The 60,948-nt window shown below is 35.2% G+C and overlaps 3 protein-coding genes across 3 annotated transcripts; all 3 read left to right on the forward strand.

Annotated features, from left to right (window-relative positions):
• The first annotated feature begins 20,917 nt into the window (after positions 1-20,917).
• LOC113782250 lies at positions 20,918-23,064 on the forward strand. Its single transcript, XM_027328151.1, has 3 exons — positions 20,918-21,437; positions 21,482-22,520; positions 22,749-23,064. Exons 1-3 carry the CDS (start codon positions 20,918-20,920, stop codon positions 23,062-23,064), a joined length of 1,875 nt encoding a protein of 624 aa, XP_027183952.1.
• Positions 23,065-40,530: 17,466 nt separating this feature from the next.
• Positions 40,531-44,397, forward strand: LOC113783707. The gene is made up of 5 exons (XM_027329914.1): positions 40,531-40,805; positions 41,422-41,634; positions 42,205-42,353; positions 42,451-42,519; positions 42,612-44,397. The coding sequence occupies exons 1-5, from the start codon at positions 40,593-40,595 to the stop codon at positions 44,254-44,256; spliced, it is 2,289 nt and encodes a 762-aa protein (XP_027185715.1). The 5' UTR covers positions 40,531-40,592; the 3' UTR covers positions 44,257-44,397.
• Positions 44,398-46,446: 2,049 nt separating this feature from the next.
• Positions 46,447-60,624, forward strand: LOC113782251 (beta-glucosidase 12-like). Its single transcript, XM_027328152.1, has 15 exons — positions 46,447-46,683; positions 46,974-47,043; positions 49,462-49,520; positions 49,931-50,006; positions 50,138-50,215; positions 50,624-50,711; positions 52,113-52,368; positions 52,553-52,668; positions 55,732-55,943; positions 56,322-56,459; positions 56,981-57,089; positions 57,579-57,810; positions 57,894-57,914; positions 58,446-58,505; positions 60,169-60,624. Exons 1-15 carry the CDS (start codon positions 46,465-46,467, stop codon positions 60,622-60,624), a joined length of 2,190 nt encoding a protein of 729 aa, XP_027183953.1. The 5' UTR covers positions 46,447-46,464.
• The last annotated feature ends 324 nt before the right edge of the window (positions 60,625-60,948 follow it).

The raw sequence follows: 60,948 nt of genomic DNA on the forward strand, positions 1-60,948 counted from the left end.
TTTTATCTTCATTTGCACACCTCCACTTACATCCTATTATTTTTATCATTTTTCTCATTTCACACAAACTCACATTTTCACATGGCATGCATTCCACTCATTTGTACGTCATTTAGATTTATGTGTGACCTCTCCAAAGGATCATTACTGGGCTTCACAATTAATGTGATTGGCACCACTCAACCTTTGAAGAGAAATTTCCCCCATGTCCCCTAGGTCTAGGTTTTTGCATTCACGTAGTCATATCCAACATGCGATACATACCCTGGGTAGAAAAATTAGGAAAAATTGGTTTAAGTCACGCAACTAGCCTTGGCTAGGTCGAAGGGGTGCCTTGGATTTTTATCCTTGCCTTCCCCTTCGTCAAATGTGACCCCCGATCCCTCTTTTGGTTACGTAGACCCAAAAGTTCTCTAAAAGGGTTTATTTACTTTTTTCATTCAAAAACAAAAATCATTTTTGGGTGACTTGGTACACCCTAACTCTATACCAAGTGGCGACTCCATTTTTCAAGAAACCCTTTTGAACTTTGTTTGGCCAAAATCGTCGCATTCTTAAGTCCCATGGCCTTTTACTTCTCATTTCGCACACGTTCACATTCCACTATACACCACACTACACACACCACACAACACACACCATTCAAAAAGTGGGGCGCGACAGTTGGCGACTCCACTGGGGATTTCCTAAGTGGGTCCAAGCATTTGACTTAGCCATTCGTTTCCTTTTTTCTACCATTTTTATGCATGGCATGTGGATATTTGGGTTGCATCTTCCATTTTTGGGACCTTTTGTCTCACATACGTATCAAACTTTTCCCGCACTCACGCATGTATGATTGGTTGATTGGATGTATGTTTACTTGTTTATCTCGCGCTTGCATTGCATTTGGGGGGGGGTGTGTGTCACCTTTAGAGCCTCGCGTGGTTCTCAACCCTTTCCCTCAAAATAGGGAACACTTCATACGTGCACGTTTACTTACTGTTATCCCATTTTATTTTGATTTTCGTGGGCGCCATCCCACACCGCCTTGTAGGACTAGAATCGATTGCCTTGGGTAGGCGGATGGTGTGTTCTGCGCCCATAGCGCTACCTAAGGGATCACTTGAGCCACCGATCGAAGGCTTTGGGGAGTGATGACCCTTTGCCTTTGGGTCTGAAGGCTTGGGGACCTTTTAAACCTTATCGAGTCTAGTCGCATTAGTGAACCCCAGCCTCATGCATCCATGTTAGCATTTTCCTAGGTTAGAGTCAGCCTCACCCTCTTTTAAGCACATTAGGCACGAGGGAAGGGGTTCCACCCCTTTTACTTGTTTTATTGTATTTCTTTTCTTAATTGCTCCCAATGTGTTATGTGTACTATCAATTGCACTAACCATTTCTTTGTTTTCTTGGCCTGCATTCATGTGCCATAGCAATAAGAGGCCTTTTTGGCACTCTTTTAGTGACTCACCCACTAGATAACTCACATGTTTAAATTTCAGTCATTATACTTAATAAATACATTTCATTTTAGACCTTTTCCCCCTCGATGCATTATTTATGTCCTTTAGGTCATATTTGTCACATATTTGCATAGCTTTAATAAATGGCATCATACATAAACCCTAGAAGGGAATGCCACATAGGGAATCCCATGTTTAGGAATAAGCCACCTTGTGTCTCGGATACTTAATCCAAAGAGACTTGCACGTTTACATTTTGTACCATCCAAAGGGGTAGTGCACAAGGTAAGGTAGGATCCGATCATTTTCATAGAGTGATCTTTGGAATACGAGCATCTAATAATCACTTTTTGGCCATTTTATCAAAAATTGGTAAAAATCCCTTGCGTGAAGGACATTAATTTGAAGAAATTCACAAATGATTCCGCCTATTGAGACGATAAATAAATTGAGGCCAAAATTTGATTTTTAGAAGGTCATAGACTAATGCACCTCAATAATTTTGAAATACCCAATGGCCGGACAATTCAACCAATCCATTTTGCCAATTCATTCAATAAATCATCAATTCATTTGACCAATTTACCCTTTTAGGGTCACCTGGTCGATTTTTGAATAAATCATCAATTCATTTGACCAATTTACCCTTTTAGGGTCACCTGGTCGATTTTTGAATAAATCATCAATTCATTTGACCAACTTACCCTTTTTAGGGTCACCTGGTCGATTTTGAATAAATCGTCAATTCATTTGACCAATTTACCCTTTTTAGGGTTGCGTGAAGGACATTAATTTGAAGAAATTCACAAATGATTCCGCCAATTGAGACGATAAATAAATTGAGGCCAAAATTTGATTTTTAGAAGGTCATAGACTAATGCACCTCAATAATTTTGAAATACCCAATGGCCGGACAATTCAACCAATCCATTTTGCCAATTCATTCAATAAATCATCAATTCATTTGACCAATTTACCCTTTTAGGGTCACCTGGTCGATTTTTGAATAAATCATCAATTCATTTGACCAACTTACCCTTTTTAGGGTCACCTGGTCGATTTTGAATAAATCGTCAATTCATTTGACCAATTTACCCTTTTTAGGGTCGTTCGGCCGATTTTTGAATAAATCACTAATTCAATTTCATTCATTTGGCCAATTTACCCATTTTTAGGGCAACCGAGCCGATTTTGAATAAATTAAGTTTCGTTCAATCTATTTGATCAACTTACCCTTTTTAGGGTGATCTGATTAATTTTGGATAAATTGAATTTCATTCAATTCGTTTGACCTGTTTCCCTTTTTAGGGTAATCCGGTCGATTTTTCATAAATTGTCAAATTCATTTGTCAATGTCGAATTTCAAAATGGAAAATCTAGTTGATTTTGAGAAAAACATCCATTGCATCCAGCTATTTGATCAGTTGGAGTTTTGACCCGTGCTTCACTGAGAAAAGTTGTCAAAACGAATTCCAATCTCTTCGATAGGAAGTTCGTCAAGGTCAAACCCGTGCGTTTTTGCAAGTTCTTGTATCGATCAAAAGTGATCAATCCCTTCGGACGAAGTCCTCATTTTGACAAACGTCCCTTCTCATTCCAAAGGGCCAAATTTTTTCAAATTATTTTTCACTCCATAAGCTGATCGGATCCATCAGGTATTGTATAGTGCCTGCTCTGGAGGATTGCATCTTCATGCTAGGCCTACCCTTGGCACAAAAAGGGTCCCCCCATAGGACATGCATACCGATTTTATATTCTTTCTTACTAACTCAAGGTATTTTTCTTTTGTTTCTCCCCTTCCCTTGCATTCATAAAAAACACTTCAATAAAAGGGAAAATATTTTTCTATATCTGATGACACTTCTGATCTAATAAGGTGTCAAAATTGCAAGTATTGTGTGATTCTTGGGCAGATCCTACAATGAAAACATAAATGATCTATCTGGAAGCTCTACGCTAAAGCATCTGAGAGATTTTTGTAATTATTTCCAAAGGAAAATTTTGTATATTTAGTTAATACATTTTGTTCCAAAAGAAAAGGAGACAAAAAGTGTATATGTGGAGCTCTTTACAAGTTTCTCTCTTCTCATTTGTATCGTAATTGAACAGGAATTTTTGTTGCAAACTTTCTCAGCAATAAAATTTTTGGACAATTATTGTTTTGTGTATATTTATGTACATTTCATTCTTTATTCTTATTCATTGGAGATTTCATGATGAATTTTGAGAAATAAGACCAAATTGAGATTTTTTCAATCTATAGGCTGAATTTCACAAGTGTATAAAATCCTCATGTACAATAGATTGGTGATCCGAGCTATACAATAAGAGTGCTCAGAAAAGGGTGAATGGTCACTCAAAAGGCCCAATGAGATATCTTTTCTCCTTCACTTAACCCCAGAATAAAATCAGTCACATTGATTGATAAATTGCAAACTGGGGCCATCTTTGCTTGAAAATATCCATTGTGTTTAACCGATTCAATTCACATCTAAGTGAAAGCAAAAATGTGCATTATTCTTGTTTGTTTTGAAAATTTGGAATGATACTTTGAGCATTCGTTTCTCTACCTATACACATTTTATCATTTGCTCTCCCATTTGAGCCTTGAAAGAGTAATTTCGTTTCAAATAAGAGCCCTAATGATCACTACCCTATATTGGAAAATTTTCACATATCAAAAAGGGGAATGGATTTTTAATGACCATTTCGTTACTTTGGTTGTCATGAGGTGTAAGAATGATACTTTGGCCGTCGTTTCTACAACCTAAACACTGATCATCCCTTGCATTCTCATTTGAGCTAAAAATTGGTGGTTCTTTTCGAGTGCACATATGATCGCACCCCACATTGGGGAAGGAGATTGGGGAATTTTGAAAAAGAAAAAAGAAAAAGGGAAAAGCAAAAATGCTAGAATAAGGAGGGAACCGCAAATTGGGGAATTTGATTCCACTTGAGGTCCAATTTTGAAAAAGGAGAAAGAAAAGGAAGAGTTTTGTCCGGTGGATCGCCTATGTTTCACACATATGGATGAACAAGGGTCTTCCTCAATCAGTTAATTCAGATACATGCCAGAAATTTCGCATTAATGAAAGTTTCCTTTCAGAGTTATTGTAAGGAACGGAATACAAGTCAGGCCATCTTCTTTTCCAATCAAACGTTCTATCCCTAGTTATCATTTTTGAGCCTTCAGAATAAAATACTTCATTTGGCAACCCCTGAGAATCGCAAACCCCACACTGGGGCAAGTTTGAGTTGAAAAAGGAAAAGTTTCAAGAAGTGAAAAAGTGAAAAGCAACAAAATCAAAAACAAAAGAAGAAAAGAGAACCTCAGTTCAAAAATAAACTGGGGCAAATTTCAAAGAATGGCAAAAAGCCGAAAAGTCAAAAGAAGAAAGAAAATGAAAGTGAAAAGCCTCAATTGAGCATAAACTGGGGCAAGCTTTGGTTTAACCCTAAAATAAGGTTGACGCAACAATGCGATCTCAGATTTTTCAAACCGCTTTTGGAATCCGCTTTCAAGCCTTAACTTTTCTAAGCACCCCACCTGACCCCATTACAAAGCCGAAAGTCCTGACTTCTGTTCTTTGCACTGGCCTTGTCAAGGAAATCTCTGATGTCGAAAATTTTAGCTGTATTTCTGAATTGCTAAATTGATTAGGTGTGAGGTTGACACTGCTCTACATGTGAAACCCCGCGTGGGTATTTTTGGAAAAGGAGGAAAAGAAAAGAGAAACGAGCGAAATGAATGCAAAAGAAAGATGCAAAAAGTTTTGATGCTGTTGGGTGATGATAAAAAGTCAAACAAAGTCCAAGAGTTTGGAGTCCAGATGAGGGCAATGTCGAAAAATGCGATCTTCGGTGCAATGTCCTTTGAAAATTATTGCTTTAGCTATCGTTTTCAAGCCAAATTACAAGCTAATAAAGTCCATCGTTGACTTATTCCTTCATGACAACCCAAAGTGAGGATATGCTCATAAGAAATTCATCGATCACTCATGATCATAAGGGTATAACCAGATTTCACATGTTTAGCTATCATTTCTACCCGAAATTTTGCAAGCCCATGAAGCTTATACGTTGACTAAGTTTTCTTAAGACATGAGGGTGACAAACTCTTTGCTTTCACTAAGATATGGTATTGAAGGGATTACATACCATCTGTGCACATGAATAAGACAAATCTTGACCTCCCATTTCCAAATCAGAAATAACGCCCATTACCCAAAGCTTCGATGCTAAGGTAAGGAAGAAATCTCTTGTAATTTGGCATTATTTTGAGGAATTCATCATGAAATTTTCTTTCTTACAGTGTTCGAATAAATGGAAAGTCATCCAAACCAATTTTTGCAATCAAATGGGCCCATACTGGGGCAAAATTTTTATTTGCAAGATTTCACAAAATAAGCCCACACTGGGGCAAATTTTTATAGTCCATTTGAGGATTTCGTCAAAGACTCAAGCAAGACTTTCAAATCAATCATGCTGTCCTTTTCATGAAAATTCGAATGCATGTAAGCCCCTGTGCAGGTATTCATAGTTGAAATTGACGAAGGGGCATCCGGTGATGTGGAAGGCCGATGCCGAAGAAAGAGAAGAAAGAAGGGAAAAGGGCCCTACACTGGGGCAAATTTTGTAAAGATTCTCTCGAAAAATCAGAAAAATTCAAAAGTCAAAAATCAAAAATCAAGTTCAAATTTTTGTTTCTTGGAAAATCAAATTTAATTTCTTGTATCTTGACAAGATCAAATCCAATTTCTTGATCAATTGGATGGCAGGATTGGGTCTTATCCCACTGACCATTCACCAAACCACGTTGGAGCTGGGTTTTATCCCGCCAACCTCGGCAGAACTGGGTTCTATCCCGCTGACCGCTTATCACGTTGGAGTTGGGTTTTATCCCGCCAACCTCGGCAGAACTGGGTTCTATCCCGCTGAACGCTTATCACGTTGGAGCAGGGTTTTATCCCGCCAACCTCGGCAGAACTGGGTTTTATCCCGCTGGCCGCTTAAATCACGTTGGAGCTGGGTTCTATCCCGCCAACCTCGGCAGAACCGGGTGTTATCCCGCTGACCGACAAATTGTCAAGTCATTTCATGTTCAGCCACTGGAGCAGAGGTTAGTCCCGCCAGTGTGCATTTCATTCAGCCACTGGAACAGAGGTTAGTCCCGCCAGTGTGCATTTCATTCACAGCCATTGGAGTAGAGGTTAGTCCCGCCAGTGTGCATTTCATTCACAGCCACTGGAGCATGAGGTTGGTCCCGCCAGTGAGCATTTCATTTTCACAGCCACTGGAGCAGAGGTTAGTCCCGCCAGTGTGCATTTCATTCACAGCCACTGGAGCATGAGGTTGGTCCCGCCAGTGAGCATTTCATTTTCACAGCCACTGGAGCAGAGGTTAGTCCCGCCAGTGTGCATTTCATTCACAGCCACTGGAGCATGAGATTGGTCCCGCCAGTGAGCATTTCATTTTCACAGCCACTGGAGCAGAGGTTAGTCCCGCCAGTGTGCATTTCATTCACAGCCACTGGAGCTGGGTTTGTCCCGCCAGTAAGCATTACATTTTCATTGCCACTGGAGCTGAGGTTTATCCCGCCAGTGAGCATTTCTTTTTTCATAGCCACTGGAGCGTGTGGTTTGTCTCGCCGGTGAGCTTTTCATTTTTACAGCCACTGGAGTGTGAGGTGAGTCCCGCCAGTGGGCATTTTATTTTGTACCGTCGCTAGCTGTTGGGTCAATCCCACTAGCGTGCGTCCCATGATTAAAATTTCATTTCGGGTCTATCCCGTGGGTCTATCCCATTTACTTTTCAGTCCGGGTCTATCCCGTGGGTCTATCCCATTTATTTTTGTCCGGGTCTATCCCGTGGGTCTATCCCATTTACATTTCTGTCCGGGTCTATCCCGTGGGTCTATCCCATTTACTTTTCAGTTCGGATCTATCCCGTGGGTCTATCCCATTTACATTTTCTGTTTGGGTCTATCCCATTTACATTTTCTGTTCGGGTCAGTCCCGTTTAATTTCTGTTCGGGTCAGTCCCGTTTAATTTCTGTTCGGGTCAGTCCCGTTTAAATTCTGTCCGGGTCAGTCCCGTTTAAATTCCTGTTCGGGTCAGTCCCGTTTAAATTTCTGTTCGGGTCAGTCCCGTGTTAATTTCTGTTCGGGCCAGTCCCAAGCTAAAATTCCTTGTTTAGGTTAGTCCTCCGAATAGGGCCAACCGAATGGCACAGGTAAGCATTTGGTGTCTACTTCTTTGTCTCAAGTTTTTCCAAAACTCAGACAAAGAGGGGCAAACTGTAGACACCAAATTTTTAAGGATTTTTGTTTGCTATTATTTCTATTTTTTTGATTAATTTCAATTTTTATTTTTTATTTTTATTTTTTATTTTTATTTTAAGTCATTTTATCATTTAATTAAATCATTTAATTTTTAGTTTAATTTGTTTCAATATTAGGGTTTTACTTTATCCTATTTTATTTTTGCACATAAGCCTATTTTTAGAGGATTAAATCTTAGCCCTTCGTCTTAGGTTTAGTTTTTTCTTTCGGGAGGTACCTTAAAAAGAGAGGAGCCGCAAGCAATGAGGGGGAGGACAATTAGAGAAGGGAGCTATCGGGCATGGAAAAAAAGAGAAAAATAGACGGCTGAAACAAGGAAAACAGAGGAGGAATTGGGGTCTAAGGCAGCCGGCAAGGCAACAAGACAAGGAAATGAAAACAGGGAGAGCTACGGGGGCAGAGGCAGAAAAGAAAAAAGAAAGCTTCGAGAGGGCAAAAAACAGAGCACGGCAGCGGAAAATGAGAGGAGGCCGAGAGAGGTGACGGGCAAAAACCGGAAATGAAAATGGAAAAATCAGAGAAGAAAAACCAAGGGAAAGGAAAAAGAAACGGGCTGGACAGAAAAAGGAGGAGAAAAGATTCGAACGAAGGAACCGAAGCAGAGGCACAAAGCTGTGATGAAAATCGAGCAAGGAAGGTTCATCCGAGGAGTTGATGTTGCCGTGGCTACAACCAGAACTCGCTACCACCACCACTCATAGCTGTTGCCGCCTCACCGACTCCACCGCCATCGCTTGCAGAATCTCCCAAGCAATAGCCTTGTAAGTTTTTCTTTAATTTCGGTTCTTCTCAAACTTCAGAAACTGGTCTGCCGAGGTTTTATTTGATGCAATGTTCTCGTTAATTAGTCTAAATTTCTGGATACATGCTGGTTGGATTGAATTTCGATTGGGTTTGCTGATGAGTTTGGGGCCGGTCATACCATTAATTAGATAAGGAATTAGTGGTTTGTTTTTCTTTTGCCCACCTGTTGTTCGACGATATGCCCCATTAATAGTTTGGTTTGAAAGATGGATCAATTTCTGTTTGTACACGTTCGGCTATTTCCAACAAGAGTTATGGGGAGTTCTGATGTGTTTGTTTTTGTGCGTTTGCCCTGTTTTTCTTACTCTTTCTCTGCTGTGAATCCGAGTCGCATCTCGATATGGTATGAGAAGGAACTCATGTGGGTTTAGTTCTTTTGGGTTCGTTTGTTCATAACCTGGATAGGAAAATTTTTGGGGCTGGTCATAATTTCAATTTGAGCAGGAAACTTATTGTATGAGGGGAGATTCGTGTGAGTTTCATGTTTTGGGAGGTCTGAAGATAAGTTTCTTTCTTTCCATTTTGATGTTTTGGCTTCTGCGAATAAAAACCAAGTAGTAGTCTTTCTTGTTGAGAATACATGCTTTCGGTATTTGTTTGGGCTGGATTTCCTGGTTTTGCTGATAATTTTGGAGTTGATTTTGACTCCAATTGAGCTAAGAATTGATGATGTTCTTGATGCCCATTTGATGTTTGAAGAAGTGCCTGATAGAAAAACTTTGAATTAACACGGCAATAATTAATGTCTTCATTTTTGTTCTATTTGTTTTCCGTTCCATTGTAGGAATTTGAATTCCATTTGGAATTGGGAATGGTCGAGTTTCTTTGCATGGGCTTGTGTTAGATGTTTTTGTTTTGGAAATGGTCAGAATTGAAAATCTCGTTGCTTTTGTCTGTGAAATGGTAGCTGACATTGAGATCGTTTGAAGAAGATGATTATTTGCCTAATTCTGTTAATTCTGTAGTATCAGTCCCTGAATTTCTCCTTAATTGTATTGTGCCCCTGGACACTTTCAATTTCATTCAATTGGGTCCCTAACTTAATTGCAAATAGGCCCCTAAACTTTGTTTTTCTTTAATTTTGACCTCCAAATTTTGTCAATCTTTGCAATCAGGTCCTTTCTTCTCTTGACTTCTTAAGTGTGGATTGTTAACATGATTTAATTGATTCAAATTCATGCTTATTTTTTATCCTTTATGATTATTTGCCAAATAAATTGGTACCTTGACCTTTTTATTGTTTTGAAGCTAATATCTCATTTACTCGATTTCCATTGCAAGGGAGGTAGCTTCTATATTCTTGAGTTTATTTTTCCTATGTGATCCAACGTGCTAAGTGTGAATTGCATGTCTACATTGCTTTCCTTGCCTTTCTTTAATTCCTTTCATTTATTTCATTTACTTTTGCCTTTTATTTAAGTTATTCATTATGGGGTATGTGTACACCTCTTGGCTTGTAATAGATAGGGCTTGGAGGAGCATTCGATGAAGACCTGTTGAAGACATGTGCCTAGCTAGCAAATGTAATAGTTAGGGCTTTAATTGCTTTATGTGTCTTGCATGCTTAGTTGCTATGTGTTAATTTGCTTTATTAGGTTCTTGCATCTAGTCGAGCATGCTAATTGTTATGTGCTATGTGTTTATGGGTGTTTGGCATGTCTAATCGCTTTCCATAGCCATGAATGAATGTGATGGATGAATGTACGTCACCACACTAGTCCAATGCTAGTTGTGGCTCATTATTTCATTAGGAATTCATAGAAAGGGCTAGTTCAACGCTAGACCCAATAGGCCATCCCCTTTTGTTAGTGCATATTTGCATGTTCACTACATGTCATGCATTTTTCTTAGTTTTATCATTGGCATGCTCCTCGAACCCCTTTTTCCCCTCATTTTTAGGTTTTGCATCTCATACTAGTTATAGGGCTCATTTGCTTGAGAGTCCCCTTTCGATAAGGGAAACGAGCGAGTGTGGCTACTCGATAGCCTTAGCACGCTAGTTTTGCCTTCTAATCAAAGGGAAGATTAAGTCACAAAGTTAGGACTCCCCGTTCCCGTCTTGATGCATTCCTATAGGATTCATGCATTCTATTCATTCACTATCACATACACTTACTTTATATTCTAACCCTTTTTCCACATTCTCACTTCACACTACTTTTGGACGTTTTCACTTAACTACTCACACTTTACACTTTTATTTGCACACGTGCACCTTTATATCCCTTCACTTGCACACGAACACTTTTTATCTTCATTTGCACACCTCCACTTACATCCTATTATTTTTATCATTTTTCTCATTTCACACAAACTCACATTTTCACATGGCATGCATTCCACTCATTTGTACGTCATTTAGATTTATGTGTGACCTCTCCAAAGGATCATTACTGGGCTTCACAATTAATGTGATTGGCACCACTCAACCTTTGAAGAGAAATTTCCCCCATGTCCCCTAGGTCTAGGTTTTTGCATTCACGTAGTCATATCCAACATGCGATACATACCTTGGGTAGAAAAATTAGGAAAAATTGGTTTAAGTCACGCAACTAGCCTTGGCTAGGTCGAAGGGGTGCGTTGGATTTTTATCCTTGCCTTCCCCTTCGTCAAATGTGACCCCCGATCCCTCTTTTGGTTACGTAGACCCAAAAGTTCTCTAAAAGGGTTTATTTACTTTTTTCATTCAAAAACAAAAATCATTTTTGGGTGACTTGGTACACCCTAACTCTATACCAAGTGGCGACTCCATTTTTCAAGAAACCCTTTTGAACTTTGTTTGGCCAAAATCGTCGCATTCTTAAGTCCCATGGCCTTTTACTTCTCATTTCGCACACGTTCACATTCCACTATACACCACACTACACACACCACACAACACACACCATTCAAAAAGTGGGGCGCGACAACACTAGTGATGCTACAAAGATTGAGATCAAATTCATTAATGTGGATCATCGAACAATAGAATCATAATTAGAACAGGAAAGGAAAAGGAAAGGAAAATAAAAATAAAAAACTAAGAAATAAAAACACCTAACCACAATGTCACTTTTTTGTTTATTTCTTAGTTTTAATGTACTTAATTCTCTATTTTTTATTTATATTTTTTATGACTTTTTCTTCTTTTTGGTATTTGGGACAAATTAAGATTTATTACAATTTAATAGGTCAAAACATAGTTTTTAAAATCATCTCTTCTCTTTCCAAAGGAAAAAGAAAAGAAGAAAAAATAAAAAAAAGTAGTTGTGAAAGGGTAAACCTATTAGTTTATTAGTTTTTATTTGACTTTTCAATATTGACCGTTAATTTTAATGAAAAAAACTAATGATGATATTTTAGTTCAAATTATGAGAGAGTTATATATTGGTTTCTAAACTATAGAAAATCATGTGATAAAATGTCAAATCACATGAGCGTAAAAGGTAATTTACCCTAATAAATTAGGGAAGGCAAAGTTGAAAAAGTCCCCAAATTTAAGATGAGAACACAACCATCCTCGATACCTTAAAAACAATACATACAATTAACTATTGGCTCAATATATTCAATTAAACCTCAGCCGCTTTATCCAGTACAAAAATTTTTAGCGAAGAATCATTGAGCTATTTTTCCTAATTTTGAATCATTCTGTCCAGCAATAATACGGTCTGTTACTGCAGCCATTCTGTGGAGTCTCATAACTTATACAATACTTTTTTTGAGTTTATCTTTCTTACACTGTTAAGTGTAAAAAATTTTTATATGAGTAGACCTAGACGCATGGCTTGAAAATTTAATATTTGAATAGAAATCAGCTGTCATGCATCTGAATCTTTTAGTGCAATAAAAAAATATTTTACACTTACTGTGCTAGAAAAATATATCCAATTTTTTTGTGGCAAATAATGTAATTTAAGGAGCCTAAATATCCACGTAGAGAGTAAAATAAAGAATTCAAACCGTCATCATATCTTTAAGAAATGATATATTGTTTTAGGAATATATGTTTTTTTTTTGTTTTGAGTACCATAATGATTGCTACCTTTGAGCATAATATGTAGCATTGCAATCATGTTAAAAGGGGACATGAACTAATACCATAAGTCTCTAACACAGAGAAGGTGTAGTGTATTTTCATCTTCGAGATCCACTGTCCTTGATCTTTTGATCATCCACATTATGTTACTCCAACTTCTGTGGTGGAGTAGCCATTTGGGCCCTGTTTGCAATCAAAGGGGTACAATAGTGTTTTGTTTTGTTGGTATCCTAGTCCTTTTCCTTTCACTCCTAGAACGGTACCCCACTTATTATTTTGTTAAAAACTTATCAAATCAGCTTTGAGAACAGAAAACTTGATCCTTTAAAGAGCCTTATCTTTGATGGATACTTGCTTATGATTGAACATGTTACATATAATAACTTGACGCATTCATGATAAGTGTGCATTTTGAGTGTTTTAAGTGTGTTTTATTATTTAATTTTGATGTGTTTTATTTATTTTTATAGCTATTCAACTAGGTTTCTAGTGAAAGTATGCATTTGTGGTCCAAGTGTAACAAATTGCATTTCTATGGATTAAATTTATTAAACTTCATGTTTTTGTAGGTTTCAATGATTCAATCATAAATGGAATGAACGGAGGAGATATTTGGATGAGTGTTTAATGATTTGAACTGATTTAAAGAGAATATGAAGTTTAATATGTTCATAAGAGGAAATGCAATCAAATATAAAAGAAAGGGAGTTTGACAGCTTTGACACCTGTTGATATTTCGACTATCTCGAGTTACAGGCATCGGATTGAGATGATTCTTGAGTTATTTTGAAACTAACACATAGTTCTGCAATTCTTATGAAGCATAGAAACCCAGTTCATGATTTTCCTAGTTAAAATGTCAAAATACAATTGGTCATTTCTATTGTCAAAAGCTAAAATAAAGTTTTGACTAATCAAGGGTATTTTGGTCATTTCTCGGTCTACATGATTCTAAATTAGATGATTCTTGAAGCATTGGAAACTCAAAAGGGCTATAATTTTTATGTTTTGTAAAAGAGTTAGTTCAGCCTTCATCATCAAAAAAATAGCAGTGGAAATTGGTGCAAAAACAGAGTAAAGTTGAAAATTAACCAGAAGTGAGAAAATCTACAAAAGAGGCAAAACATGGGGTAATATGCGACCTTATGCTGGCGTTTTTAGAGGTCACATATTCTTCAATTGCAGCTACAACTTGCTCATCAACTTGTTCTGCATTCACACAACTTTTTTAGCTATTCACCAACTCAAAATTTCGGTTGTAGCTGTAAAGAAAAGTGTAGAGACTTCAAGAAACAACTTCTGATGATTTCAAGAGATAAAATTGCTAACTAGAAACAACTCACTTTGAGTCTCTATAAATAGGGCCTTTGTTGAGTTTTTTTCATAACTTTAGAAGGTTAGAAACACTATCAAATGTAGTCTTCACTAGTTTTTTTTAGTTCATTAATATAGTATAGCTAGTGTAATTTATCCATATTGTACTTGTAGTTAGATTTGGATGAAGTATTGAGGAACAAATATGGAGAGTTGAAACTCATGTAACAAGGGTGACCTCTCTCCTATCACTTTCTCTTTTGCATTTGATTTCATGTTTAGTTATAATATAAGTTTGGATTTTATCATATTTTGCTAAAGTTTATACCTAAAGTTATGGATGAACTTTTATATCTTGTTAGTGATGTTTAATTGATTATTTGATGATTTTATTTTGATCAAGTTATTCATCACTTTTGTTTATCTAACAATGATTAACTAGCCATTAATTATGATAATGTTAATGTGTTAAGTTTGCAATAAGAATTGGGATTTAACACTAGTTCAAGAAAGTGCTAAACCTAGAGAGTACACTCACGAGAGTAGAGATACACCTTTGTGACTTTAGTGGCTTGTTCCATATAATTTCATAGAAGAAATGAGTTTATGATTAATTTCATAACCACGAGAGTAGGTATAGTTTAACTATAAGTATAATTGATTCACTACGAGAGTAGGTTTCACATATATTAGAAAATTACACTATAATTAACCAAGATAATAACATTCAATTAACTAATAATTTCACTTATAAGAATAGAAAGGAATTCCATAGCCCTAAAAAATACTGTAGCAATGAAATCAAATAGAAAGAAAAGTCTTTAATGTTTAGGTGAGGGTATATAATTAGCATTTCGGTTGAAGCTATTACAATTTGTGATTTCCCTTGGTTTTTTGCTTTATACGAAAGATTATGTTGTTTAACAAGATACATTTAAACCACAAAGATTTTTATGTGGATACCAATTTTATTCCAAATATTATTTTGTTTGCATCGTAAACATGTTTTCCAATCAATTTTTTAACTTCTCAAACATTTTTTTTATCTCACGTCTATTACCTCACAAAAAGTGATACAGTAATTATTTTAAAATAAAAATCATTCAAAACGTCCCTTACATTTCGCCAAATGAATTTTTTCATTTTTCACTTTTAAAATATTAACTTCATTTTCCTTGCAAATTCAAGTCAGTAAAATTCGATTCTAACTTAAGTTTCCAATCATTTTTAGCCCGAAATTAACACGTGACCCACATGTAGTCATATTTTATAGGAAAAATCGTTTAAAACATCCCTCACATTTTGTAAAATAACTTTTTTTGTCCCTCACTTTTAAAAGTGTAATTTTACGTCCCTTACAATTTCATATTGGTCAAATTTGATCCCTACCTAGACTTACGACTAGTTTTTGGCAGGAATCCATCACGTACCTTGCACGTGATCATTTTTTAAGAGCAAAATTGTCAAATTAATTTTACACAATTCGATCGATGGTCCCTTATATTTCACAAAATAAATTTTTTTGTCTCTCACATTTCACAAAATGAATTTTTTCAATCCCTCACATTTTACAAAATAATTTTTTTCATCCCTCATTGATCATGTGTATGAATAGTTTTTTCTAAATCTATATATGTATTTATTTAATTTCACCTGAATAATACAAATAGCACTTGTATAACTACAATTAGCTTATTTAGACGAAATCAAATAATTTCGACATTGTCGAGTGTTTATATCGAATTAAATTTGGATAAAAAAATAATCAAAGAAAAAGTATGACAAAAAGAAGTAAGTAAATGGCACTTTCAAATTTTAAGACAATCACAAAGTAAGTAATTCAATTATTGATCTTAAAGGTGGCGAGTAGAAATTTCAAATTTAAACTGTAATTCATTAGTATGACTATAAAATTTAAATTAGGACCCATTAATTAGATTGTCTTATTATACAACTCAATAAATAAATTATTACTAAAAGAGTAAAAGCCACAAATATTAAACAAATTCACATGGTGAAATCAAATAAATATATTTATGGGTTTAAAATAAAATTGTTAGTTTTAAACTCATGTATATATCTATTGAATAGCATGTATACAATTACAATTAACATATTTGGGTGAAATCAAATAGAGATATATTACATGCTATTTGTATTATTCATGTGAAATTAAATAGATATATACGTGGATTAAAAAAAATATTCCTACACATAGTCAATGAGGATAAAAAAAATTAATTTTATAAAATATGAGAAAAGAAAAAATTCATTTTGTGAAATGTAAGGGACAAAAAAATTCATTTTGCGAAATATGGGGGACCATGGATCAGATTATAAAGTTTGATTTGATAATTTTGCTCCTAAAAAATAATTACGTGCAAGGTACGTGATGGATTCCGACTAAAAACTAGTCGGAAACCTAAGTAGGGATCAAATTTGATTAATGTGAATTTGTAAGGGACGTAAAATTACACTTTTAAAAGTGAGGGATGAAAAAAGTTATTTTACAAAATGTGAGGGATGTTTTGAATGATTTTTCCTATTTTATATACAAAAAGGTCATATCTAACACTTTTGGTGGCAAAAACGAATATGAATTGGGTCAACTCTCACTTGTTTAGGAGAAAAATTGGATATGGTATGGGTTAGATCTTACTTTTTTTGAGACAAAAATGAATGTGGATCAGCTTATTTATTAACTACAAATAGGATCTAATTTTTTTACCTCCAAAAAAATAATTATGTACGGGTTACATAAAGGATTCAGGATAAAAAGTAGGCAAAACTTGGGTTGGAATCAAATTTTGCTAACTTAAATTTATAAGGGATATAAAGTTAATATTTTAAAGGACAAATTATACTTTACCCCCTGTGATTTAGTGTTTTCTACATAATCTCCATATGGTTTCAAAAGTTATACATGACCTCCACATAATTTGGATTAAAATATCAAAGTGATGGAAATGATTATTCGTAACGGAACTTTTAAAAATATCGAAATTACCCTTATAAATACATGGCACACTAACTTCGTATGATTTTATGTTTTACTATATAACCCTCTTATGATTTAATACTTTACCATATAACCCTCTTATGATTTTCAAAATATACAAATAACCCCCTTTGATTATTAAATAATTTTTAACTTTACATAAGAATATTTTTGACATTTTAGGTGACTCCGTTACGAATGATTATTTTCGTTATTTTGACATTTTAATCCAAATCATGAGTGGTTTATGTATAACTTTTGAAACCATATGGGGGTTAAGTAAAAAAAAATACTAAACCACAGAGAGGTAAAGTGTAATTTACCCTATTTTAAAAGTGAATGAAAAGAAATTTATTTGGCTAATTGTGAATGAATTTTTGAACAATTTTCCGTGTTCTAAACAATATTTCAAATAATCTCCTATCCAAGCACTTCAATTATTTACACTTTTAGAGCATTCCTTCAGTTTAACAGTTCTGTAACACACTTGCCACTGATATGTATTCTATAAAACCATGTTGAAAGTGAAAATGTTCCAGAACTGTCCTTTCATGGATAGCAACTAGAGCTGCAAACGAATCGAATCGCTTATGAGCCGATCTCGAGCTGCTCGAATACAAGCTCGAGTTGAGTTCAGTCAGTATCGAACTCCAGTCGAATTCGAGCTAATCAAGTCCAACTCGAGCTCAAAAATTCTAAATTTGTTAGCTCGCGATAGATTATATATTGTTTATTTTTTATTTTAATAGTAAAATTACATATATATCTCTTATATTTTATTATTTGTTAAGAAAAATTATTATTTTATTTATTTTTAAAAATAAAATAATTATTTTTTATTTTTTAATCTTGAGCTCGACAAATAAATAAAATAATTATTTTTTATTTTTTAATCTCGAGCTCGACTCAAATTTGAGTCAAGCGTGAGTTTGAACTTGATATTTTGAGTTCATCGAACTCGAGCTCGAGTTCGAGTTTTGAAAAATTAACTTGCCGGTCGGTTCAATTAGGTCAAAATTCAACTCAACTCTCCTCGTTTGCACCCCTAATAGCAACAGACCAAAAGTTTCATAAATTTGTTGTCCTCAGTAATCAAGATCACATGTGCTTTACCTTAAACCACTATGTAGTCTCGTCCTACAATGCCTGTTGGACAAATTAACCTTATCATTCTCCATTCTTTTTTTTTTACGAAAACGTTAGGAATTGTATTAGAAACAAAACAAACTATACAACTTGAACAACAACCCATATGGAGCTTTACAGTAGTGTTGTTCGACACTGAGGACTTAGATATTCCTCATCTTGCACTAAAGTAGTAGCATACTTGCTAATTCTTCTTCCTAAAGTAGTAGCATACTTATATTTGTCCCTATTTGTAATTGTGAAATTCCTTTCCTCGCCAGTCTCTTTGAGCCGTCTACGATAGCTTTCACTAATACTTAGTCAACATCACGTAGAAGCATGAATTGATTGATTGTTGGTCCCCTCACAAACAATGTAAATAACTTATAAATGAGAGTTGTGTTCCTGAAATCTAGTACTATGGAGCTGTTCTTCATTGTTTTAAACTTTACAAATGACTAATTAACATAATCAGTAAAAATTATTATTTGGTAGATGCTATGTGTCAGGAACAACAAAGTATACGTCGTCGTTTAGTGAGTTTTATTTTAGGAGATGCAATTGCTATAGAAACAGTGTCGCATTACTTAAAGGAGTTAGTTAGTCTGTTGCATCAGGTTATAAAGGGCAAATTATCCAATTGGCCCTTGAACTCTTTGTCTAAGGAAAAATAAGCCCTTCATCTATTTTTTGTTGACTTTAAGCCCTCGAACTTGTAAAATTGGACACCCGTGACCCTTTTAGCCAATTTCTCCGATTTTGCAACCGGAAGGTCAATCACATGAATGTCAGTGTGCTTTTTCAAAAGGCATTTTTGTCAGCATTTTCTAAGCAAAAAGGGGCAACTTCTCCTTCTTCCCTCCATCTAAACTAACCCAACCGCTAACTTATTCAACAAATGAATTGCAAAGGGAAGAGAGAGAAGTCAGCAAAGAAACAAAAAAAGAGAAGAAGGTAAAATCTTTGTGAAGGGAAGGAAAAAATAGGAAGCAGAGGGCTGCGGTATTTTCGCATTTTTTTCTTAGTTATTGTAACAGATACAAACTTCCACCAGGTAAACTCGGGTTCCCAATCATTGGAGAGACACTCCAATTTTTCTCAAGTGGCCCAGAAAAATTTTTTCGTACAAGAATGGAAAAATACTCAGAAGAAGTATTCGCAACTTCATTGTTCGAAGATAAAAGAAATGCTAAACCCAAAAGTGCCATCTTGCGGCGGATGAATTTGCGAAACACAGCATCGCAGGCGGGCGTGCGTTGGTTGGTTGGTTATCAAAGATACAAATACTACTACGCATTCTGGTCAGCCTCATTTTCTCCTACTCAGTCTTACACAGCCCTCCCCCTCCATTAATCCTTTGGTTGAGGACTAAGAAGTAAGACTTGGATGGTTCCTTTGCTAATAGCGATGAAACTTTCCGTGTTACCGTTATTGCTGCTGGTGGTCTCTTTCTTGTCTAGCTCTTTTGCCTGCACATTTACCGTAGCAAACTACTGCCCCTTCACTATATGGCCCGGTACATTAGCCGGTTCAGAGACGCCGCAACTCCCAACCACCGGATTCCAACTGCAATCGGAGCAAAGCCTGAGAATCCCAGCTGTCCCGGGGTGGTCATGTCGCATTTGGGGAAGAACTGGGTGCACATTCGACGCATCGGGCGTGGGGTCCTGTCAAACAGGGGACTGCGGGGGAAGGCTGGAATGCGACGGCATGGGCGCAACGCCTCCTGCCTCGCTCTTCGAGATAACCCTCGGCGCTGGAGATGACAAGGATTTCTACGACGTTAGCATCGTCGACGGCTACAACCTGCCGCTCTTTGCGGTGCCGCTCTTTGCAAATTTCTCTCTCTTCCCTTTGCAATTCATTTGTTGAATAAGTTAGCGGTTGGGTTAGGTTAGATGGAGGGAAGAAGGTGGAGTTGCCCCTTTTTGCTTAGAAAATGCGGACAAAAATACCCTTTGAAAAAGCACACTGACATTCGTGTGATTGACCTTACGGTTGCAAAACCGGAGAAACTGGCTAAAAGGGTCACGGGTGCCCAATTTTACAAGTTCGAGGGCTTAAAGTCAACAAAAAATAGATGAAGGGCTTATTTTTCCTTAGACAAAGAGTTCAAGGGCCAATTGGATAATTTGCCCGGTTATAAATAAGGAGCTCTGTGATTGGTCAGGGCATCTGAGTTGTAATAACAGAATTCTGTTAACATTTTCTTTCTCTTTTTTCTCGCATCTCCCTCTGATTCTCTCTCTGATTCTCTCTCTCTCTTCTCCCTTTCCCTCTAATTCCTAAATCTGATTAATGCAGGCCTTGACAAAGTGGTATCAAAGCTGCCAATCCTTGGTAGCTCCAAAGGCAGAAGGAACTCACCTAAAATCCTTGGAGGAACATGTCAAGAAACAGGAAGCGAGATTACAAGAGGCTATGGAAGCATTTCACTCTTCTCAGTAGCAATTTCGAGCTGATTTTGGTAGCGAGATTAGGGTGGAAATAGAGAATTCCAACATGAAGTTGGAGGCATCGATGAGCGGATTGGAGCAGAAATTCAACTCTTTCTTGCAGATGATGATGAACAGAGAAAGAGCACTGTGGAGGAGGCAAGAGAGAGGCCACTGCTACCGACACCACCGCCTCAACAAAGGATCAACAAGGAAGGCGAAAGCAATGGAGGCTTCACCAGAGGAGAAGAAGGTATGATTTGTGTACCTAATCCTCCAAAACTAGAGCTACCTCTTTTCTATGAAGAGAATCCGCAGGAATGGCTAAGGAAATGTAATAAGTATTTTCTGAATTACCAAGTTCCTGAGAGCCAGAAGGTAGATGTAATTGAAATGTTTTTAGAGAGGAAAGCAGATAGATGGTTCCAAGGCCTTAAATGGAAAAGACAGGCCTCAGTTGGAAGGAATTTGAGGAATCCTTGTGCAAGAGGTTTGGTAACAAAATTTGCAAAGATATAGTGGAAGAATTTAACAAGATTCAGCAGAAAGGGAGTGTTGAGGACTATCAAGAAACGTTTGAGAAGCTCAAGCCTTTAATGTTGATGAAAAATCTCCAATTAGATGAAGGCTACTTTGTGTCAAGCTTTATTAGTGGACTTAAGGAAGAAATTAAACCAATCATCAGAATGCTTAAACCTACAGAGCTGTCTGCTACCTATGAGATGGTTCAATTGCAGGAGTACTCCTTGCAGTTGCAGAACAAACAAGGAAAGGAATTACAGAAAAGTCTAGTGGAAAATAAGTTTGGCATGCATAAAAGTCAGCCTCCAAATACAAACTCAGGAAATCTATACAGAATTCCCCTTGCTAGCCAGCACAAGTTCTCCAGTGCAAGAAAGGCAACTCCAGATAATAACTCCACCAGAGGATTTCACCACAGGAAATTCAGTATAGAAGGTACAATAGATTGTGCTTTAAGTGTGGGGAGAAGTATGGAGCAGGACATCAGTGCAAGATGGGACACTTAAACTTCTTCCTTGGGGATGAAGAAGAGGACACAGAATTTGAGGATGCAGTGGGGGAACAGGATGAGCACACTGGGAATCCAGGAACTGTTATGGAAATGTCCTTACATATATTGTCAGAATCTCTCAAGAGGAAAACTATCATGATCACAGGGCAACTGGATGGAGAGGAAGTGGTAATCCTGGTGGATACAGGGAGTTCTGACAGTTACATTAATAGTGAGTTGGTCATTGCACTAGACATTCCCTATAGAATGGTTTCACCCTTCTCTGTCATTGTTGGGAATGGAGCATGTGTAACCAGCAAGGCTATCTGTCCCAGGGTCAGATGGGAAGTCAATCAACACAAATTTGGCTTTGATCTGAAGGTGATGCAACTGAGTGGCTGGCATATTATGCTGGGAGTGGATTGGATGACTCATTTTAGTCCTATCACGTTTGATTTTCACAACCTCGGAATCTCTATGAAGTATCAAGGAGAAATGGTTCATCTGCAAGGGAGTTCAGAGGATTGTGAGCTGGATCTGATCGGGGACAAGGATCTTAGGCACTTCATAGAGTACAAGAAAAGGTGCTTTGCTATAAGAACAATGGAGACAGACATGGCCTCAACAAGTGCCTCAGAAAAGACAGGAGAGGATCAGCAACCTCAGGAGATCAGAGACTTACTGGAGGAATTTTCAGTTGTCATTCAGCAACCTGTATCCTTACCACCTGCTAGGGCATGTGACCATGCAATTCCCTTGAAGCCAGGAGCTCAACCATTCAAGTTAAAGCCCTACAGATACCTCCATTCCCAGAAGGATGAAATTGAAAAACAAGTTACAATGATGTTGCAACATGGAATTGCAAGGAATAGCAACAGTCCATTTGCATCACCAGTTTTACTGGTCAAGAAGAAGGAAGGTACTTGGAGATTCTGTGTGGATTGCAGGAAACTGAATGCGATCACCATCAAGGATTGCTATCCCATTCCAAATGTGGACGAGCTGCTGAATGAATTAGCTGGATCCAAGTATAAGTCTATGTTGGATTGGACAACAGGATACCATTAGATAAGAGTTAAGCCTCAAGATGTACACAAGACAGCATTTCAGACTCATTGTGGCCATTATGAGTTTTTAGTCATGCCCTTTGGCTTAACTAATGCTCCGGCAACTTTTCAGTCCTTAATGAATCAAGTTTTCCAACCTTACCTGAGGAAATTTGTTTTAGTCTTCTTTTATGACATTTTGATCTACAGTAAGACACGGGAACTACACTTGTGGCACCTGAGGATAGTTCTAACTATACTCCAGGAAAATCAGTTGTTTGCCAAAAGATCCAAATGTTCATTTGCACAAACTAGAGTGGATTATTTGGGACACACCATCTCAGAAGAAGGAGTTAGCATGGATTCTTCCAAAGTGGACAGTATTGTGACCTGGCCTACATCTCAATCAGTGAAGGACTTAAGGGGATTTCTTGGACTCGCAGAGTACTACAGAAGATTCATTAAAGATTACGGGATTATGTGTAGACCACTGACAGAGCTACTGAGGAAGGATGCATTTGTCTAGATTGACACAGCTCAGAAAGCCTTTGACTTGCTCAAAAGGGTAATGACCTTAGCTCCAGTACTCAAATTGCCTGACTTTAAGCAGCCATTTGTGGTAGGGACTGATGTGAGTGGAGGGGGAATTGGAGCTGTACTCATGTAGGAGGGGCATCCTATTGCATTTCTCAGTAAATCACTGAGTCCAAGGAATTTAGGACTGTCTGCCTATGAAAAATAATTGTCGGCATTAGTGATGGTTATGACAAAATGGAGATATTACTAGTAGGCTACCATTTCATCATAAGGACAGATCATCAGTCTCTAAAATACTTGCTGGATCAGAAGTTGACAACAGCAATACAGCACAAGTGGTTAACTAAGCTCTTGGGACTGGATTATGAGATTCATTACAAACAGGGCAGTGAGAACTTGGTAGCTAATGCATTGTCAATAAGAGCTGCAGTGGGAAGTGAGGAGGAACACAGGACAAGAACCTGCCTGGCTTTAACTACTGTTAAGCTAGTATGGATGATAGAATTGATCAGAAGTTACGAGAAAGATTCTCAATGTCAGGAGTTGGTTACCAAGCTGATATTGGAACCTGAATACCCAAATCAGTACCAACTAAGTGATGGTATTCTCAGGTATAAGGGGAAGCTCTATGTGGGGTCAAGTAATGGAATCAAAGAGCAGATCATAGAGGCCTTGCACTCTTCTGCTGTTGGAGGCCATTCAGGACAGAGAGTGAGCTGGCACAGAATCAGTAGTATATTCTACTGGCCTGAATTGAAATAGGATGTTAGGAGATTTGTGCAGACCTGTGATAACTGTCAGAGGAATAAAGCTGAGCACATTTAGTATCCTGGACTTTTGCAACCTCTCCCCATACCCAGCCAAGCATGGACACACATCTCTATGGATTTCATAGAGAAACTACCACCTTCACAACACTTTGATACCATTCTGGTGGTAGTGGATCGACTCACCAAATACAGCTACTTCCTGTTGCTTACTCATCCTTTTTCAGCCAAGCAGGTAGCACAAGTTTTACTTGATCAAGTGTATAGGCTTCACAGATTACCTGAAACTATAGTTACAGATAAAGACAAAATCTTTACTAGCAACTTCTGGAAGGAATTATTTCGATTGGTGGGAGTAAATTTGTGCTACAGTTCTGCACACTATCTAGAGACAGATGGTCAAAGTGAGAGAGTTAATCAGTGTGCAGAGGCATATTTGAGGTGCATTACTGGAGAGTTTCCAAGTCAGTGGAGTAAATGGCTTCCCTTGGCGGAATGGTGGTACAATTCCGCTTATCACTCAAGCTTAAATGTGACCCCTTTCGAAGCTCTCTACGGCTACAAGGCGTTACCCTTGCCAATGGGTCCCTATTGTGACTCTATAATTCCTACAGCAGCTCAAGCACTCCAGGACAGAATGAGAATCTCAGCCAGTATCAGGGAGCATTTGCTTAAAGCTCAGCAGCGAACAAAATACTTTACAGATAGGCATAGGACTGAGAGGAGTTTCAAAGTTGAGGATTTGGTGTTCCTCAAGCTGCAGCCATATAGGCAGCAAACCATAGCCATTTGGAAGAACCTTAAGCTCGCAGCAAAGTTTTATGGGCCTTTTGAGATGGAAGAAAAGATAGGTGAGGTTGCTTATAAACTCAAATTGCCTCCCGCAGCTAGGATACATCCAGTGTTTCACGTGTCTCTACTGAAGAAGAAAATTGGTCCATCCCAGCAAGTCTCCACTACATTACCAGAGTTCGATTTGCAGGACCAAAGTCTCTTAATGCCAGAAATGATCTTGAAGAGACGAGCTGTTCTAAGGAAGGGAATGCCTGTGGTACAATATCTGATCAAGTGGCAACAATTGGAGTATGATGAAGCGTCCTGGGAAGATAAAGATTTTATTGAGCAACAATTTCCTGAATTTAAGACTTGCGGACAAGTCTAAACTGAAGAGGGAGGCAATGTCAGGGACAACAAAGTATACGTCGTCGTTTAGTGAGTTTTATTTTAGGAGATGCAATTGCTATAGAAACGGTGTCGCTTTACTTAAAGGAGTTAGTTAGTCGGTTGCATCAGGTTATAAATAAGGAGCTCTGTGATTGGTCAGGGCATCTGAGTTGTAATAACAGAATTCTGTTAACATTTCCTTTCTCTTTCTTCTCGCATCTCTCTCTGATTCTCTCTCTCTCTTCTCCCTTTCCCTCCAATTCCCAAATCTGATTAATCCAGGCCCTGACACTATGTTACCACAAAAAGTCATGCAGCGAAAAGTAATGATCATATTATATTTGACAAACCAAGAAAAGAATGAGCATTCTTCCGAGGCCAAAAATAATATAGGTTTGGACGCTAATTCCTACTATGAACAAGCCGAAAATATAAGAACAAAGGCAACGGGCATGGGAGGAATTGAAATAGTATAAATCAATTTTCCTCAATCTACGAACGTGGACTTCAAGTCCTTGAATAGAGAAACATAACCATAAAACCTATTCTAATTCTAATTCTAAAACACAATTCTATTTCCTAAATTAATGACACCAATTCTAATCTAATTACCAAATAAAAATTCAACTTCTAAAACAACTAAAATCCCAAAAATTCTAAATAGCTTGATTTATTTATTTATTTACTGCCAACATTGTCTCCCTTAAACCAAACTCCTCATGTAGTCAATTCCGATGTCATCTCTAACTTGAATTGCCATTGCAACCTCTGTAGCAGTACAACTCACATGCAACTCTAATTTAATTTTTATATTTCATCTTCACTAGTGAGAGTAGAACATGCTTGTATTTTGCACACAATTCAGTAGCTAGTCTCAGTTGATCAAAAACTCATCTATGTTGACCCATTCACTGTTAAAGCCTCCATTTTCATGATAATCATCCACACAATTTTCAAACAATACTTCATGCCTTTCTTTTCATCAACAATTTCCAATTTCATAATTGTCAATGGATTCATCCACCCAACAAGTACCAATGATTTCTTTTACATCTTTATCCACAATCAAATTAATGCACTGACTAATTCTTTTCATCAATCACCCAAACAAAGTATGTAAATCATAATTCTTAATCATAACAAAAATTTCACAAATACTTTTTGCATCATCAACAAACACAACTTTTTCCAAATTAAACTCCCATGTTAAATCAAGTTTTGACTTATGAACAGGCTCATAATCAAGTTCTATCAATATATAGTAGTGGTTTAACTAAAAACATTTAGGTGATTGAGAATTAATAAAGAGTCTCATATAATATTCTTCAACCATGGATTTTTGCATAATCCTGACAAAAAAAAAAAAACTTTCTCTTCTTTTTATTATATTCTTTTAACAAACCACAGAAAGAATTTATTTTAAAAATATTACCCCAACCACACTTTTTGAGATATTTCTCCATTATTTGCTCCCATTCTCGTCTTTCTTCAATAGTACTTAGTATGCGCAAAATTTTAATTTTACACCATTGACAATTCTCTCTCCATTTCAACTCGAAATAATTTACGTACCTTCGCAAGTGTTTTTTTTTTCCTTCCTTCTTAAATTTCTTGGCCTCCCAAGTTTCAGGCTTGATCAAGTTCCACTGTAGACAATTCAACAATTTGGCAAGATCTTTTTCCTTGATCAATGCACCATACCAACAATCTTGACAGAGTTCCTCAGTTTTGGCTGCAGTTTTTTTTTTTATTATTTGTTGTTGATCATATTTTACAATAGGTTTGTAACTGAAAAGAGCAATTTGGATCTTATATTAGGTGAAATATATCTAATGATACACTATTTTTTTTATGCTATATGTGATTTAATCTCTGATAATAAACAGTAAATTCTAGTGTTTTTCTTTAATATGTGGATTGGTATTAGATTAACTAAATAATATAGTAGTTGAAGGGCAATGGTGAAATTATGTTATCTTCTCTCTCCTAATATCATTTTTTTTTTATTGCTAGTTGGATCTAGATGTTATAAGATAATAAATCTCAAAGGAGGCTAGTATAATTTTTGAAACTTAAAGGGAGACCAATGAAATACTAGTAAGAAACCTCAAGGGAGGTTTCTGAAATTACCCCTCTTTCCTAATTTCAATCAACAAACCAGTAGCCAAAGAGCAACGCTGGTGGTTCAATCCTTCAATATACAAATACTGTACCACAATCTCTACGCCCTTCTATGGCACACCTACAATATACAAATACTCTACCACAATCTCTATATCCTTCTATGGCACAGGGTTCTCTATCTCAAACTTTATACACCCTCCAGGCACCACAGACACTCTAGAATCAAACTCTGGAGTAATAACCATAGTATATTTGACAAACCAAGAAAAGAATAAGCGACCTTCCGAGGCCAGAAATAATATAAGTTTGGACACTAATCTTACTATGAACAATCGGAAAATATAAGAACAAAGCCACAGATCTATTAATCACAAAAGGAAAATACAAGAACAAAGCCACTGATCTATTAATCACAAAAGGCAACAGGCACGGGAGAACTTGAAATAGTATTTCATTGACAAACCAATTTTCCTCAATGTACAACACCGTGGTCTTCAAGTCCTTAAATAGAGAAACATAACCATAAAACCTATTCTAATTCTAATTCCAAAACACAACTCTATTTCCTAAACTAACTTTAATGCCGCTTCTAATCTAATTACCAAACAATAAATGTTCTAAAACAACTAAAATTCTAAATAGCTTGGTTTATTTTTTCGTCAACATGATAGATGTTGGATTTTGTACTTACAATAGATCTAAATATAATAGAAAATAAAAATATTACAAATAAACTGTTTTTAAAATCAGAATCTAAAATCGGGTGAAATGATCAAATGGAAACAGCCAATATGTACCTATAAACCTTATATGAGGGCAAGGTTGCTCATTTGTTGTTCACGTTTTAATTCTTAGTTTCATCTTTAAACTGTGTAGAAATTAGTTAAGTATAATGTTGATGTTGATTGTTGTATTCATGGTGTTTGCCATCCATTGGCCCTTATCTTCAAATTACTCAGTCCTATATACCTCTCCAGTTCTGTGGGCAATCGACAAATGAAAGAGATTGAAACGAAAAGGGCACATCATAGTCTTCTATATCTCTCTTTTCTGATTTCTTTTTCCCCTTTTCAATATTTGAACTGAATAATCTTTTCCCCTGACAAAGAGTTTCACAAGCAGAATCCATCCGTCTTGCACAATTGCTGGCGTATCAGCAGCAGATATGCAATAAATAGTCAGCTGTGCACTTCATCTTTTACTCATCATCTCATTAACTTGCCTGCCATATGAAGCTGCTGCCTCTGTAGCAACGGTTGCCCTGAAAAATGCGGCAATTTAACCATTCCCTATCCATTTGGCATTGGTAAAGGCTGCTTCCTCAACGAACTATTCAAAATTACCAGCAACACTTCCTCGCATTCTGCTAAGCTATAATGTTATGGGACCAAGGTAAATGAGACTAAAGATAATTACATTATTGTTCCGGACATAACAATTCCTATCATCTACAACAGGTCGTCTGGGCAAAACTTGTACAAAGGACCTAATGGTTGGGGTGACGCAGGGAATTATTTCAGCTTTTCAGGAACCAGATATAAATTTGTATCTATAGGATGCGATATCTATGCTTATATTACTGACTCAAACACTAAAGAGCTCGTCAGTGGATGTCCATCTCTCTGCAACAATTCACAGATCAGTAGAATCAGTCCTCCTTCAACTTGTTCTGGAAATGGATGTTGGACCACAATAGCCAAAGATCTAAACAATATATCAATTTGGGGGCATACCATGAATACCGATTACAGATCGTGGGGATCTAATATCTGTAGTTTCTCCATGATTGTAAAAAAGGAGTTTAATGAATTCCATCAGTTTAACCTTTCCAGGTGCAATGATGATTGCATGGTTTCAATTGTACCTGGGGAATTGTAAATGTCAGTTGCCATGAAGCTGTGAAAAGAAGAGATTATATATGCGGCCAGAATAGTAAGTGTTAGAGCGGTAATTTATATTAACCTTTGGTGAAAGCCATCACCTATTAAACCCAAAATCGATATGGCGACTATTAAGAAATAATCAATAGAAAAATTGCGGAAGCGTACCTGAATCCATATTCATAAACTTGATACTTGAATCGCTAGAGATTTGGGGTGGCCTTCCAAGTCAACAGGTATTCACCGATCCTTTGAGAGAGCCCTTTAGTTTCTCTCTGGTATCTTTCCTGACGATGGGATATCAGGGAAGGGGTATTTTGTGGTATTAGGAAATACGACAACTAAAACGATACCTGTGACCTGGGGACCATAACCCTATTTATAGGTAACATTCCTGTTACCTTTGGAGCCCTATTTCAGCCCATCATTGAAATAGGAGCCCATAAGTTTCTACACATAAAAGGGCCCACATCCTATTAGATACATTAAACCCAAACTATATTTGATCACTTTAATTGGGTTTAACCTTAATTGACAGTTTGCAATACATAATTATTCACATATAAGTCCAATGTTGGATTAAGGATCCAACAATCTCCCACTTGGACTATATGTGTAACCTTATAATTATATTTTGCAATTAACCGTATGAGCTCAACTTTACTGTCATTATCACAATGTATCTGCAACCAATTCGGTCCATCAATTACACCAATATAGGATCAAAGCGGCCTTTGTTACAATTTCGTAACTCGACCCATCAATGGTCACATATATCAATGCAATTGAATGACATGAATTATGATGTGGATGTGTAGCATGAAAATTTCATGTAATGTGACCAAAACATGCCTATTTCCAACTGGTCCACCTTAAATTTTATGAGATCAAACCATACCAAAATTAGAGTGCAAATAAATCCAAACTTTATTTATGCATAAAATATCCTTAAATCCTTAATAACTGAAAAATATCATAAGAGCATTTAAAATAACAAACTCCCACAAAAACTATACATCATTTAACACGACACCCATATGAGCAGTATGCTCATGAAACATTTTGGGTGGCAATCCCTTAGTAAGCGGATCCGCAACCATGGAGTTTGTCCCGATGTGCTCTATTGATAACTGTCCATTCTGCACTCTTTCTTTAACAGTCAGGAACTTGATATCTATATGTTTAGATTTGGTCGAGCTCCTATTGTTATTGGAATATAAGACTGCTGACTTATTGTCACAGAATAATTTGAGTGGTCTTTCAATGCCATCCACTACACGTAATCCTGTGACGAAATTTCGCAGCCAAATTCCCTGATTGGATGCCTCATAACAAGCTATAAACTCTGCAGCCATAGTGGAAGATGCTATGAGGGACTGTTTAGCACTCTTCCAGGATATGGCACCTCCAGCCAACAAGTAGACATAGCCTGACGTTGACTTCATAGTATCTTTGCATCCAGCATAATCGGAATCAGTATACCCAATGATCTCCAACTCATCTGACTTCCGATACGTGAGCATGTAGTCTTTTGTTTTCTGTAGATACCGTAAGACCCGTTTGGTTGCTTTCCAATGATCTAATCCAGGATTACTCAAATATCTACCCAACATTCCAGTAATGTATGCAATATCCGGACGCGTACATACTTGAGCATACATTAGACTCCCTACTGCTGAGGCATAAGGAATCTTTTGCATCTCTCTTTCCTCAAAAGCATTCTTGGGACACTGCTCAAGACTAAATTTGTCTCCTTTAGCCACAGGGGTGTCACCTGGTTTACAATTTTGCATGCCATACCTTTTAAGGACCTTTTCGATATAGCCCTTTTGTGATAGTCCTAAAATACCCCGAGAGCGATCACGGTGTATCTGTATGCCTAACACAAAAGATGCATCACCAAGATCTTTCATCTCAAAATTCTTAGTTAGAAATTTCTTGGTTTCATGCAATAGACCAATATCGTTGCTGGCAAGCAAAATGTCATCAACATACAATACCAGAAAAATATATTTGCTCCCACAGAACTTATGGTATATACAATCATCCACTAAATTCATCTCAAAACCAAATGAGATGATCACCTGATGAAATTTGAAATACCATTGTCGAGACGCTTGTTTGAGCCCATAGATGGATTTTTTAAGTTTGCAAACCATATTCTTTGGATCTCCTGATACAAAGTTTTCTGGTTGCACCATATAAATCGTCTCATCAATGTTACCATTGAGAAACGCTGTCTTTACATCCATCTGATGTAACTCAAGATCAAAATGTGCCACTAATGCCATAATAACTCTAAAGGAGTCCTTTGAAGAGAGTGGAGAGAAGGTTTCTTTATAGTCGATACCTTCTTTTTGTGTAAATCCCTTAGCGACAAGACGAGCTTTGAATCTTTCCACATTGCCTTTCGAATCCCTTTTGATTTTAAATATCCATTTACAACCAATGGGTTTCGCACCTTCTGGCAATGGGACAAGATCCCAAACATCATTGTCCTTCATGGATTTAATCTCCTCATTCATGGCATCGATCCACTTTTGAGAATTTGAACTTTTCATGGCTTGACGGAAGTTGATTGGATCATCTTCCATCAATCCAGAGTCATCCTCATGTTCTTGGAGAAAAACAATGTAATCATCTGGCACTGCACTTCTCCTTTCTCTAGTGGATCTTCTTAATGGCACTGGTTCTTGAAGAGGAAGAGTTTGTTCTTCTATAACAGTTTGCTCTTCGACATTGTCTTGATTTGTTGTATCATGATCAAATTCAGGAATAGGGTCCTGAGCAAGAGTAATGACACCTGTGGGAATATTAATATATTCCTCTTTAAAGACAATGTCCCTTACTGTATGTTCTCCCCCAAACTCGACATCCTCAAAGAACCGGGCATTTCCTGTCTCAAAAATTGATTTGGCTGTGGGATCATAAAACTTGTAACCTCTGGATCTTTCAGAATATCCAATAAAATAACAACTAATCGTTCTTGAATCCAGTTTCTTTTCATTTGGCCTGTAAGGCCTTGCCTCAGCTGGACACCCCCAAACATGCAGATGCTTTAAACTGGGCTTTTTCCCTGTCCAAAGCTCATAAGGGGTTTTGATAGTTGCTTTAGTTGGAACTCTGTTAAGAATATATGCTGCAGTCTTAAGTGCTTCTCCCCAGAGTGACTCTGGTAAGGTGGAATGACATATCATACTCCTTACCATGTCTTTAAGCGTTCTATTTCGTCTTTCAGCTACACCATTCATAGTGGGTGAACCCGGCATAGTGTACTGTGGAACGATACCGCATTCCTCTAGGTATTTAGCAAATGGTCCTGGACGTTGTTCACCTGAACCGTCATATCTACCATAGTACTCACCACCACGGTCAGATCTGACGCTTTTAATTCTTTTGTTGAGTTGATTCTCAACTTCGGCCTTAAAATTTTTTGAACACGTCCAGTGACTGTGACTTTTCAGAAATGAGATATATGTAGCCATATCTTGAAAAATCGTCTATGAACGTTATAAAATATTGTTGACCATTCCAAGCAGATGTAGGAAATGGTCCACAAATATCTGTATGTATAAGTTCTAAGACGTCTAAGGACCTATTGGCTTCAAATCTCCTTTTATTGGTTTGTTTCCCCTTTATACAGTTAATACAATCATTAAAATCTGTAAAATTCAAGGGGTCGAGAATTTCATTTGACACAAGTCTTTCCATTCTCCGTTTGGAGATATGTCCTAATCTCTTGTGCCATAATGCAGCTGAATTCTCATTGGCTAATTTTCTTTTAACTCCTCTAGTACTCAAATGCAGAGATTCATTAAATGAGACAATTGTGTCAATTAAATATAGATTATCGTAGTGCATTAAAGAACCAGAGCCAACCAATTTTGAATCATGAAACAATTCAAATTTTCCATTTCCAAATGAACAGAAATAACCAAATTTGTCCAAAGCAGAAATAGAAATTAAATTCCGTCTAAATGACGGTACAACAAATGTCTCATTGAGATCCAAATAAAATCCGGTCTTTAACAATAATCTAAAAACTCCAATTGCCTCAACTTGAACTGTTTTGCCATCGCCCACGCAGATATATCTTTCACTATCATTGGGCTTTCGGCAATTCAGGCAACCCTGCATAGACACACTGATGTGAGTTGTTGCACCGGAATCTAACCACCATGTGTGTCTAGGTACCGAAGTTAAATTAACCTCAGAACAAACCAAATTAAGAAGCATACCTTTCTTAGCACGCCAAGCGTGATAGTTGGTGCAATGCTTCTTTTGATGCCCTTCAGCCCCACAGAAGAAACAACTATTCTTTCCCTGATCATTTGATTTCTTTTGTTGTTTCTTTTGTGGCGCTGTACCTGCAGCTCCTTTTTCCTTCTTTCTTTTAAGTCCCTTACTTTTATTATTAGTGGTTGACACCAGATGAGCACTTTCTGTCTGCTCTTGCTTCAACCTTTCCTCTTCCTCTACACAGTGTGAGATGAGTTCATTTAGAGACCAAGTCTCCTTTTGACAATTGTAACTCACCTTAAATTGGCTAAATTGTGTAGGAAGAGATATTAAAATCAAATGCACTAGTAACTCTTCGGAGAGTTTCAACTTAAGTGCATTTAATTTCGAAGCAAGATGAGACATCTCCATGATATACTCTCTGATATTGCCTTTACCACTATATTTCATTGAAACCAGGCGTGTCAAGAGCGTACTAACTTCAGCCTTTTCGTTCTTGACAAACCTTTTTTCAATGTTCTGAAGGAACTCTTTAGCGGTTACAGTCGTTTCTGACATTGTTCCCCTGAATGCTTCTGGAACGGCCTTTTTAATGATCATCAGACACAAGCGATTTGATCTCTCCCACCTCTCATTATTTCTCTTTTCATCAGAGGTACTTTGATCTGTAAGAGGTGGGGGAGAATCATCCCTTAACGCAAGGTCGAGATCCATTACTCCAAGTACTATCAAGAGATTTTCTTTCCAGGACTTGAAGTTTGTGCCATTCAGCATAGGAATATTATTGATGTTGGAAGTAATATTTGTAAGATCATTCGCAACTGAACAGAAAACATAATATAATTAAAACAATGCTCACATAAACCAAAATAATAATAAATTTAAATAATGGTAACCCCATCTCAAGATATCGATATTCCATTAATATTTCGTCTTTGGACAAAAATATTAACTTCTGAGTGATATCTTGGTGCAGTAATAAATACTGATAATAATAACATGTCGAAAATAAATTTTCCTTTGGGCCAATTTATAAATCACATGTAAAATCCAAATAATTATCACGTATTTATTACCACAAGTGCACATGTAATTTTATGAAATATGGACCTTCCTTTGGGCCGATCAATATTCATAAAATTACAAGTACTCAACTAGTTATATTCTAAAATAAATTAATTTTCCTAATAGAGGTCACTTTGGTGGCATATTATGTCAATTAATTTATTCCAAAATATATATAATCATACCAATATTCAAATTTAAAATTATACAAATTAAACAAAATTTTGATTAAAGTCAACTTTAGTCAACTCCAATCAACCAATTAATTGGACCAAAACTTATTGGACCAAAGGTCCATATCCATAATTTGACCCAATTTACTATTCAAGCCCAAAAATTTTCTTGAAATCCATAAGTACTTTAAAAAACTACATATTTAATGGGCCACATATATGGATTTTATAGGGCTTAAATGTCCTATTTAACTTCATTAGGGTTCACTAAAATTAGAGAAACCCTAATTTTCTTAATATTATTTTTCAACCAAGAAAACAAGTCAAAGAGCCCAATTGTAAATAATTGAGCTTCAAAAGCATAATGGAAAAGTCACGGCAAAAGGGAAAATATTTTGGCTTTCTGTTTGAGGATAAATAAATAAATAAACTACTAGACAATCAATTGTGATCCCGAACCACGTGCCAATGATCAAATATAGCTGTGACTAATTTAGCTGCAGGCATCTAATAAGAACTACTCAACTAGAGCCAGGAAAATTTGCATCAGACTTCACTGGTGCCGAATAGTTTTGATAGCATGAATAAACAATTGAATCATACAACTAAAGCTGAACTACGGTGGGACCCTCTAAATTGAATCATACAATTAAGGCCACATGTATGCAAAAGCATTGTTGGAATGATTTGACCGAAGGCCATATTCAACTTACGTAAGCACCCATGAACATAAAAGCCACATAAAGACTTGTCAACCATGGAAGCGGAGCCCACGAATTCATTTTTTTTTTTTTTATTGCATATGAGTCAGAGTGGCGCCGTACAAACAGAAACATAATTTACCATAATTCTGAATTCATGTAGTGCGGCGGAAGCAACCAAAATCAGTCATATATATAGCGAAAACAGTGACTGGCGATCGAAAATTTAAACACACAACAGTCATGTATTTTATAGCATCAGTTCCGCAGCCAGTAGTCATGAAAACAAAACCAATAGTAATAAAACCATAAATTACCAAAACAAAATTACTTCCTAATAATCAACCATATGGGCTCTGATACCACTTGTTAGAGCGGTAATTTATATTAACCTTTGGTGAAAGCCATCACCTATTAAACCCAAAATCGATATGGCGACTATTAAGAAATAATCAATAGAAAAATTGCGGAAGCGTACCTGAATCCATATTCATAAACTTGATACTTGAATCGCTAGAGATTTGGGGTGGCCTTCCAAGTCAACAGGTATTCACCGATCCTTTGAGAGAGCCCTTTAGTTTCTCTCTGGTATCTTTCCTGACGATGGGATATCAGGGAAGGGGTATTTTGTGGTATTAGGAAATACGACAACTAAAACGATACCTGTGACCTGGGGACCATAACCCTATTTATAGGTAACATTCCTGTTACCTTTGGAGCCCTATTTCAGCCCATCATTGAAATAGGAGCCCATAAGTTTCTACACATAAAAGGGCCCACATCCTATTAGATACATTAAACCCAAACTATATTTGATCACTTTAATTGGGTTTAACCTTAATTGACAGTTTGCAATACATAATTATTCACATATAAGTCCAATGTTGGATTAAGGATCCAACAGTAAGTGCTCCAGTTCAACCAAAGGAGTTGGATATCAATGTACTTGCTTGCCAGGTTATCAAGGGAATCCTTATCTGCCCGATGGATGCAAAGGTAATCTGGCCATGAAACTGTTGCAACAATGATCCAACTACAGAAAGTTCTTTGTTACCCGTGCATACATATCCTTTTCATCACAAAACTTGCTAAAGATTATTTCTAGCTTAGTTGTGGTAGGCATATTTTTATCCGAATCAAGATCCAGAAAGAAAGAAGTTTTCCAATCACTGAGTATACTCTTGGATGTCCCCAAGTAATCCATATCTTGTCTTTGTTTAAGATGAAAAGTAATTAGCATTTTTAAAGTAATATTTCGATTTATACAGCCACAACTAATTTGTCAAATGTTTTCTCTGCAAGATTAAAATCTTGACGTCCGCATTTATAAGTCACTCCCAACATTTCTCTGCCAAACTATGTCACATTAGACCACGCAATCAGTTGAATTAACTCCTTTTCTGTCTTAAATATCAACGAGTGATGAGTGTCGGATTCCAGAAAGGAACAATTGCACATCAAACTTTATTGCCATAATTTGCATAATGTCAGGGACAAATAAGGGGTCGCAAAAAATGTTAACGATTTCTTTTTTTTTTTTTTTTGGTGCGTCCAAACTTGATTAAAGATATAAATGAGTGTGAAAATCCTGGAAGTTTCAAGTGCCCCAAGGGTACCATCTGCGTTAATTCTCCTGGAAGCTATTTCTGTACCTGTCCATCAGGTTATCACAGAAGTGTTAGCAGCTCAGGCCTATCCGGACAGGCATGCTTGCAAGATAGATAAAACCAATCAATGATTAAGTTCATTTGTTTAGGTAAATTTTCTCAGTATCCACCCCTTTTAATTCTTTCGAGTAGCCAGATTCTTTCATGAATCCTTCTCACGGATATATTTTACTTGAAAGGTGTGGGACTTGCAATTGACTTTGCTGTCAAAGCAGCAGCTTGCTTCTGGCTGCACCAAAAACACAAGAAAATAGAAGAAAACAAATCTAAAAAGAGGTTCTTCAAGAGAAACGGTGGTTTACTGCTGCAAAAACAGCTCTCTTCAAGTAAGGGAAGTTTATTAGGCACTAAGATTTTCAGGGTCGAGGAACTGGAGAAGGCAACAGACGATTTCAATGAAAGTCGTGTTCTCGGCAAAGGAGGACTTGGTACTGTGTATAAAGGAATGCTTCTGATGGAACTATTGCAGCTGTGAAGAAACCAAACAAAATTGATGAGAATCAAGTGTCACAATTTGTCAATGAAGTCCTTATTTCTTTCAAAGATAAACCACAGGCACATAGTAAAGTTGTATGGTTGCTGTTTGGAAACCGAAGTTCCATTACTTGTCTATGAATATGTGTCCAATGGCAGCCAGCCCTGACGGTGAAATGCTTTCTTGGGATAACTGTTTAGTCATTGCTACAGAAATTGCTGGAGCATTCACTTATTTGCACTCCTACGCTTCTGCAGCAATTTTCCACAGGGATATAAAGTCGAGCAATATTCTGTTAGATGGTGGCTGTTGTCTCTGATTTCAACATTTCGAGGTCAGTTCCCATTGATAAAACACACTTAACTACAGTGGTTGGAGGCACAATCGGACACTTGGACCCTGATTACTTCAGTACAGGGCAACTTAATGATAAAAGTGATGTTTATTCCTTTGGGGTAGTTCTTGGTGAACTAGTATAACAGGGCAAAAGGTTGTCGCTTCAAGTAATTCGGATGAAGGTTTGGTATCCAGTTAACAATCAATTACGAATATTTAATTTACCAAATTAAAGTTTGAACAACGATCTGATGCTGTGTTTATAGAAAACTTTAAAAATAATAAAAATATTTTTAATTAAATTTCTTGATTATCGGCTGATGAACACTGCTAACTACAAGTGATGCAACAAAAAAGCCACGACATGTGCAAAGAAATATACATGCTGTTCATTTTAAAGTCGCCAAAAAAAAAAAAATTCTATGCGGAATATGTAAATTCCAAAAATTATTTTGCCACACAACTGTTGGAAAAATGATGTGAATCATGTGATATTAAGCATTAATTTAAATTTCAAAGTTTTGGCCGGATCGTGACCATGAACCTGCCCAATCAATTGCAAGGTTTGGTCTTGTCCCTTTTAAAATGGAAGGCCAAATTGCAAGTCTAGATCTTGCCCCTTCCAAAATTGAGTGCTAAAAGTACTTTTAAGACTTTTGCTTCGGTGAATATCATCTCATAAAATTAGGAGCGGAGCTTTTGATCTTCAAAGCATTTTTAGCAGAAGTTTAAACTTGATGCTTTTAAAATAGCTTTTGTGATTTAAAAAATAAAATATTAAATTTAATCATTTTATATTATATTATGAACCAAATAAAAAGATAAATACATTTAAAAATTTTTAAATTACATATTATCCAATACAATAAGTATTTATTGAATTATATATCTAAACAATATACTTAAAAATATTTAAACACTGAATCAATACTTTTATCAAAAATTCCGTTGATGAAATATTTTTCACTAAACTACCGCAACTCCAAACGGATCTTTAGTCATTTCTACCTTTTGTATTCAAGATTTGTCCGACAAAATGGAACTTCAAAATGTAGGATTCTAGACAAACTAAGATATACCAATGAGTTTGAACATATCACATTCCTGATGCGAACTTGTGCAACTCATCTTGTGATAAATTATAACTCGATCTAAAATGCCATGAATTGCTGAGTGTGTTCCTGTCCCAAATTTCAAAATTTTGACCAAATCATGACCGGCAACCTACCCAAACAATTGAAAGTTTGAGTCCATGTTCCTTCCAAGAACTGGACTCAATGAAACTTTCACCTACTCAACCATTTCTACCTTTGCTATTTAGATTTGGCCAATAAAGTTAAATTTCAAAATGTGTGGTTCAAGACAAGTCGATATTTACGAGTGAGTTTGAAATTTCACATCCGTGATACAAATTTGTATAAATTAGCAACTCCGTTGAAGGTGTCACGAATCATAAAGAGCAAAGTTCTCATCTCACATTTTCATTGAACTTTTTTCTTTTCTGATCCCTTAAATTGTTAAGAGGAGCTCAATGATGACAGCCCGGGTGAGAATTTTAAGTCCCTCTTCGGTGCTAGGTTGGAGGGTTATAGTCCCTCACCGACATATTGGGCCCTCCACTTCTCAAGGGCGGGTTAACCATTACCGTTCACATACCAAGAGGTAAAAGAGAATAAAGCCCACCAAGTCTGAACCAGCGATGGATTGAATGGTTCGATCGGAAAGAATATAAATGAAAGATATTGGGTTCGAGTATTTTCACTTACACATAAAAAAAAAAAAAAAAAAAAAAGCGAACAAGTGCTAGTTAGGGGTTTGAACCAATATTGTTGATTTGTAGCACAAAACTACTTTGGCCAAAAATCGGTTAAATCAGTGACCCGAATTAATTGGTTGACTTGATTTTCAAACTTTTCTTTTTGGTTTTTTCCAAACATAATTTGAGTTACCTAAATTGTAAAACTTTCATTAATTAATAGAAATAAAATAAAATAAAATAACCTACTTAGTGTAATCACTAAAATCACTCGCTTCTCTAAATGATTTCTAAATCAAGAAGATTTCACCCTTATTATCTTATCAAATAAGTATCAGTGATTCCAACTTACATTAATTTGTTTTAATTTAATTTTTCAAATAGTTTTGGAGAATAGATATATTTTTACCCATGAATTTAGATTTTTATATATAATTTCTAGGTGTATATTTGATTGCAAGTCTAATATTTTTGGAACAATTTGTTTGGTTGGCGATATAACCAATAACTTAATTTCAATATTTCTGAAATTTATAAAAATATAAAATAATTATGACATCATGTTAATGTCAAAGAATTTTTAAAACGATCCAACCGATCCGACTAGTTATTCTCTAATCCAATAGTTTAACTGAATCGCTGTCCGATCCGAGTTTAACGACATTGATTTGAGGGGGTACGTGTCTCACATTTCATGTGACCCGCACGTGTCTTCTTTCATAGTCGCAAATTGTAAATAACATTCGCATATATATAACGGCTAGTTTTTTTAATTCTTTCCCTTCCGCTTTCTGGATGCTTATTATGTTCTCTTCCCCACACATTTTCCCTTTTGATCAATCATCATCCCTCATGCACTTCAAACTTTTGAATCACTTAATTCTTCTCTCCTTTTCCATAATCACCTTTCTTCATTGTATTGTTTTTCACTGAAACTTTTCAATCGTCAAATATTCGTCTAGTAGAGTACTGTTCTGTCGAACTAAAACCATTTTCTTGATCATATTGTAAAAGGGTTCATAAAATCGCTTTCCCAGAAATTCAGAAAGAAAATCTGAGGGAGTTTCAATCAAGAGACCTTTTTCTTTCGCAAAAAAGATAAGGGTATTCTAAAGATTGAACAAAGATCACATTTTTTGAAGAATTTTGTGGATTGAGTCTGCATCAGTGATGAGTAATTCTGAGAAGAATTGTCAAGTAAAAGGGTTCTTGACTCCACCACCAAAATGGAGATCAAATCGGTGTGTGCCAGTGATGCCACGTACAGAAAGGAAACCATGGAGTTCAGGGAATGGTCATTTGGGCCTCAAGACTGATCTTTTTCATGTCATTCATAAAGTTCCTGCTGGAGACTCGCCTTATGTTAAAGCCAAACATGTCCAGGTTTGTTCCCAGTTTTTCTAAAATCCCAAGTGGATTTCAATTTTCGTTGATTTGGGTTCAATCTTGCGTTCTTGCTGATTTAGTATAGCATTTGAAAGAATCAATTTTGGTTGGTATATTTTGCAAATATTGTTTGTTCTTGAACTCTGATATCTGGGTTCATTATCTTTGTTGAACCCTGGTTCTTTACAACATCTGATAATATCTGTTTTCCAGCAAGGATGCAGTTTATGGGAATAGGAATTGTCCTGTCTTTTTTTCTCTATGTTGAATTTCAAGTTTCATAGATGTAGATTTTTTATGAAGGAATTAATTTTTGGATAGGGCCTATGGACGGATTCTCTTTCCCAATTTTGCTATATTAATGTGTAGATTCTACTCAATAGGTCAATGAGTTGAGTCACATTTTGGGAAAACTTCCAATGAGACATTCTCTGTCATATGTTTGATGAAATTCTAGTATGCTAATTCCACCACTACAGTTACGTGCAATTGCCGTGTTGTTTATGTACTGAGACGGGTGACTTAAGAATAGCTTGAAATTGCATTGCAAAAATGTAAAGATTCTTGATTTTTTCTCCTTTTGAAATGTGGTGCTTTTAATTCTCATATATAGGTGATAGACAAGGATCCTAGCAGAGCCGTCTCTCTGTTCTGGGCGGCAATCAATGCTGGTGATCGAGTTGATAGTGCTCTCAAGGACATGGCAGTAGTAATGAAACAATTGAATCGGTCAGATGAAGCGATTGAAGCAATTAAATCTTTCCGACATCTTTGCCCTCTTGAATCTCAAGAATCTCTTGATAATGTGTTGATCGAACTTTACAAGGTGAGATGAAACCAAATATAAGATTTCTGTCCCTTCTTTCATTGCTTTTCTCTTTCCCTATATTTTCTTCTATCAACCAATATTTGCAGAGAAACTATAGAAGGTTCTTTATATCGAATTGTTTGTGCACTGAATCTACTGCTTTTGGCTCCAACTACGTTTGTTTACATGACATTCAGGATAAGGTCATAAAAAGATCATGAGTCCTACTTCTGGAGAGTTTGTATGGATCTATAAATTGCTTTTTAGTCCTTGAGTAGCTTTTTTCAGTATCTTCACTTTTAGGTTTAACTTGAAATGGAATGAAGAAAAAGAAAAAGAAAAAAAAAAAGGAATGGAATGGATCTAATGAGGAGAATGGAAATAGAGAACTGACCATCTGTTATTTCACATAAGGTGGAAAGTGTCGTTGACACTTGCTTGATCAACAGGACCCTTTTTGCTTTTTTTTGGCAGTGTACATCTTCCAAGCTTGAGTTGTACTGCCAGTTTGATTAGGCATATGTTCTTTTCCCTTTTTTCTTGTGACTAAGATGTGTGTGTTGGTCGGGCATTTTCATTTACCTTCAGAGATCTGGTAGGATTGAAGAAGAGATACAGCTGTTAGAACATAAGATCCAGAATATTGAAGATGGCATTGCTTTTGATGGGAAGAGGACAAAGATGGCCAGATCTCAAGGGAAGAAAATACATGTCACAATTGAGAAAGAGTACTCTAGGTGAATATCTATGTTCTATATATGCATTCATTGCTTAAAAGGATTTATTTTACATACATATATGACTGATTCCTGGAATTTGGAAACTTCTGAACAGATTGTTAGGTAACTTGGCTTGGGGGCATTTGCAGCTAGGGGATTACAAATCTGCAGAAGAGAGTTATAGGTACGTTTTCTTGCATTGAGTACACACATGTACATGCAAATAGCACGTGTCTATTTTAGCTTGTTTCTTACAAGTTAATTCTTTGTTCCCAGAAAAGCACTTTCACTTGAACCCGATAAGAACAAGCAGTGCAACCTGGCAATTTGCTTGATATACTTGAACAAGACTGCAGAAGCTAAATTTTTGCTTCAATCTGTAAGAGCTTCATGCATTAATGAGCAAATGGATGAATCATATGGTAAATCCTTTGAGCGCGCTACTCAGATACTGGAAGACCTTGAAAAGCAAAGCAGTGTCAGAACTATGGCATGGGAAGAAGGCATATGTGGAGAAGCTCAGACACCTTTCCCATCAGGTGTAAGAAGAGACGTCATAGGATTATCTGGAGATAGTAATGGGGGTCAAAGTGATCATCCAGGAGGTGGAATGTCTCAAGGGTCATCGTTTCTGCATCAAAACAAAATGATGTCAGTGGACAATGAAATGAAGGGCAGAGCTGGTTTTTGGAATTACAAAGAAAGTGACCTTAGTTTCCCTCGTGCAGGATATGGCGGAAACAAAAGAAATGAAAATCAGCTCAGTAATGGCCAACTTAAGATGTATACCTCTCCAGTTTCTCTTGCAGGACATCCAAAGGATTTATTTACCCAACCACGAAAATGCTTATGGTCATCCAATGGAGATCAGAAAAGGGGCCGACTTGCAGAGGAAGCAGCTGGTGGTTGCAATAGAAAATTGTCATTTGAGCAGCATAAAAATCACGAAAAGTTGCAGTTTGAGAGCCTCCATAATTATGAGAAAATTTTCTCCTTATCTGCAAATAATGAACCCAAAACATCAAGACCAAAAGCATCAACTAGTGAAAATTGGAGGAGAAATATGTTGCCGAATCATGCTAAAACAAGCAGTGAGCTTTCTTGGAAGCCTATGGATCATGGAGAGTGCAAAACGAATGTATTGGAAACTGATGAGCAACTGAATGCCGCCAAGGATGAGTGCAAGGAGAAATGCAGTATGCCTCCAGAGTTAATAGTCGATAGTGAAAGAACGAGTGTTAAGCATTTCTCCAATGTAGATTGTGAACAGAGTTCTACTTCTTTGACTGCAGATAATGGGGAATTGATAGGAGCCGCTAAAAATGATTGCAAAGAACAGAAATCAAGTCAGCAACTATCTACAACAAGCTCAAAAGAGTCTCATGATTCCTCCAAAAGCAAGAAGAGTTGGGCTGACATGGTTGAAGAAGAAGAGCAGAAGTCAGAAAGTGGAACACATGATTTTCCTGTTCATACAGGGGGATTTTCATTTAACAAACCTGTTTCTTGCAGATCACCAAGCAAGTATACTGATGAGTGCAAAGGGAGAGAAGGCTTCTCCAATGAGAACTTCAATACAAACATTGTTCTTCAGACTCCTGATCTTCTGGACAAGTCTCAGAATTTGAGCCAAAAGATTGAATCATTGAGTCTGAGAGATGGTTATTACACTCAGCCTCACCACGATACTGTGTCCAAAGATGGAACAATGGAGCAATCCTTGTCTTTTGGTGTCCATCAGAACCCAGACGTATCAGCAAACGACTTTTCTTCTCCAGTGCATAAGAGAGCCTTGGATTTTGGGTGTGATAACTCTATGCCTTTTGAAGGGCATCACGCTACTCCAAATGGCATAAACTTACTACGGAGGAACCGATTGCAGGTTTTCCAAAATATAACTCCTGAAAGTCCAAGATGCTGATTGACTTGTATAGATAATCAGAAGTGTGAATAACATTTTACTACATTCTTGAAAAGATTCTTGTCTATTCATTTAAGGGCTGATTTGTCTGTGGATTTTTTTCCCACTATTTGTGCATGATGAGGCTGTAAATATGTTCACTTTTCCAAGGAGATTAAGAAGGAACATGGTTGCAAGTTGCTTTCCATCATGGATGTGTCTGCAATCTATACTTATAGTTTTACAAGAGAGTAATATTTTTGTTCTACACTAATAATGCACACACTTTGATCCTTAAACACTTAGGTTATGTTCCAGTACAGAGAGTTCATATCAAGTACCTAAGTTGTTTGATGCATGGATAAAAAAACCTTACCTGATTCATTACTATTGTACTGCAAATTTGAGGCTAAATAATGCATCTAGCTACCAGAGCAAAAGAAACAATCTAGCATCAAATAAAATTTGGATTTACCAACTCAACTCATTTAAGGGATAAAAGGGAGAGGGGATTGATGAGCACATGGGATCAGCAAACAACATTACAAACAATGTTTTCAAAGGCGTTTTCTGGGCGAGCCCCAAGGGAGTCCTGGGGCGGAGAGAGCCTCAAATGTCCCATAATTTGAAACGGACATAGGTTATAGGTTCAAGCAATTGAGCATTAGCCTTATAATTTGAACACTTTGTGGTCATGAAATCCCATAATTTTTAACAAAAATGCATTAAAATTTAAGATTATGACTTTTCTTATAATGTTTCTGTAATTTTCTTGCATTTTATCGAGTTTTTGTATTTATTAGTGATATTATATACTCCCTCCGTCCCGTTTTGTTAGTCTTGATTTTTTTTTCACACAGATTAAGAAAGTGTAATTAATTTGGTTGGAAACATAAATTTAGATTAATAATTTCCTAAAATACCCTTATGCTAATCACGAAGAGTGCCAATTAATATCAGTTACAGCTAATGGTGTATTATTTGTTTCCCTCCTGATATAAATAAATTTCAAAGAATAACAAAGATAGATTTTTCATTTATCTATGTATTGGAAAAGCTCAATGTATTCAATGTAGTGGGTTAGTATTTAATAACAATGTATTAATAACAAGATATTTAATAAGGGTATTTTAGATAATTTGAAAGATTACTACATTCCTTAATGAGAAAGTGGACTACAATTTGGGACAGACGAAAAAGGAAAACAAGACTAACAAAACGGGACGGAGGGAGTATATATATATATATATATTATTCTTATATTTTTTATCTTTTTATATAATAGAAATATCAAAATACACGGGACTTACATCCCATGCCTCAGGACTTTTGCATCGATTGGGTAGACATTAAATATCCAGTTCAACACCTTCACCTTTTAAAACATTGATTAAAAGCTGATAGTCCTAGTTCTCATTTTTCAAAATCAAATTTCATTTCTAAACCACTGTCAAACTATTTTTCGAAAGTGTTTCACAAAGATGTAATATAAACTTGTACAACCATATATAGAAGCAATCATACCGCATAAACATGTTGATGTAAAGTGCATACAGGCAAAAGGTGAATTATATACACTGTTTTACATACAGATTCTATACATATACAGAGCTTAACTAAATCATGTGCTCTCATATCACAAAATATCCCAATCACATCACATTTTTGCTCATGAATACACAATCTTGTTCATAAATCATTTATATGTTCAGCATCCAATGCAGCAATTCAAAAAGTAAAAGATCTACACTTCAAACTGTACAGTGTAAAGCAACTATTCTGTTCAATGTAAACTTCAAACTGTTCAAACTGTTCAAGCCAAGATAAGTATTAGATCTACTTTGGCATCAAGTTCTTTTCCATATGACCGCTGCTTTAGTATAAGATTCAAAGCGCAACCCTTGAAAGCTAAAGTGTTCTAATGGTGATTAAACTAATAAAAAGATAATATAAAAAGGTCCCATTGAAAGGGATTATTCTTACTACAGTCTGATTTACTGTTGTTTAGGATTCGTATATACTATTTAAAATTTTATACAGCTACCACTTTCCAACAACTTGACTTATTTGATCAATTACGAATATGTTTCTTTTGATAATTTATACGACCAAGTTAGTAGTTTTCTAAGAGGCAAACATTCTGATTTTAGGGTTATTAAGTCTCTGAATGCTTTTGTAGGTCTTTGCTTTTGATGCAGTCAAACTTTTGACTCGTGTTCTTTTCAGAAGATGAAGCTTATAAAGGCAGTCCTATGCAGTGAAAGAAGGAGTACAAAGACAAAATCAGAAATGCAAAATCAAGCCTATTTTTTCTTGGTTCTTCTATCTCTTACTCACTCACTCTTTGCTTCTAGTAATGATGCTAAGTGTCAATGTGATGAAGCAAAAATCAACCGTGGAGGTTTCCCAGAAAATTTCTTGTGGGGTGCAGGAACATCTGCTTACCAGGTAAATGCACTGTTCTCTTTGTTTCTGTCCCTTTTTGTTTCATTTTACTCCAAATACACAGCCGGGATTTTGACCTCTTTAAAATTTGCAAAAATTTTGTAGAGCTTATTTTTGTATGGATTACAAAACTTCATGAATCTTGAAAATTTGGCCACCTCTTCTAGAAAATGTTTTCAGATTTATGTTTATATTCATTACAAGATTGTGTAACATAACTCCAACTCAAAATTAAACAAAACTTATGCTTTATATATATGTATATGTATATGTATATGTTCTCTGTGTTTTAGGTTGAAGGTGCATATAATGAAGGTGGTAAAGGTCCAAGTTTGTGGGATAACTTCACTCATGCATACCCAGGTACTTCTCTTTGGGTTTGTACTCCTTTTTTTTCCCCCTGTAATAAATCACATCCCCAAACTATTGTGAAAATTTCTTGTATACTTATAGTTGATCAACTGAATGTTGTATGCGTGTTATTTATCAGAAACAAATAATTTGCTAGATTATGTAAGGATTAGTGCTTCTTACAGTGTAGGTGTCAAAATTTTATATCAAAGAATCCAAATATATGACACATAACTTGTACTCAAATTTTAATTCTCTTTTCACCATTCAAATGTATCGTGCAAATTCACTACAAAAGCATTTCTAGATAGAGTCGATTTTTTATGTCCGTTGATTTTCTTGACCAAATAAAAGATGATATAATTAGACAATTTATAGACATTTTAGCTTTTTATATTTTTTTTTCGGTTCAAGAGAGATAGTATGCATTATGAAGGAAATGGCAAAAAGATGTGTTTGAGATATAACTAGACAGAACTCTTATTTGGATTGGGTTTACAAACTCTTGATAATGGGTTTAACTAGACATAACTCTGATTTGGATATTCACTTTTTAGAATAATGGGTTGGTTCTTTTAGTTTTAGTGTTTTTTGTTTTATTGTTTTAGTTAGTATATATATAATATATATTATATTACAGTACATAACATATATAGTATATATATTACATACTAATATATAATATACACACACACATACATACACACTAGTATTAAGGGCACACCCAATCTGTATGCAGTTTAAAAATAATTATTGATTTTTATGAATATATTAATTTTTGTTGTTACAAAAATAAATTTTATAAATTCTTCATGAAATAAATTACAATTTTTAAGTAATTTTTTCTTTAATACAGTTGTAATTAATTTGGTATTTACTATATTTAAAGGAGTTATGGGAGATTATATTAGCAAATATTATTAGGTGGTTATGGTAAAAATTAATTTTTTTAAGGGTAAAATTGAAAGTTCAAAAAATGATACAAAATATTTACTTCAACTACCACTTTTGTTAACCAAAAGCCATTTGGACTATTATATGTGGCTTAAATCCATACGGGTGTGTAGTGCACTTATCTGATTTGATGATGGTTCAATCTCCGTCGGTTCGCCAGTAGATCCAGTTGGCCCCCCCTCCCTCCCTCCCTCCCTTAGAATAGGCTAGACAAATGTAGGGTAGACAAGTGCCATTTGACCACAAAAAAAAAAAAAAAAAACCACTTCTCCCCTTTTATTATTGTATAGATGGTCAATAGGGTCAAGTTGAACCTAATGTTTAATTAACCACTGGGCCAATAGCTCAGTGGCCATCAGAGAGGGGCTTAAGTCCCTCCTTGGGCTGTAGGTGAGGGTTCAAACCTCACCTGCAGCGAAAAAAATCTATGGATTGTGCCAGAGCACTCCCTTGATCTAGTTGGGTCTGTATACCCACTAGTCCCCTACCACAGCCTCCTTAGACTCCCCTTTCCCCTAGATTAGAATAGAGTAAGTTATACAAATGTATCGTTGCTGACAAAAAAAAAAGAACCTAATGTTTAATTGGGCTAGCAATAGCTTGCCCTTATATATTATGGTGAAATTAGATGTGGGTTAAGTCAGAGCATTAGTAGGCTCGGTCCATTAAGGTCCAGCCCCGATAATTATATATTTAAGTATTAAAATATAAATAATAATATCTAATCTGTAATTATGCAGATTATAACTTAAAAATTAATAATTTATAAATAATCATATAATAATACACAAATAAAATCACTTGCTATAATCAATTATGTATTGAATTGTGAGGTTTGATCAAAGCTAAAACAATATTTGTGGACCTAGTATGAATTGTATAATAAAGAGCCCAAATTCAATGCCCAAAATTCTTATTTCTTTTGTGAGCCAAACCTGGACTTAACACAACCTGGCTTAGTAGCCTCGAATGAAAGACCTAACTTTAAGACATTTTGGTTATCTAAATTACGCAAATGGATTGATAGCTAGAAGAAAAGTAATGGCATGGAGCCCATCTATTTTGGGCTTTGGTGTAATGAAGCGCATGAATTTATACCCATTAGGTTTGGCTATGGATCTGTGTCTATGTAAATTCATAGGTGATGATCTGAATTAAACAATCTAAATTTAGACTCTACGCTTAGCTATGTTTTTTTTTTCCTATTTTTTAGATCGATAACTTCTTGATCAATTTTTTGAATAGAGAAATTTGATAGTTAGTTAAATTTAAAATTAATTAGGTGCAAAAATGCTCACTTTGAAATAATGATTAATTTCCTATTGTACTTAGCATTTGACAATACACCTTGTTGATGTAAATTTTACATGCACCGTTTCATTTTTCTTGTTCTTCTTATGGTAGCTTTTCTTGTTTTTGGGCTAGAATATCCTTTGCTCCACAAACTCTAAATTTTTTGTACAATTGGAATTGCAGAGAAAATTGTAGACCAAAGTAATGGAGATATTGCTGTGAATTCCTATCATTATTTTGAGGTATTTACAAAGTAATTTCTTCATCAGCACTTCTAAGATGTAAAATGTGAGCAACATCTTTTCACTTCTTTTCATTTTAGCCATTATCTACCAATGCATGCAGACCCTTTCTTTTCCTTTTTTTTTTTTTCAACAGAGGAGGAGTGGAATTTAAAAAGTAGGGAGGGACAGAGAGATTAGAACTCAAAACTTTTAATTTTTAGAGTCTCAACTGCAAATATAAATCTTTACTCCGACAGAGAAAAACTAATCTAATAAATCCTTGAACTGACTAGTAACAAAAACTTTAGGTAACAATGTGGCTTATGCATGCAAGAGAACATCAAAATCTTAAGTTTTGGTTAAGGTTAACAATATGGCTTATGCATGGATAGTTGCCATTGTTTATGTTCTCCTCTATTGCCGTGTAGGAGGACATAAAAATCGCAAAAGATTTAGGGCTAGATGCATACAGGTTCTCTATCTCATGGTCAAGGATATTACCAAGTGAGTGAAATTTATCTATTATCTATGGTCCTTCCCAGTGTGATTAACAAAATTACCCTTATCATGCATATTCTCTGCAATTTTATGGCTTTATATTTGAGATAGTTTCTCTTTCCTTTGGTCCTGACCAGGAGGAAATCGAAATGGAGGAGTGAACCAAGAAGGAATTGACTATTATAACAACATCATCAATGATTTACTAGCCAATGGTAATGATGGTTACTAAAATTCATGAAAATTTTGGTATACTAAAAAGGGTATGTATAACAAGTGCCTTAGAAAACTCGTTAATTGGGTTTCAGTGTAAATTCTATAGAATTGTGTACTTAAATGATAGATTGCGTGTCAATGTGTACCTCAAGCCAATCAATATTGTCCTCAACTGTTTTTACAAAATTTCTGATGAATTTCATGAATCGTTGTCAATTGTTTAGTTGGTTGAGAAGTAAGAGCACGACAAACCAAATTGATTCTTTTTTTTTTTTTTGAAAACATGACAGCCAAAGTCACATAAAAGGAACTGCTAGGTGACTACAATAGATACTATACCATACAAATTTCTAGGATACATATATTATACATCCAAAATTTCTATAATTGCATGTATAAATATGCAGGTATACAACCATTTGTGACCATGTTTCATTTCAATGTGCCTCAAGCCCTAGAAGATGCATATGGGGGCTTCTTAAGTTCTCGAATTGTGTAAGTACATGAATTAAAACTGATTTCCTACTTCTTTCTGTGATGATCTGTTTCCACAGGAATGCTTGTGTCTATGTCAATTACATAAAAAATCTAATCGAGTCATATAATCAGTGGAACATTAAATCACATGGTTTTAAGTTTTTCAACGAAAATGTTTTATAGGTAATATTGAAAAATTAACTTGTTAAGGCCTTTTTTCTTTAAGTAAATCTTATATGCAATGACAGTGTATACACTATAGCAATCGGATGCACGACATATTTGCAAAATCTGGGTTTCAAATTCAAATTTGAATTTGTGTCATGCATCCAATGGTAAAAGCATATATACGATCAGTGTATATAGAAGATTAATCCTTTTTCTTTTACCAATCTATATCCATTCTTGGCTTTAAGCAACGACGGCATGTTCATTACAAGCAGTTGAAAATTAGTGTAAATACAAAGGAAGAATTGAATGAACTTCTCGAATTAATAGTTAATTCAAAGCTGAAACTACAATACAAATATCAGTCAGTCATTGTAAGGGAAATAAAATTCGTAAATAAAACAAAAAGATTTAAATAGTACAAGGTTCGGATACTGGATACACTTATAGTCATAAAACTATTGAAAAGTTTCATTTGGCATACTGGAAATTTTCTTTTTAATACTTTTCAGCCATTGAACTCCCAAAAGTGTAATATTTTGGTTACATCTTTAATTTGCCTAGGTCATTCTTGGAGTGCATTATTGCGTTAATTTGCTTTGCATAGTTTCTTTGATATAACACAAACAATTTAACTAAATAACCAAAATGGTGCACATCTAAAACTCTAATTGGTCAATTGATACATTCAAAAGCTCAATCGACCACTATAAAAGTAACATATGTAATATAACATAACTATATTTTAAGCTATCCAATAGTGTATACACGAACAGTACACATAAAATCAATCCTTTAAAAGTAACGTAAACTATCTAAGTACTTATATAACAAAGATACAAAGATAGCAAAGATAACTATTAGGTACTTATGCATACACAAATATTATATGTATGCATGTGTTCTACAAAATTCTCTGTGGATAACAAACTAGATGAAGATAGAAAGAAGGATATATACAGCATTTTCCATTAAAAAAATCGTGAACAATGGTACACTTCAACATCCAGGATGTTTTAATCCAATTCTGGATTCAGCTGTCACTTAATCAGAAGGAAAATAAACGTTATTTTCAGATCATCAAACTGTGATAACTCTTTGCTAAACTGTCAAACAACAAGGAAAGGAGCGTTCAAAGGCTTGAAAGATACTTGCCTTAGAACTCCTCTCCAGTTCTATAATAGAATGAGCTATTGCAATAGTCCATTTTGATCGTAATATTCTGACATGCTATTCTGACATGCAAAACAGGGCTGATTTTCGAGACTTTGCTGATATTTTGTTCAGCAAATTTGGTGATAGAGTTAAGTATTGGATTACTTTGAACGAGCCATGGACTTTCAGTAATCATGGCTATGCAATTGGTAGATTTGCACCTGGTCGATGTTCTGAATGGCAGCATGTAAATTGCACTGGTGGTAATTCAGGAACAGAACCATATATTGTCACACACAATCAACTTCATGCTCATGCAGCAGTTGTACATTTGTACAGAACCAAATATCAGGTTTCAATTCATCAATCCCTTAGTACTGACAATTTTTTTTTCAACAATAGATACAGGGTGAACTAAACTACACTCAACGCACACCAAGGAGAGTCTCACTCAACCTAAGGGGGACCCATAAGAATTTTTTTCACAATTAAGGTATAAGACTTTAGGATTGGCTAATATGATGCTAATCATGCAGATATGGCAGAAGGGAAAGATTGGAATTGCACTTGCCGCAATATGGTTTGAGCCATATAATTCAACGGATGAAAATTTAATGGCTACAGACAGAGCCCTTGATTTCATGTTGGGATGGTAAGTAATTGGTGGGCTTTGGCTTACATGCACTCTTTTTTTAAAAAAAATAAATAAAGCAAGGGATTGATGTGATTTAAAAAGCAAAGAGAAAGAAAAGGGATAAACTCATGACCTCCAAACTCTACAACCTTAGCTTTAACCACTAAGACTAAGGGGCTGTTTGATACAACTGAAGTATGAAACTTAAGTCTGAAATTTGAAATATAAAATTTGAATCTATTAAGTTATTGAATTGTTAAGTATTAAATTTAATACATTTGAGTGCATATCACATTCAGTGATATGTGAATAACTCATCACTTAATTTTGTGAGTAAGTTTTGCTTGAAAAATTCAGTACCACTTAATTAATTTAGATGTTTAATTTTTATTATCAAACGCGTCTAAATATGTTAAGATCTATAGTCATTAAATTTAAATGTTGAATTGGATTATCAAACAGGATCTAAAACCTCCTCTGCTACATGCATTCTATTAAAATTCAACGTGCAGACTTTTTTTAACCTACTACAAGCTTTACTGGCGTCATATGGTATAACTCTTATTTTAAGGTATCCCTGAATATTTCATGGGAATTTTGTTCTAGGCCCTATTTGGATCATATATTAGTGCAGGAAATCATACACTGAAGCAAGAAATATTTTTGTCAACGATATGTGATATTATAGCCACATGTAAATAACACTATAGTTGTAATTACACTTTTTTTGGGTATGATATTTTAGACTTTGCATTATTGCATATATAATTGCGAACTTTGACATCTTTTTTTTTAAGACTTTTCATTATTGCATATGTAACTGTTAACTTGGACATCTTTTTTTTCTTAGGCATTATTTGGACTAACTGATTTTTCATAGTTTAGACTAGGGGTGAGCAAATTCGGTTCATACATAATTCATAACCGAATTTAAATTCAATTTGGTAATTTGAAATCGGGTATTTGGTAATTTAGTACAAATTCGATACATACCGAATTCTAATACGGTATGAAATAGGTAATGAGATTATGAATTTGGTAATAACCGATTTCGCATTCAAATTCGGTAATTGAAATAGGGTACCGCATTCGAATACCAAATTGGTATATAAAATTATATAATATATAGATAAATGCTATTTAGTATTAGTATATACTACTAATATATTATTATATTATATAGGTAAATGCTATTAATAATAATTAGTATATGGTATTATCATCATATCATGTACTTATAATAATAATAATATATAATAATGTACAATATATTATTTTAGTATTTGTTAATTGTTATATGACTATAATAATACAAATATATAGTAATACATAACAATATAAGATAACTACTTATTATTTTATACATGAGTAACATGACTAGAATTAGATAATAATTAATATATATATATATATATATAATACTAAATACTAAACAATAAACATAATTAGTAATTAGAATTTAGATATTGGTAATTTGATACATCATTGATCATTCATGTCTGAATTATTGAATATTTGAATGCGTAATCTGTAACTTGCAAGTATTAGTGTGCTCTAAATTTATATTACATATTTAACATAAAAATTCATATTATCTATTCACTAAGACAACTAAACAGTGTAAGTGAATGCATGTGAATTGCAAATCAATGTATTAGTGTATTGACTTTCACAATAACATATGTAAGTAAATAAGTTTTATTTTGATTTGAAATAAATTATAAGTTTGTAACTAATATAACTTATCACTAATCATTGTAATTTGTAAATTTGTAACTAATATTACTTATTATTAATCATTGTAAATTATAAATTCATAAATTATCACTAATCATTGTACAGTCTAAGGTTTATTCTAGTTTAAATTAATCACTTTTTATGTGTTCCTTAAATCATAGACTAAGGATTCTAGGTATAAGTGATCAAATAAATGCCAATTAAATTAAACCACAAAATGATTAGAATATAAGTAATGTGTTAAATTATGAATAAATTTGGGGATCAAATAAGTAATAATTTTTAAAAAATCAGTTTTTTTTAATAGATGAATTCGGTTAGACCGAATTCATTACCGTTTTCGAATTTGAAATCGATTGCGGAATGAATTCGGTTATGGCCAATTCAAAATTGAAAACGGTTTAGATTTCTATAGGTCGAATAACCGAATTCACCAAATTCATTGCACCGAATTAGTACCGAATGCACACCCCTAGTTTAGACCATAATTGTGCATTATTATATGAGTAATGGTGCTCTCAATATGTTATTCACACTTCTCTTACCACTTTCCTCTCCAAAATTTGTCATGTCATGAGAGAAAAAAGTTTGAGGCACTGTTTGGATTGAGGGAATGGGTGGGAAAGGAAAGTAGAGGAATTGGAGAGATTTGCTCTTTATTGTTTGAATAGACTTTTGAGGAGGGAAAAGAAAGGATAGAAAGGGAAAGGGAGGGAATGAATCTAGTTATTTTGTTGAGTTATGGTTTCCGTCCAAAAGTGAGCAAAAATGGAGAAAAATGAAACTAAATTAACCGAAATAATTTAAAATTTTTTGAAAATTTATTTTTTTCTATTTTTCAGTAAATTGACACTTGATCTTTTTCTTTCCTTTTTTTTTCCTTCTTCAATACAAACAAAAAATTCAGTTTTTTTCTTTCTTTTCCTTCCATTCTCAATCCAAATAAGATGGATGGAAACCACTTTCCTTTTCTCTTCTCTCCTTTCTTTTTCATTAGTATTCTTTCCTATTCTTTCCCTTCCTTTCCTTCAATCTAAACGGTACTTGAGAGGAGTGTAAATAAAATTTTTTAAAGTGCCATTAACATTGTCCATTCTCTTTACAGAAATTTAAGTTAAAAGGATTAGTTACATAATTAGAAATCGATTTTTTTAATTCATGTTTCAACTTTTCCACAACCTGAATTCCAATTTGAGGTCATCACTTCCATATTGAAGGGATTAAGAAATATATCAATATTTTTTCCGCTTTTACATATATAATTAATTAATATCCTTCTCCCACTTTTAATTCTTTTTGGATCTACCAAAAGAACTTCACACAATTAATATTTCTTACCTTTAGGTTTATGCAGCCATTAACATCTGGACAATATCCGCAAAGCATGAGAGTTCGTGCTGGCAATCGGTTGCCCAATTTCAGCAACACTGAAAGGGATTTGTTGATACAGTCATTTGACTTCATAGGATTGAACTACTACACTTCCAGATATGTTCTGGATAAGCCTAATTCATCTAGCATGAGCTACATCAATGATTCTGAGGTTGATATTGTAGGTATGGATAGCTCAAACCCCTTTTTTTAAAATATACATTCAATTAATACATGTTTTAAGGGAACCTTAAACTCTCCGTACTGCGATTTGTCGAGAATACAATGTCTTCGCTCGAATATTATAAATCAGACTAAGCTTTTCTTATTTTGTGAAGTTAAAATTATTTTGGCAGAAATTCATGGTTAATGTAATCAAGGTTGATTCTATACTAATTGAACTCATTATTGGCCTTCAAATTGGAGTTTACGTACTTCCAAAAATTCAGGGGAAGCTTTTCAAATTTTGAGAAACCTCATGGAGATTATTGTAATTACCATAGTTATGTTAGCATCTTTGTAATGTAACCACAAATTTGACCTTTTTTTTTTTTTTGTATTAGCTGAGAGAGACAATAAGCCCATCGGTGAAGTATCAGTAATTGGAAGTTGGCTCCATATCTACCCAAAGGGACTCAGAGAATTGTTGAACTACATGAAGATGAAATACAACAATCCCACCATTTACATTACTGAAAACGGTAATAGCAAATTCATTTGCGGTTTGAAAGTAAATACATGTTTATTGCTTCGTGTTCATAAACTGGAGATTTAGGACAAAATTAAATTTTCAAAATTAGCAACTTAAACAAATTTCATAATGCACTTTGTTTTGGTGATATCATATCAATATGGTGCCAATTTACTTCAATTCCTCAATGGATTACACAAATTAGAAACGAAATTATTCACATGAAAGATATATAGTACAAAGGCTAATTAGTTGTGCTTAGAAATGAAGCCCATCAAAACAAACTTCTATATCTTTTTTGAGTATGTATCTATCTTTATGTAGCATGTTAAGAAAAGAGAGAGAGTCATAATTGCTAGCTTTGCAAATAGTATGTTCAACATGTGACACATGCAAAAATTTTAAGGGGGAAAAAATATCTATGAATGAAATTGAGAAAGTTAAATGAAATTTGAATAAATAGGGGTATGGAGTAGAATTAACTATTTACGTACTTTAATTTTTCTACCTTCTCCATAACTTGTTTCTTAGGGCTTAATGAGGCAAGAAATGACAGTATGACAATTCTTGAAGCTATCAAAGACGACATAAGAAAAGACTATATCCATGACCACCTATGTTGTATCCTACAAGCAATTGAGTAAGTTTCTCTTAATTGTTGTTGTTTCTCTTTTTTTTTTATGTATTTTTACTTATTTAATCTTCATCAAAATATTCAAGTGAGTTTATAAATTTTGTCAAATATTTTTTTTTAGATGACTCATATCATACTTGATCTGTCCAGGAAAAACTATGCAGACATAATATCTATGAGATTTCCAAGTTATAATCTCCTTTTAACTTTATACTCTTCAATACTTATAAGAAAACTACTAAAAATATTTTACTCCAAAAAAGAATTTATTAAACTCCTAGGAAAATCGAAGATGATAATAAATGTTTATGAGGTAGAAGTATTCATCAAGTCAAAATCCAATTACCCAAGTGCATCAACAGCAATCTAGCTAATTTAACAGTCCCAATGCATTTGTTTGTTAACTTTTTATTTAGTCAAAAACAATTCATCTACTTAGAAGAATATTATCAATGGACAAGCACTATCAAGATTGATTGATATCAAATTTGACAGGCAATTTGAAGTCAATGTGAGTGGCTACTTGGTATGGTCATTGATGGACAATTTCGAATGGGCTTTCGGCTACTCAATCCGCTTTGGCATCCACTTTGTGGATTACAATGACGAGTTGTTTACAAGATATCCTAAACACTCTGCTTTATGGTACAAAAGTATACTTGTTAAAAAAATTAAAATAGCTCAGTCAATAGTTTCTAATGATGCTAAAAAGGATAGACAAAAATATGTACCATCAAATGTTTTCTATCAATAACATGAATGAAATGGTTCTTACCCCTTCTTTAAAACTTTTGAAGACTTTTTTTTCAGGCAACTTTTGATGACATTGAGGTAAGAAAAAGTTGTTGGAGCATAAAAGCCTCTTGCATCTGGTAAAAGCTGCTGTGCTTACTGAATCCTTTTATATCCCAATTTGCAAATCGGCTAAAACAATATGAATTAACATTGGGTAGGGCTGTATCCACACCCCTCTAGTCTAAATTCACACCCTTTACACCAAAATGTCCATAAAAGCCATACTATTTATCAGGATTTTATAGGAACATCTTCAATGCCAAAACTAATCTTTTGTGGTGGAAAAAGATGGAGCCAATCAAGCTCATTTTTCCCCCCACTTTACTACATCCTTTTATCGTCTCCTGTCCTTAGCTTCCAATACTGAAAACTTATAGTAGCAACTATCATCATCAACTAAAATATACCAAAGCATAGCAAAAATTTACCAGAAAAATACTATTGATAATAAAAAAAACAAAATTTCAGGATCAAAATTGAAGAGTGATAGTTGATTTTCAAATATCTATTGATAATAAAAAAACAAATGATGATCATGACAATGATTTCATATTCACTTGGAACTAGAAGCTTGAAGTTCTCTGGCTGATGATAATAGTTGTTGTTATAGTTCGTGAATATCAGAAGGTAAGGAATAGGAATGATGAAAGGACGCAATTGAGTGGGGAAAAAATAAACTTAATTGGCGCCAACTTTTCTCACCACAAAAGGTTAATTTTGGTATTGAAAAAGTTCCTATGAAATCCTGATAAATAATATAGGCTTTATAGACATTTTGGTGTAAAAGGTGTGGATTTAGACTAGAGGGGTGTGGATTTAACCCCACCCATTAATATTTCCTATACCGACAATATATACATTTGGGAAGTTAGATGAATGCCACATCATCTAAATTTAAATTTAAACTACAAATTTTGGGTATTGACACAATAGCTTATACAACTATCTAGGTTGAAACTTAATTTCTTGGTTTTGGCTTATTCTGCTAGGAAATTGACTTGATTTCAGTTCCCAGATGTGCAATTTTTTTTTTATAGGTTTCTGCTTGAAATTTTCTATCTGCATGCAATTTTTACAAATGCTTTTAAGTTGCTTTCTTGAGCAGTATATTAATTAATTCCAAAAATACTTGATGCAATGACCTAACTCATTAATGTTTATCAATTATTTTTCGATTATACAATTCAAACCGAAGGATCGAGTTTAATTAATTACCAACTTGGTTAAATAGAAAACGGTATTGAAATTTAGCTAGCTACTAAGTTATGAGAATTGAAAGTGCAAGGCACAAACCAATTGTCACCACAAGACTTTGAAGGTGTAAATCTTATTGGTTCGGTTACAATTATCTCATCATGTACCACTGATACCAGTCACATGACAATGGATTACAATTAAAAAATTGTTTTTTGATAAGAATATAACTAGATGATTATTATGAAATCCTCCATTAATTACCTTAAGTGTAAAAGATCCAAGTATGGAGTAGGAAAATGCCAAAGCTGGGCATCATTCAAAGAACTTTGATATCATCATTTTCCGAGAAGAGAAGGTCTAATGGTAAAGAATGGGCATGAAAGTAGAGAAAGCAATAGTCAAATGCAGCTTTTGGCAGCCAACTATATTTTACTAGTATTTTATAGTCTTTTGCTTTTGTTGTCTCCCAGTAATTCTAATTGTACAAAATATTCCGGACTATATCCATTTTTTTGGCTCTTTTGGTCATAACCCCAAAATATGAGAACAATCTCTTTGAGGCAAAAGAATTTCATTTGTTCATCATAATATTAATTCAAACAAAACGGGAAAAATAACTACCTAAAAAATCACATAAGACATAAAGTCATAAAGAATTCATTCGTTATTTATTTTTCAGTTGAAAATGAGAAGAAAAAATCTGAGAACCCAATTCTCCTAGGATAGAACTTTAAATTCTTGATTGTTAATTAGATTATATTAAATGTGAAAAACATATTCACAGTACGAAAGCTTTTAATTGTTGTATGACAACACGAAGACTAAAATAAACTTTGCAAAGCCAAAAACAGCCAATCAGAAACTATGACCCGAAAAATTCCATTTCCCGTATGTTTCTATATTCTTCAACGTATCTTCTTCACTTCTGATAATTCCAAACAAGCATTTGTGAATTCTCTTTCAAACCAACCAAACATGTCAATAGTCAAAACAATGAAATCAATCTATATAAACTATTTTACCCCCTCCCCACACCGTACCAAAAACTTCTTTCTCTTGCTCTTTAAGTTCCTACAAGAAAATACTAAGCTAGATGAGAAGCAAAGAGGGTAGGCAAAGTAAGCTAAGGCGATACATTGCCGCACCAAAGAGATTTCTAGCCAAGGCTAGAGATTTTTACGTTAAAAGCATGATTGAATTCGATGGAAGGGTTGTCTATGGTAGCAACATGATGATGGCCATGCCTGCTCCCCGGGTATCCCACATGCCAAAATATTTTGGAGCAAGTTTGAAGAACGCTATGAAAAATGATGAGAAATGGAAGGAGCTTCATCGATTGATGAATTCCAAGACCAATGAGGATAATAATTCTGATAAGGGAGGATTATGTCAGAGAAATAGCAAGGTGGATGCTTTTGATGATTTGTTTAGATGTTATAGTGTTAGTGTAGGAAGAATGGGAAGAATTGATGAAGATGAACCATGCTTTTTCAGAGAAGAAGAAATCATTATGAAGAGTGAGATCTTGATTCCTTCATGCAGACGCTAGGCTTCGTTGTTAGGTTGTTTTGCCCTTTGTTTCCCTTTATCTCATTCTGTCTGTATAATTTTGTTGTTGTTTTCACTTTTTGCTGGCTTGGATTCTATTGTTTGGCAATTCACCAATTTCCCTTTATCTTATGTTTATGATGTTATTTTAAAGTTTAGGGAAAATGACCTGTTTCATCCCTCACATTTCACAAAAATATTCTTTTCGTCCCTCACTTTTAAAATGAAGCAATTTCATCCCTGACATTTAAAAATTAAAACTATTACATCCCTGAACCTAATTTTCAATTTGAATCAAACCATCCAATAACCCAGTAATAAATTT

This window comes from Coffea eugenioides, chromosome 9 (genome assembly GCF_003713205.1).
Source record: "Coffea eugenioides isolate CCC68of chromosome 9, Ceug_1.0, whole genome shotgun sequence".
NCBI classification, from domain to species: domain Eukaryota; kingdom Viridiplantae; phylum Streptophyta; class Magnoliopsida; order Gentianales; family Rubiaceae; genus Coffea; species Coffea eugenioides.

Bases quoted from the DNA above. Each gene is read 5' to 3' on its own strand.
- LOC113782250 (XM_027328151.1), top strand. From the start codon at position 20,918: ATGGAAAAGACAGGCCTCAGTTGGAAGGAATTTGAGGAATCCTTGTGC. The intron at 21,438-21,481 runs GTACAATAGATT...AGTATGGAGCAG, and splicing joins CAGGAAATTCAGTATAGAAG to GACATCAGTGCAAGATGGGA. The intron at 22,521-22,748 runs GTATAAGTCTAT...TTTGATCTACAG, and splicing joins AATGAATTAGCTGGATCCAA to TAAGACACGGGAACTACACT.
- LOC113783707 (XM_027329914.1), top strand. From the start codon at position 40,593: ATGAGTAATTCTGAGAAGAATTGTCAAGTAAAAGGGTTCTTGACTCCA. The intron at 40,806-41,421 runs GTTTGTTCCCAG...TCTCATATATAG, and splicing joins TTAAAGCCAAACATGTCCAG to GTGATAGACAAGGATCCTAG. The intron at 41,635-42,204 runs GTGAGATGAAAC...ATTTACCTTCAG, and splicing joins TGTTGATCGAACTTTACAAG to AGATCTGGTAGGATTGAAGA.
- LOC113782251 (XM_027328152.1), top strand. From the start codon at position 46,465: ATGAAGCTTATAAAGGCAGTCCTATGCAGTGAAAGAAGGAGTACAAAG. The intron at 46,684-46,973 runs GTAAATGCACTG...TCTGTGTTTTAG, and splicing joins CAGGAACATCTGCTTACCAG to GTTGAAGGTGCATATAATGA. The intron at 52,669-55,731 runs GTAAGTAATTGG...TCTTACCTTTAG, and splicing joins CTTGATTTCATGTTGGGATG to GTTTATGCAGCCATTAACAT.